The following is a 60,948-nucleotide window of genomic DNA, read 5'->3' as shown; positions in this document are numbered from 1 at the left end:
GTTTTTATGGATTTCTCCTTTTCCTGGAATGTGACTTCGGGCCACCGCGCGAGTCTGGATCTGGGATTGACTCTGGAAGTGAAGGGTGGGGCACAGAGAGGGCCTGGGGCAGGTGCCTGGGGGCTGCACGGCTGTGTGTGCACGCTCCATCCCCTCCAGCCCCCATCCCACCCGGCACCAGCGGGGCTGGGGAGGGGGCTCATTGCATTGAGGCAAATTCAGTTTCAGCATCTGATTTTCCTCTTCATTATTCTTGATTTCCCCCCCACACTATTCTGTGTAGATTAATTAAAACTATCTCCCTGTGAAGTGGAAGGAAGGGGGACCTGGACTGAACTTTTGAACTGACATTTTCTGCTCTTTTCAGTCTTGCTGCAAACTCTTCCCCAGGTGTGTCCGGGGCCGAATGGAGCCTCGCTGCCAGCTGTGGCCATGGGCAGTGCTTGTGCTGCTGGGTAAGGCTCACACTGTGCTCCCAGAAGAGCAGGGCCCAGCTGACTGAAGGGCAGCGCTGCTGATGGGAGCTGTGTGTCAGCAGCAGCAGGGCCTGGGCTTGATTGTAGTGCTGGGGGGTGGCAGGAGGCTGCTCTCTGTCCTGAGCTCCAGGGCTGGCTCTGGGACCAGGGAACAGCTCCAGGGCTGGCTCTGGGACCAGGGGACACCAACCTGGGCTGGCTCTGGGAGCAGGGGACACCAACCTGGGCTGACTCTGGGACCAGGGGACACCTCCAGGGCTGCTCAGTTCAATTGGCAAGGCACAGAGCATCCCTGCAACCCAAAACCTGGGGCCAGGGCAAGGAAGTGTTTTGAAAGTAACTCCTAGTACAAAGCACTCTTATTTAAAAATAAAGGTACCTCAGGGTGAAACACCCTTCTCTTTGTGGGAAGGTTGTCCCAGGCATGGCCTCGTGGCTGCCTTGGTGCAGCAAACAGCTCCCCGTGCTGTGGGGCTGCTTGGTGTCTGTGCCCCCCGACACCAGCCCTGACCCCTCGTCCCGCCCTTGCAGCTGCCCCGCGGCTGCTGGCAGCGCAGAGAGCCTGTTCCCAGGGAGCCTGCTACCCTCCCCCCGGGGACCTGCTGCTGGGCCGGGCCCCTCACCTGACAGCCTCCTCCACCTGCGGCCTCAGCAAGCCCGAGACGTACTGCACACCCCACGGAGAGGTACAGTCACCCCGCACCCCAACCTCCCTGAGCCTTCCTCCTCCCCATCCTCCCCCGCCGCAGGGATGTGTCCAGCCTGGGGGGGCTGTGAGCTGGGACTGGGAGCTGTCCCGAATGGGATGAGCTTTAAGGTCCCTTCCAACCCAGATCATTCCGTGATGCTGGGATTGTCCCCTCCCAGCCGTGCTGGGTCATTGCACCACCTGCAGCGTCCCCTGGAGCCCTTCTCTGCCATCCTCGTGGATGAGCTGGGCACGAAGGCAGTGCCAGGGCATGGGCAGCCAAGTTCTGGCATGGAGCAGTGCGGGAAAAACATCCCAAACCCTCCTATCCCTGGACATTTTAGTTATAAACTGAACTTGTATTTTGCTTGTCATAAATGGGAACATTCCAGGTCTTTCACAAGGGCTTGGAGAAGCTGCTGAGGTTGTTTCCAATCCCTGCTTGTGTAGGGGCAGATCTGCTGGGGGGATAATGCTTCATCCAGCTGCAGATTCCCACTCTGCCACCGAGTCAGAGGGACAGTTCAGGGATAACTCTGCCCGAGCACAGAGCTGGGAGCTGGGGGGTGATGTGTCCCTGCTGTGAGCACTTCCTACAGCCGTTCTGTGGCTGCTGTTAACCCCGGAGGTGCCTTGGGAGGAGCCCCGAGGGTTCAGTGCAGGACAGGCAGAAAAGGTTTTGGAAGAGATGCTCCAGAGGAAAGGAGTGGCAGCTCTCCAGTGGGGCAGTGTTTTCTGCACCGAAGCCCAGCTCCAGTGAGTCAGCCTTCTGCTTTTAATTCCTCTGTAAACTGGAGGCCAAGATGTGGCTGAGAGCGGATTTGTTGTGGAGCCAGTGGTGTCCTGGCTGGGCTGGAGAGATTTCCACTCATCCCTGAGCTCAGGGAGGGGGCAGCTCCCAGCCCAGAGGGGTGTGAGCATTGAATCCTCCTCATGCTGGGCTGGCTGCAGCATCTCTCCTCCCTCAGGTTCTTTTCCAGGCTGACAGTCACAGTCAGGCATTTCCTCCACTCCCTTTTTCTGGAGCTCTTCTGCTGCTCCCAGGGATCAGGATTTGTGCTCACCACACAAATAAACCCCTACGGCTTCCTGTGGCTTAATTAGTTTTTCCTTCCAGATTTCTGTTTATAGATGAGGAAAATTGCTCAAAAATGTTCCTATGAAATCTTCTTTTAACAATGACTTTTAGCAGTGACTTATATTTGAAAAGGGGGCATGGGGGCCTTGTGCTTGGGAAGTGAGTGAGGACAAAACCTTGATTAATCTGCACATGCCAGCAGCAGCTGGAATGGGCTGGGTACCCCCTTTGCCTGACCCCAGGAGCTCTTCCAGAGGGCATCACTGTGACCCTCTGCACCATCTGTAATCTCTGAGGTGGGGCCTGGACATCTCTGCTGGCTGTGCTCCACCTGGAGCAGGAGCGACCTGCTGGCTGCAGGATTCGGGAGGGAGGGCTCCTGGAGGAAGGCAGGGAGCAGGGCTGCAGTCGTCTCTTCCAGGCCACAAATCCCAAAACTATTTGGTTTTCATGTCCCTTGCCTTGCAAGCACCAGGGTTAGAGGGGATAGGGAACAGTTAACATGATGTTGAGTTGGATTCTCCAGTTCTGGCTCTGGGAATGGGCTCTTCTCTTCCTGACATTTTGCTCCTTTCCTTTATTGAAATGAGAGATTCAGTTACTGATAGCAAACACCCCGATTTCCGTTCTGCAGCTGTAATTGCTGATGGAGCTTTGATTATACCAACTCTTAACTTGGGAGAAATCCCCACGGGTTCAGCATTTCCTAATTTTCCCCTCCCTTTCTCTATTTCCCTAATTTAACAAAACTGAACTCGATTTCCCTATTCCCATCCTATAAAAAGCAAGCATGTTTCATTTATGGACTCCTAGGACTCTTTTTTTGTTTTTGCTCTTGTTCAGTTGCCAAATAGGTACAAATCTGGAGGTGGTTTTGCAAGCTCAGCAGAGGGCATGGGACGAGGGGTTGCTGCAGTGCCCGGGGCTGCTCCCTGCCAGCCCCAGGGCCCTCTTTTGCAACTCTGGTGGTCACTGATCAACCGCAGCCTCTGCTCCATTGTCTGCCCCAGCTCCAGACCCCTCTAACCTTTATTCTTTGCACTCCTGATTGCTCCATGCCTGGCCGGGGCTCAGCCCGGTGAAATCCGAGCGGGACACTCGGCATTGCCGTTTATAGCCCGGGCAGGGAGCGGGGCAGGGCCGGGAGGTGGGGCAGGCAGGCCAATGGCCCGGCTGGAAAGCGCTCCGTGCTGGGAGCTGCTGCTGGAGCCAGCGGGGACACTGGAAATAAACCGGGGAAATAAATCAGCGAGGCTGGGTTTGGAGTCTGGCAGGTGCTGAGGAAAGGCTCGGTGTGCTGGGCTGAGGTGTGGTTCAAGCCTCAGCTGGCGCTGCCTTTAACTGTAGAATAGAAGAAATGAATATATCGGATATAAATGTAAATAGGAATGTATGCACAGCACTGAGGAGCACGGAGCAGCCCCCACTGGTACCTGCAGCCCCGGGGGGGCACAGAGTGGTGTTCACAGACACCCCGAGCATCCCTGGGAGATCTCGGGCCAGAGAACAGGAGAGGAGGCAGGAGCAGAGCTGTGTCCCTGTGCTGCTGCTCCTGGAGCAGGCTGGGGGAGCGACTCTGAGTCCTCACCCTCCGGCCCTGGGAGACTTTTGATATTCAAAATGTTGTTTGCAGGGGATTTCCTGCCTGTCTCACCTGATCTCTGTGGGCACTTGGTGGATGTGGAGGGAGGACAGTCCCCTTTAGCAGCTCTGGTGTCACAGTGACACGGATCTCACGGTGACAATCTCGAGATTGAGAGGATTGAGAGGAGAGGTTCCAGAGGATCCGGGTCCCTGTGGGAGCCCGGGAGGGGGATGTGAGCCCGCTGGAGCTCCTGGCACAGCACAGGGGTCCCTCCTGCTGATGGATGGTGGCAGCTGCCTGGCACGGCTGCTCTGCAGCAGCTCTGGGGCCTCAGCACCGAATCCTCTTTGGCTGCTTCCAAAAATACCGGCCAGTGTCTGCCAGGAGGGAAGTGCCAGACAGGTCTGGAGCGTGCTGCTGCTGCTGCCTGGTGCTTGCACCTGCCCGAGTCCCTCAGGGAGCTGGGAGCCCACCCCAGCACGCTGGAGCAGGGCGAGCTGTGCCTCCCAGCTCACCTTCCTCCACAGCCACAGCAAGCTTTGCACAGGAGCAGAGCATCCACAGAGCCACCAAACAACTGTGGGTGGGCCAGAGCATGGCTTTAATTTGGGTTTTTCTTCGTCCAGTTGGGCTTTGCCCTGAGGGGTTGAAGGTAATGCAGCAAGCACAGGCTGCTGCTCAGCGCTTATCTCACTCCGGCATTCGGGCACGCCCTGCTCTCTGCTGCGGGGATGTGCCCCTGCCTGCCCAAGGAAAAGCCTATTTCCCATGACTCTTCCCTCCTCCCTTCTCTGCATCCCATTTTTTTGGCCTCGCGGCGGCAGACTGACACATGCTGGGAGACATCTCGTCACTGCCTTGCAGCCGGGCTGCAGAGGCAGCAGGACCGTGTGGGGTGTGGGATAAGCTGGTGCACTTTGGGGTTTGCAGCCTGTCAAATCCTCCTGGCAGATTTTAGATGAAGTTTTACTGATGTGAGAACAGATGGGGTGAGGAAAACAGCACCCACATGCTTGCTTTTCAGTAAGGGAAAGGAACTTCATTTCCTTAAACCTCATCCCTGGGATGTTTGTCCAACTCGTGCCTTTACCCCATCCCTGCTGCCCCCTCTGAGTCTGGGGTAACACCAAGCTGGGGGCAGAGCCCTCTGTGACTTGGGCATAACCTCGGAGCTCATTTTCAGTGTCATTTCCAACCAGCCAAAGTGACACTGATGTCATGGCAAAGAGAATCTCAGGTTCAGCCTGGGATTTTGGGGCGTCCTGTGTGGGGCTGGGAACTGCACTCAGTGATCCCTTTCAGCTCCGTGATTCTGTGATAGATCTGTGTTCCCAAACTGAATCCCAGTCCAGTTTAGGGAATACCAGTTGCTCACTGGGAAGTTTAACCATGATGGCAGAGCCATGGGAACTTCTGCTGCCTCTTCCCATGGCAAAGGAATGGATTTCTTCCCAGGCACGACAAGCCCTGCTCCAGGAGCCTGGCACAGCCACGTCCTGCAGATAACAGTGCTGGAACAGTGCTGGAATGGAGAACTGTCCTGCAGAAAAGGGGCAGGAATAGGGAATTATATAACCTGGCTTTGCAGGTGCCTTTGTCCCCCAGGTAACCCCATTGTTGAATAACCCTAAATCCCTGTAAGTGTATAAATTCCCACTGCTTTCCAGAGTTTTCCCAGGTAGAATTGGAATGGTGATTGCTGTCCCTATGGAATACTGGTTGTGCAAGAGCTGCCTGGTGGGGGGCTGAGTGCCAGGAGCCTGACTGGCACAGTGCTCTCTCCCTGCCACCAGCCAGCTCAGAGGTGGGACCCCCGAGGCCCCACGGCTAGGAGAGGTCTCTGCTCCACGGCTGCACAGCTCAGCTTCCCTCTCTGCTGATGAGTAAGTGCAGTTTATTTTGGGCTGTGCTCCTGTGCCAGGAGGTTTTTGTTTCAAGGGCTCTCTGCTCATGTCGAAATGGCAGCAGGAGCTCCTGAAATTACTTTGGTCAGGGCTCATCAGGTTAAATTGTGTGAGGTTTGCTGCCCCTGCATGAGCAGGGAGGCTGCTCAGGAGCTGGGTCACAAGGCCAGGGCAGGAGGAGAGCAGCACAGAGCTGCAGACCTGTCACCTTGGGCATTTCAAGTTGTTCTTTGTGGACTTTTCCCCCCTTCCATTATTTCTGAGACATGACTCTATTTATTCTGAGCACAGTAGCTTTCCCTCTCACACAACCGTGCTGTGAATTATCTTTCAAAACTCTGGAATGAATTTCCCTCCATCCCAGAGCCTCCATAACCCATATTTTGGGTGACTGGGGCAGACTGGAGGCACGGAGGGCGAGAAGTGATTTCCTTGCAGACCCAGAGCCTCTTTTACCTCCCTGAAATGGCCCTGCCAGCCCCCACCCCTGCCCAGCACAGCTCTGGCAGGGAGGGGAGGCCGTGCTGGGAGCCCCCGGGGTGCTGAGCCCCCAAACCTGCCCTGCCATGGAGCTCGCAGTGCTGCAGCCCCGTGTGCTCCTGGCCAGCTCCCAGGGACCCGCCGAGCCCGGCTAAAAAAAGGAGAAATGGGAAAGAGCTGGCAAAAGGTACGTGCTGGTAAATCTCCCCTCGTTTTGGGCCGTCATTTTTGGTAATTGCCTCTGTCCCAAGGAACTTTGAGACACATAGTCACAGCTGGTAAGAGCAAATCCTGCTGTTGTGCAATGCAGGGGTTTCACAACTTACTCCGAGGATGTGAAATGAATTTGGTTTCCAGTGTTAATTTGAGTCTTAATTTAAAAACTGAGGAAAAAAAAAAAAAAAAAAAGGAGATGTTTGCAGGCAGCACAGCCCTGGGCTGCCTGGGAAGGGTTTGTCTCACACCGTTGAAGCTTCGTTTTGACTCAGCACCACGTTTGAGTGGGGCGGCAGCTGCACGGTGGCTGCTGGAGAGCACCGCTGTCCCTGGCTGTGTGAATGATCTCATAAGTATGCACGAGTCACTCCTAATGAATAATTTAGCCGAGATTAACCTTTCCCCTTGCAGAAAACCTCCCTTTCTCCTTTGCTAAGCACAGTCAGGACTGGTGGGAAGTTTAATCACCGCTGGCAATTGTTCACTAGATTATTTCTGTGGATAATTCCTGCAGCTCCCTGACAATTTGCTGCTCGTGGCCATTATCTGAAATGAGTTCTGCCTAGTCCTGATTAAATTATTTGTGATTCTCACTGGGAGAGCCAGGGAAATGGCATGATTATATCTTTTCAGTGCTATGTTTGCTTACTTTGTGATATTGTTAGAAATATTGTAGTTTGCCAGCTCCTGTGGTGGGGTATTTATAGACAGAGAACATAAAGATTGTGAAAAATAAGGAAATAGATGGGTCACAAGTGAGGATCTCACCGTGCACCCAGCTGGGGAAGGGTTCCCAGGCCTGGGACAGAGCAGACTCAGGTCTGGGCTGTGTCAGGAATGAAACAACAGATTAATTTTTGTAAATCACAGATTAATTTTTGTAAACCACAAATTAGTTCTTAAAGGGGAAACCATTAATTGTGGTGTCACCGTGGCCCAGTGGCTGCCACCCTGCTGCCCTCCCGAGCCCAGACCTGTCCCTTCCCCAGCCCTTGGAAGGGCCCTGCTAGGGTTTGGGTTGGATTTGGCTGCTCTGTTTGGAGCATCCTGTGGAAGGTTTTAGCTCAGGGGTGGCTGTGCAGAGCTGCTTGTCACTTGTCACCCCACAGCCCTGCTCAGACCCTGAAAGCTGATTCCCCTCTGGGGTCCCAGCATGCCCGTGCCTCTGGAGTCACCCGAAGCCCCCGCAGCCCCTGCCAGCCTTGCAGAGGGTATCTCATTGCCTTCCCCGTGCCAGCTGTGCCCCTGCCAGACCCAGACCCCCCTCTGCAGCCAGGGTGACATTTCTGAGCCATCAGGGCCGGCTCCTGCCATCTCTGGCACGCTCTGCTCCATCCTCACTAATCGCTCTGGGACGTGTCAGGGTGACAGACGTGTCAGGGTGACAGACGTGTCAGGGTGACAGACGTGTCCCACTGCTCCATTTGGGAGGCTCCTCTGCTCCTCAGGCCACTGACAGCTCAGACTCTCAGCAGGTTTGGGTTGGAGTTCAAGTGCCCTGCCATGGGACACCTTCCACTGTCCCAGGGTGCTCCAAGCCCCATCCAGCCTGGCCTTGGGCACTTCCGGGGCTGGGGCAGCCTCAGTTTCCCTGGATAACCCGTTTTCCACCAGGCTGGAGGTGCTGAGCCCTTCATTTCATGCCCTGAGCAGCATCTTTCCCCTCCCTGTGGTCCCTGAAGTCCTTGGCTCCACTCCAGTGCTTCAGTCGGGGCCTCCCCGTGTCCCCCTGGGATGCTGCTGTGGGCTCTGGCACCATCTCCTAATTCCCCATCTCCTAATTAATTCCCCATCTCCTAATTCCCCATCTCCTAACTCCCCATCCCCCTGGGCCCTGCCCTTCCCACCTTGGCCTCACCTGGGTGTCTCCAGCCCAGTTTCCTGGTGGTCCTCGCCCAAGCTGCTCGCCCACCCCGTGCCCTGGCTGCAGTCCAGCCCTGCCCCGCTCCCGGCTCTTGCTCAATCTCTTTCCTGCTGCTTTCTGCCCATTTCTGAGCCGGCTCAGGAGCCCCGCGGTGGTGGCTGCTGGTGGCTGCAGGGAGCGTTGCCTGTTTAGTGACAATTTGGGTATTTGTTTGCTCCCGGGGGACGCTTTCCCGTCCCCACGTTCCCCGTGCTCAGTCTCTGTTTACTCCTTGGGTGACTTGCTCAAGTGAAGGGCTGAACTTTGAGCCACTCGACTTCCCACCCCCTGGCTTCTGACCCACTGCTCGCTCCTGCTCTGCTCCCGGGGACAGCCCTGGGGGCCGGGCAGCGCCCGAGCCCTTGGATAGGAGAGAAAGGCCCTTCTGTTCACCAGCCAGCCCCTCGGCTGTGTGGAAAGGGCAAACCAGCCCTGAAAGGCTGCAAAGGGCTTTCTATAAAGTGCTGGCCTCGTGGAAACCAGGAGAGGTTGCTTAAAAAAACCCGTAATTTTGATGGTTCGCCAAAAATCTTTGTTAGTCGAAAGCATTTTGGGTTTAGTTTTTGGTCCATAAAACCTTGAGCTGTGGTTTTCAACGAGGTGTGGAGGGGAGCACTTGAGGCCTGAGTGCTGTCAGTCTCGCTGATCGTGGTCCTTCAGCTCGCTCTAGCTGAGCTGATGCTCCTTGGTCCCTAATGACCCCAGCCCGGCTCTCCTCCCCACCCCTGAGGCCTTTCCAGGGGCTGCTGGGCGGTCACTTCACTGCCGCTGTCCCTCCTTTGCAGTGGAGCATGAAATGCTGCAGGTGTGACTCGAGGCTGCCGCACAGCTACAGCGGGCACCGCGTGGAGAACGTGCTGTCCTCGGCCGGCCGCGCGCGCTGGTGGCAGTCCCAGAACGGTGAGGGCCACCGGGGTCACCCCGGCCACAAACTGCTGCCAACAACCCGCCCGAGGGCAAGAGGCAATGGCGCTGAGCTCCGTGGATGGGGAGGAAAGGAGGAAAGGGCTGGTCCGTGTCCGCAGCGTGTCCCTGTGACGCTGCTCTCTGTGCCCGCAGGCGTGGAGCGTGTGTCCCTGCAGCTGGACCTGGAGCGGCCGTTCCAGCTGGACAGCGTCGTGCTGCACTTCAGGGTGGGTGTCTGCGGGAGCTCCTGTGCTCGCGGGGTGCCAGCCCCGGTGCCAGCCCCGGTGCCAGCCCGTGTGTCTGTCCCTGCCCGCAGTCGCCGCCCGCAGCGATGCTGATCGAGCGCTCGCTGGACGCCGGCAGGACGTGGCAGGTGCTGCAGTACCTGGCCTCCGACTGCGCCGCCGCCTTCCCCCGTGTGCCCCGCGGGCCCCCCGAGGGCTGGCAGGACCCCCGGTGCCAGGAGCTGCGGGGGCACCCCGTGCACGGGGGCACGGTAGGGACTGGGGGTTTGTGGCAGGGTGGCCCCGGGGTTGGGGTGGGTGGTGCTGCAGGGACACGGGATAACGTGGGAGCCTGGTGAGGGGTGGGGATGGGAGCCTGGTACACCTGGTGAGGGATGGGAGCCTGGTACAGCTGGTGAGGGATGGAGGGGATGGGAGCCTGGTACACCTGGTGAGGGATGGAGGGGATGGGAGCCTGGTACAGCTGGGGGGAGATGGGAGCCTGGTACAGCTGGTGAGGGATGGGGATGGGAGCCTGGTACACCTGGTGAGGGATGGGAGCCTGGTACAGCTGGGGGGAGATGGGAGCCTGGTACACCTGGTGAGGGATGGGAGCCTGGTACAGATGGTGAGGGATGGAGGGGATGGGAGCCTGGTACACCTGGTGAGGGATGGGGATGGGAGCCTGGTACACCTGGTGAGGGATGGAGGGGATGGGAGCCTGGTACACCTGGTGAGGGATGGAGGGGATGGGAGCCTGGTACACCTGGTGAGGGATGGGAGCCTGGTACACCTGGTGAGGGATGGAGGGGATGGGAGCCTGGTACACCTGGTGAGGGATGGGAGCCTGGTACACCTGGTGAGGGATGGGAGCCTGGTACAGCTGGTGAGGGATGGGGATGGGAGCCTGGTACACCTGGTGAGGGATGGGAGCCTGGTACAGCTGGTGAGGGGTGCGGCTCGGGGCACCCAGCAGTGCTGAGGACAGCCCTTGGGAAGATTCCTGCTCCCCTGCAGGAACGCCTTTGCTGCTCTGTGACAGGCAGGTGCTGTGCTGGACTTCCTGCAGAGCCCTCTGCAGCTCTAAACGCTGTCCCTGTGTTGAGCAGAGGCAAGTCCGGAGCACAAAGCGCCCAGAGCAGGAGCAGAGAGCAGCTCGAGTTTCCTGCTTTTTAACCTGTTTTCTTTCCCTCTAAGGTGAAATTCAGTATCCAAGACCTGGGGTCTACAATCAGCTCCTCTTACAGCCAGGCCATCGAGAGTAAGTGATGGGCCTGCTCCAGAGCTGAGAGGGGAGAGGGGAATGAGGCTCCCCGTGGTGCTGGGAAGTGCTGGGAAGTGCTGAGCTTGGGGGACCCTGAGCTGCACCTCTGGGCTGTCAAGGAGCAGCATTTGTTCTTTGCTGATGGCTCAGCTGCTGCTCTTTGTGCCAGTTCCTCCTTCCCTTGCCCCAAGCCCTCCCCACCAACTGCAAGGAGCTTCTGCAGCACCTGCTGCCCCTCACAGCCGTCCCCTGTCCCCAACAGAGCTGGGGCTCTTCACCAACCTGCGCATCAACTTCACGGAGCTGCCCCACATCCCACGCCAGGGGTACCACTCGCCCAGCACCTTCTACGCCGTGACAGAGATGCAGGTGCTGGGGAGCTGCTTCTGCCACGGCCACGCCGAGCGCTGCGGCCCCGCGGGGGAGCAGCACAGCACGGTGAGCTCGGGCTGCCAGGAGCCTGGACAATGCTGGGATGGCTCTGCCAGGGGCCTGGACACTGCCAGGATGGCTCTGCCATGGGCTGCCAGGGGCCTGGACACTGCCAGGATGGCTCTGCCATGGGCTGCCAGGGCCTGGACACTGCTGGGATGGCTCTGCCATGGGCTGCCAGGGCCTGGACACTGCTGGGATGGCTCTGCCAGGGGCCTGGACACTGCCAGGATGGCTCTGCCATGGGCTGCGAGGGCCTGGACACTGCTGGGATGGCACTGGCATGGGCTGCCAGGGGCCTGGACACCGCTGGGATGGCTCTGCCATGGGCTGCCAGGGGCCTGGACAATGCTGGGATGGCTCTGCCATGGGCTGCCAGGGGCCTGGACACGGCCAGGATGGCTCTGCCATGGGCTGCCAGGGCCTGGACACTGCTGGGATGGCTCTGCCAGGGGCCTGGACACTGCCAGGATGGCTCTGCCATGGGCTGCCAGGGCCTGGACACTGCCAGGATGGCTCTGCCATGGGCTGCCAGGGGCCTGGACACTGCCGGGATGGCTCTGCCATGGGCTGCCAGGGCCTGGACACTGCCGGGATGGCTCCACTGCCTGCCTGGGGTACTCCTGAGGACACCTTGGCCACAGTGACCAGCAATGGGCTGTGGGAAGCTCTTGGGAGGCAGCGGGAGGGCGAGGCTCCGTGCTGAGCTGCTGCCACCGAGGGTCACAGCGTGTCTGTGCAGCAGGTCCCTGGCCACTGCGTGTGCCAGCACAACACGGCCGGGCCGCACTGCGAGCGCTGCGCTGCCCTGTTCAACGCCCGGCCCTGGGCCCCCGCCGAGGACAGCGACCCCCACGCGTGCCAGCGTACGGCCAGTGCTTCCCCCACCCCAAGTCCTGCCCAGCAGCAGCTCCCTGCCCCTTTTTGGGGTCTGTGGGGCTGGTGGTGACGCGGGGTCTCGGCACCTTCGCCTCTCATGGGCTGCAGCAGTGCCACTGTGGGGCTGTCACGGTGTCACACGGGAGCCTTGGGCAGTGCCACCGCTGCTGCCACCGGAGGGGTTTGCACGGTGCCAGCTCCACCTGAGCCATTCTCCGGGATTTTTTAGGATGCGACTGCAATGGTCACGCGTCCTCGTGCCACTTTGACCCCGAGGTGTTCCAGGCCAGCGGCGGGGCCAGCGGGGGGGTGTGTGACAACTGCCAGCACAACACCGAGGGCAACAACTGCGAGCGCTGCAGAACCAACTATTTCCGCAACCCGCGGCGGGAGCTGAGCCACCCCGAGGCCTGTCTGCGTGAGTGCCACCCCAAAGCCCCGCAGCACCTTCCCCAGGAGCTGCCCCCTCAGCTGGCACGTTTCTGGCCCGTTTGCAGCCTGCGAGTGTGACCCGGATGGCACCGTGCCCGGCTCTGTCTGTGACCCGGGCACAGGGCGCTGCGTCTGCAAGGACAACGTGCAGGGGGACCGCTGCCACCTCTGCAAGCCGGGCTTTGCCCAGCTGGCCGGTGCCAACCCCGCTGGGTGCCGCAGTGAGTACCCCGGGACACCCCCCTGCCCCCGGGGTGCCCCCTCTGAAAGGGAGCCGGGTCCTGCCCAGCTTTGCTTTGGGGTTTCCAAGCCAAGGGCCCCTTTTGTAAAGGTCCATAAAAGCTCCTGGTTCAGTCTGGGGGTGGTTTCAGGTGTACATTTAGCAAAAAGCACAGGGCAGGTGGGGTGTGGGGGGTGCGGCCGTGTCCTCGGTGCCCGCAGGGCTCAGGGGGTGATGGCACGCAGAGCGGGCAGGGCTGTGGGTGGGGGCACTGCTGTGTCCCCCCGGGCTGGGGGACGCTGAGGCCCTGGGGCTCCGATCCCCGCTGCAGCCTCTGGGGGACGCTGTCAAAGCGAGGGGCAGGGAGAGAGGAGAGCCCCCCGCGAGTGGCTGCGGGCTCCTCCAGCCGGCCCCTCCCTGTTGCAGGGTGCACCTGCAATGCCCTGGGGACGCGGCAGGACACCGTGCCCTGTGACGGCGACACCGGGAGCTGCTCCTGCCTGCCCGGCGTGGCGGGCAGCGACTGCGGGCAGTGCGCGGCCGGGCACTGGGGCCTGGGCAGCGGGCAGGGCTGCCGGCCCTGTGCCTGCCACCCCCGCGGCTCCCGCAGCCCCCACTGCAACCAGGTACCCCCAGCCCGCTGGCAGCCTCCTCTTCCTGCAGCAGCCTTTCCTTGCCCTTGCCCTGTGCTCGCTCCTCTTCTCTCCTTTCTGGTCGCTGCTGTGAGCGGCTCTCAGGGCTTGAGCCGCACGGACCGGGGTGTCACTGCCACGGCTCTGTGTCCCCTCCCTGGGGACCTGTCAGAGCATCAAACCCACCTGCTGGGTGGCTCCTTTGTCCTGTCCCATCCATAGGAACCTTCACGTAAAGAGCTGTGTGTTCCCCACTGCATCCCACTCCTATTTTCCTTCTCCTAATTCTTAGAAAACACCACGACAGACTATTCAGGAAAATGAAAGAAAGGGGTAATTATTGAGGCAAGATTAAGTCACTTTAACAAGCCTGATATTTATCAAGGAAGTCCTAATAAGACATCTTCATCCAGGCGAGGGAAGTTAATTATGCTCATTTGTCAATGAAAAGCATGTGTGCCACTTCAGGCTTAAGAGGCAACTGGGAAAATTAAAGTTAAATGTAAAAAACCCCAAACCATGACAAATTCTAAGAGCCTAAGATAGGTTCCAAATGAGCTCAGCGTGGGGAGGAGACCTGAGATGGCAAAGCAGCTGCTCGTGGGCGATTGCTTTGTTTTTGAAAGGAGGCTGAGCACCCTCCTGGTGGTGCTGGGGCTCTTTGGAGCCTGTTTGCATCCTGTGCCTGAGCTGCAGCCTGGCACGGGCCCCTCGGGCATGGCCTGGGCGCAGGCTGAGAGGAGGAAATGGCCCATGGGTGGTTTTGGTGGCCAAGAGCAGCTGGGGGAGAGCTCTGCCAGGTGTCCCTGACGTGCTGCCCTCTCAGTTCACAGGACAGTGCCCGTGCAGGGACGGCTTCACGGGACAGACGTGCTCGGCCGTGGGGCAGCAGCAGTGCCCGCCCCGGCACTACAGGGATGCACGGGGAGGGTGCACAGGTACTGCTTTGGCTTGGTGCTGCCTGGCTGGGACCACAGATTTATCCACCAGTGCCCTCCCAGCAGCCTTGGGCGAGTCCTGGGCCACCCTGGGCCGGCCCTGTGGGGTCTGGGGCTGTGCCAGCTCCTGGGCCTGCGGGCTCTTCCCGTTCCTCTGCCTGTGCCACCTTTGTCCCAGCAGGAGGGGAGGGATGTCATCTTGGGCCGGGAGTCATTAACCCTAATTAAGGGTATATTTTATCCAGACATAAAGTGATTCACCACCACCTCTCTCTCCCTCCGCCTTTCCTGTCCCAGAGTGTGACTGCGACTTCCAGGGCACGGAGGAGGGGGGCTGTGACCAGGCCACGGGCCGGTGCCTGTGCCGCGCCGGTGTCGCCGGGCCCCGCTGTGACCGGTGCCAGCGGGGCCACTGCAGCTCCCAGCCCGGCTGCCAGCCGTGCCACCCCTGCTTCCACGCCTACGACGGGGACATTGAGCGCCTGCGCCAGCGCCAGGCCGGCCTGGCCAACGCCACAGCGCGGCTGCCCGCGGGCACGGGGGGCTCCCAGCTCGGCCCCCGCCTCTCGCGGGCACAGGGCAACCTGCAGCAGGCACTGGGCATCCTCAGCCACCCCGCTGGCACGCAACAGGGCCTGGCCCAGGCGGGCAGCGCGCTCGCTGCCATCAGGTGAGGGACGGGCGCTGCCCGTGGGATCCACGAGGAGCTGCTGGGGTCTCTCCGTGAGCTGCTTGCGCGGGTTCTGCTTTGTTTCTGTTTTGGCCCTGCCGTGCCTGGCTCTGCTCACGAGGGGAGCAGGGAAGCAGCAGAGCAGCGCTTCCACTCGTGCCTGTCCCACTTCCATGCGTGCCTGTCCCTCTTCCACACGTGCCTGTCCCACTTCCACGCGTGCCTGTCCTGCTTCCACGTGTGCCTGTCCCGCTTCCACACGTGCCTGTCCCGTTTCCACACGTGCCTGTCCCACTTCCACGCGTGCCTGTCCTGCTTCCACGTGTGCCTGTCCCGCTTCCACACGTGCCTGTCCCACTTCCACGTGTGCCTGTCCCGCTTCCACGCGTGCCTGTCCCACTTCCACGTGTGCCTGTCCCGCTTCCACGCGTGCCTGTCCCACTTCCACGCGTGCCTGTCCTGCTTCCACGTGTGCCTGTCCCGCTTCCACACGTGCCTGTCCCGCTTCCATGCGTGCCTGTCCCTCTTCCACACGTGCCTGTCCCGCTTCCACGCGAGTCTGTCCCGCTTTCACAATGTCCCCAAGGCAGGCGGAGCGTGGGCAGCCTGCGTGGTGGCACTCTCAGAGCACATCCAGCATTGCTGGTTCCTGCGTGGGCATGGCCCTGCTGTGGAGGGGCTGCAGCCCAGCTCCCCTCTCTGCAATCCTGCGAGGCCCTGCCGTGTCCTCGGCTGTCTCTGGGCTCAGAAGTGCCCCTTTGCCAGGTGCTGGCAGCGCCCCAGCACCGGTGGCCCTCTCAGCCCTGCTCTCTGTCTGCTTTGCTCTCCACCTAATTCACATTTTGTTCTTTTTCTCTCCCAGGGAGCAGGTCCGAGGCATAAATCCCAACCTTCATTTCCTGGATGACACTGCCTCTCTGTCGAGGGAGCTCGAAGCCCTCAACAGCAGCTTGTTTGTCACCAAGTCCCAGTACCAGAGCAAGAAGGCGCAGTTTGAAAGCAGCCGCAGCACAGACCTGTCAGGTACAGCTCTGCAGATGCAACATCTCTTCATTTGCAGTCATTAATTTACCTCGGCCTGACTGCCTGGGGTTTCCCCTGGCTGGGTGGATGAGAAGAGGATTTTTAACCTGCTGTCAGCCTCAGAACAGCAAACACATCTCCTCTCCAGTGGGGGGGTGCTTCCCACGCAGCCTGGCCCGTGACCGGGGCTTTCACCCTGCTGGGGGATTTGCTCTGGTGTTCTGGGGCTGGCAGCTCGTTCTGTGCTCCTGCTCCCCACCAGCACAATCTCTGCTGCCAGGGAGGGCTGGCAAGGGGACAGCCCTGCTGGGAGAGTGTCACTGAGTCCATGGCACCAGGGAATGGAGGCTGAACACAGATGGAAGGGATGGAGGGTGGGGAAGAGAGCCAGGCGGCTGTCAGGCACTGGGGAGGAGAGGAGCTAATCAAGCCCTGTGATGATGCTGGTGGTTGCTGCCATGAGTCCTGCTCCAGCTCCTTCTCTCCCAGTGCCTCGCTGCTGTCCCCTCCCTGCCACAGCACACAGCTTGGGGACGTGCCAGCCGTGCCCAGTGGCACCAGGACGGTTCACTCTGCCCCTCTCTGTCCGCTCAGAGCTCCGTGTCCTGGCCACCCTCCTTCCAGCCTGTGCTGGAGGGGAATGATGGGGCTGCTCGGGAGCTGGGAGGAGGCTCTGAAATCTGTCCTGCCCTGCCAAAGCTCAGGATCAGCGTGTGGGCCTTGGCTGGCCTCAGTGTAGTTTCAGCCTTTTAACCCCAGCCCTGAGTTCAGTCCTTCAGGAGACCTCGAGCTCGCTGAGGGAATGGCTGAAAGGTGTTTGGAAGTAGAAGGAGTTTTTGGTGATGCCCTGGTGACTAATCCCTGCGCCCTCTCCTGTGCAGGAATCCAGCGCAGGGCAGAGGCAGTGCCTCCCCGAGGGCCGTGCTGCATTTGTGAGTCATTTGTGCCTTTTATCGCCTTTGTTCCCACAGGAGCCTTCCAGACCATCCGCTCTGCCTACCAGAGCTCCAGCAGTGCCAGCAGCCTGGCCTCTGGGGCCCCGGGGCTGCTGGCCCAGGCCAGGGAGAGCCGCCGGAGCGCCGCGGGGCTGCAGGGGGACCTGGCTGGGGACACAGCCAAGCTGCTGGCCCTGAAGGGCGAGCTGGCCTCGGCCCCCGACCTGACCCCTGTCATCAACCAGGTGAAGATGCAAAGCGGGTTTCTAACTCGCCCACGGGCTGTGGCTGGTTTTCAAGGGGGCCCTGCAGAGCTCGGGAGTCTCACCCTGCAGCCCTGCACCTCTCCCCGGCCATGGCAGGACAAAGCCTCTGTCCAGGCAGACTCGGCTGGAGACTTGGCCGAGCATCCCCTGCCTGGGATCACAGATCCCACAGCACTGCCCTCCACCCCCTCCCAGCCTGTCCTTGTCCCTCCAGGGACTCTCTCGTGGCACTTCTTGTATCTCCAAGACACCCTTAATTTCTGGATGAGGTTTCTCTTATTTCTCCTTTGCTGCTTTGTTATTGCCATGGAGACCCATTTCGGTGTCGGTTGCTGTGGAGACCACCAGCCTCCCCTCTCTGCTGCTGGGGGCACCGGCTCGTTCTGAGCCACCAGCCTGGCCTGGCCGGGCACGTGCCCTGCTGCAGTGCGAGCCTGGGGGCAGCTCTGCCACATGCCACAGTTAGACCTGCTGCTGCTCTAGGGGCTCCTCGTGCAGTCCTCCCCCAAAGCCAACAGGGCAGAGGGGCTGTTCTGCACATCCACACAGCTGTGCTGTTACTCATCGTGAGCCACTGGGGCTTGGCTCCTGCTTTGCTCCCGTTTCTGCTGCAGCTCGGGCTGGTGATGCCATGCTGACCTGATGCCTCAGGTGGGGGCATCCAGCTCTGGCTGCCCTTCTCCGACTGGCACACCTCCAGCGCTTTGGGCTGTGCCACCTGTGTCACTGCCAGCCTGCTGGGCTCCCTCCCGTGCCCACGCAGCTCCTGCAGCTCGGGCTCAGCAGGTCCCAGCTCCCTTGGCAGGGTGTGCCATCCCTGTGGGGCTGTGTTTGCCTCCCCGCGGGCACCGAGGTGCGTCCAGCCGGGCGCTGCCCAACCCCAGCTGTTCTCTCCCTGCCCAGGTGTGCGGAGGGGCCCGAGTGGAGCCGTGCACCCCTGCCCGCTGCCAGGGGCTGCTGTGCCCTCGGGACAACAGCTCTGTCTGTGGGGCTGGCCGGCCCTGCCACGGCCTCTTCCTGCTGGCCAGCGGGGCCCTGGCAGCGGCCGGGCGAGCGGCCAAGGAGTTTGGCAGCCTGAGCGCCCGGCTCCGGGACACGGCACAGCTGGTGAGTGTGGGCACTGCCCGTCCCCCCGCTTGCACCTCTGCTTACCACAGCAGAGAGTGAGCAATACCCACCTCAAACTCTGCTTGAGGCTTAACCCTTGGGCAGCTTCAAAAATCCAGGAATTTTGGAGTGGGAGGCTCCCTGCTGTGTGTGTGGGTCCTGCCTTCCCAGCTGAAGGCACGTGAGTGGCACTGGGCACAGCGCAAGGAAGGCTCTCTCCCTCCTGGGTTGGCATCAGTATGGCAGAAGGGCTGGGAATATGAAAAACTCTCAGATTCTGCAGGTTTGATGCATTCGATACAACCAGAGAGACTTCATGGGTTAGGGCTCTTGCAGCTTCTTTCTGTGCCTTGCAAAGAGGAAGCGAGGTTTCAAAGTGATTCAAAATGCATTTCAAAGGTGTTTTTAAAAGCTGAACGGTGCTGCCCCTCTTTGAGAGCTTCCTTTGCAGACCCAAGCCTCAGACTTAAACCTTTACAGCCCTCTCAAGCTGTGGCACAGTGAGAACAGGGAGCAGCAGCGCAGCGCTGGGGCAGGGCTGGGGCTCGGGATGGAGCAGAGGCCCCAGCAGGCCGTTGCTGTGTGCAGATTCAGGTGACGGAGCTGTCGGCGACTCAGGTGCAGAGCAGCACGCGGCGGCTGGCGGAGCAGCTGGGGGCCAGCAGGACGCAGCTCCAGGGCGACGTGCGGCGCGCGCGGCAGCTCCTGCAGCGGCTGCGGGCCCTCCTGGCAGGTACCTCGGGCACGGCCGGGCTGGGCTGCAGCAGCTGGGCTGCAGCCTGCCGCGGGCACGGCAATGCCACAGCTGCCGTTTGCAGCGGTCAGAGAATCACTGGGCTTGGAACAGGCCTCCACGGTCACAGTGCCAGCTGTGCCCGATCCCCGCCTTGTCACCACCCAGAGGACCCGAGTGCCACGTCTGGTGTTCCCTGGACGCTGCAGGGATGGGGATTTGCAGCCAGCAGTGAGCTGATGCACAGAGGTTCTCTGGCCACGCTCACTGATGCACACAGACAGAGAGATGACCCTCCTCTGGAGCAGGCTGTTAATCAGATGTTGTCCTACAAACTGATAGGATGACTTATTGTTCATAGACAGATTGTAATACCATAATGAGCCTCCTGAGCATTAGCTGAATAAGAAAATCAGGTCATTTGGTGCTGCCTGGTGTTAATGATGAGTGAAGATATTTTTGAGCTAATCACTGGGCTAATGTCCCTTGAGCTCTGCCTGCTTCTGATTTATTAACTTTTATTTGTGAAATGATAAAAGGCTTGTCTTGAAACACACCCTCATCTGCTCAGTGGGGGCTGCCTGACTGCTCTGGGCTCAGCCATGGTGTTAGTGTTGCCAAATTCAAGGTAGCATTTCAGCTCTTTCCTGAAAGTTTTGCTGGTGTGAATGAGAAGTGCATGGAATTCAAAGAGAAGAGTTCAGAAGGGATCCTGGCAGCTGTCAGGAATGAGGAGATGTGTGTGAAACATGCATGGGTGTCTGCCCTCCTCCTCCCTTGTGTTTGCGCTCCCACCTTCCCTGACGCTGTCTGTGTGCTGGCTCTGCAGACAAGGACACGGATCCTGCCTCCATCCAGGAAATCAGTGAGTCCGTTCTCTCCCTGCATCTCCCCACGGACGCTGCTGCAGTCCGGAGGAGAATGACCGAGATCCAAAAGCTGGCGACGGAGCTGCAGTGCCCCGAGGACATCCTTGCCCAGACGGCCGAGGACATCGCCAGGGCCAAGAGGCTGCAGCAGGAGGCAGAGCAGGCCAGGTCGGTGGGGGTTCAAGGCCGTTGTCAGCTGAGGGTCCCTTGGCTGGGGTGGAACTGGTGGTTCTCAGCTGGGTTCAAATCTTGCTCTGCCCGAGCTGTCCTGACTTGCACAATCTGAAGTTTTAGGCCGGGATCTTCTGTGTCCATCCAGTGCCTCAAAGAATGAGTCTGCAATCTCCAGACACCTCCCTGGGGCCCCAGTGCGAATAAATCTCCCCAGAACAGATCCTGTTATAGATACCAGGACAGAAAGGGCTTTAGGAAAGCAGTGGAGGCTTTTCTCTTATCTCGAGTGCCTGTGCTGGGAGATGACAGCGTTGCCCTGGTATTAGTTGATATTGGTGACCTACATCCTAATTGCACAAGAGAGCATGGGGAGAGTTAATGGGCTATTTGTTTTCTGGGTGAAAGTTGGGACGATTATTCCACGGTCCCTTAAAAACTAATTACAGGGTGTCCTTGCCAATTTGGAGCATCTGCTTTGTCACAAGTTGACTTGCAGCAATACCCCAGTGAGAAGGTCAGCAGGATAAATCTGTAAACTCCTTGGCAGTGTCTGACACCTGCTTAACCTGCTGGAAGTGATGAGACAGGGGAGCCTGGCTTTCTCCAGAGCTCTGTCACCTGGCCCGAGCAGTCCCACTGTGAGCAGAAAACTGTTCAATGTTTCTGACTAGTTTGAAGGAAGGCAGTTCTCTCCCCTTCTTAGTTTGCCTCCTCTGCTTGAGGCTGTGAAGCAGAACTGATGTTCCTCTCACAAGGAAACCTGCTGCAGTGCAGATGTGTGGGTTTTGGGGGTAGGACATTGCGACCTTCCCAGTAGCAATCCTCTCCTGCTTCCCAAGCTCCCTGATTTTACCTCTGTGACCTCGGCTCCCAGTCTGAACCCTTCTCCACACTCACTCCTGCCTGCTTCCCACCTTTCCCCAGGAACCGAGCAAACGCCGTGGAGGGCAGCGTGGAGGAGGTGCTGGGGAGCCTGCAGCGAGCCAACACGGTGCTGCTGGAGGCCCAGGGGGCCCTCAGGGGCTCGGGCTCCTCGCTGCGCTTCATCCAGGAGCGCGTGGAGGAGGTGAGGGACGCCCGGCAGCCTCCCAGAAACCATCCGAGTCCTGTGCCCGTCTGTGTCCTTCAGCCAGCAGAGCTGGCACAGGCAGGGGTTTCGGATGTGGCTCCCCTCCTGATGGGCTCCCCCTGCCCGCAGATCGAGGCTGTCCTCGGCCCGGCCGAGAAGAACCTGGTGGCCATGGGGGCCGGGCTGGCCGGGCTGGCCGGGCGGCTCTCGCAGCTGCAGCACAGCGCTGAGCAGAACCGCCTGCGGGCCGGGGACACGCGGGACACGGCGGGGACAGCGGCACAGCAGGCCAGCAGGGCCCAGCAGGTACGGGCTCACAGCAGGGCCCAGCAGGTACGGGCTCACAGCAGGGCCCAGCAGGGCCCAGCAGGTACGGGCTCACAGCAGGGCCCAGCAGGTACGGGCTCACAGCAGGTACGGGCTCACAGCAGGTACGGGCTCACAGCAGGTCCCAGCAGGGCCCAGCAGGTACGGGCTCACAGCAGGTACGGGCTCACAGCAGGGCACAGCAGGGCCCAGCAGGTACGGGCTCACAGCAGGTACGGGCTCACAGCAGGTATGGGCTCACAGCAGGTACGGGCTCACAGCAGGTACGGGCTCACAGCAGGTATGGGCTCACAGCAGGTACGGGCTCACAGCAGGTATGGGCTCACAGCAGGTATGGGCTCACAGCAGGTATGGGCTCACAGCAGGTATGGGCTCACAGCAGGTACGGGCTCACAGCAGGGCCCAGCAGGGCACAGCAGGTACGGGCTCATAGCAGGGCACAGCAGGGCCCAGCAGGTACGGGCTCACAGCAGGTACGGGCTCACAGCAGGTATGGGCTCACAGCAGGTATGGGCTCACAGCAGGTATGGGCTCACAGCAGGTACGGGCTCACAGCAGGTATGGGCTCACAGCAGGTACGGGCTCACAGCAGGTACGGGCTCACAGCAGGTACGGGCTCACAGCAGGTACAGGCTCACAGCAGGTCCCAGCAGGGCCCAGCAGGTACGGGCTCACAGCAGGTACGGGCTCACAGCAGGGCCCAGCAGGGCCCAGCAGGTACCGGCTCACAGCAGGTACGGGCTCACAGCAGGTACGGGCTCACAGCAGGGCCCAGCAGGGTCGTGGCTGCTGAGCTGTCACACCCAGCATCACCCCGCTGCTGAACCTCTCCAGAGCTGTTCCCAATCCCAAAGCCCTTTGCTGGGAGCTCAGTTCTGGTCTGTCCTGCCTGAGGCTGGAGCTGTCTGCCGGGCTGTGAGCACATCACAAACTGGCACACATTTGGTAACAGAGACAAAGCTCTGGTGCAGTATCCATTTAATATCCAAACAGGATCCAACACTGGCAATGCTCCCTGTGCCCAGCCTGCTGGATGTTACCTGTGGTTTTTGTTTGCTCTCTGCAGGCTTTTGCCCAGGTGAAGGAGCTGTACTCGGAGCTGCAGAGCAGGGTGGGGCAGGGCCCGGCGCTGGGGGAGCAGGGCAGGAGGGTGCAGAGCATCGGCCGGGAGGCACAGGCGCTCTTCCAGGAGACCATGGGCATCATGCTCAGGATGGAAAGTAAGGCTCTCACAAACTCAATGCCATCGTGGCCTGGGAAAGAGCTGGGACTGCTGTGCTGGGGGGGAAAGGAGTGATGAGGGAGACAGCGCACTTCAGGCACTGAGAGGGTGGGATTTGGGCTGGATTGGTTTGGAGCTGGTGGATTTGGGTTTGGAGCTGGTGGTGCTGTGCCAGGAAATCGAGAGTTTTCAAGGGTGCCACCATGAAGGGAAGCCCTGCCTGCAGTGGCACTGTGCTCCCCTTTTCCTCCACACACTCACTTCCATTTTTTGGCATTTGGAACTAATGGCAGTGGTGCTCTGGGGGTTGTTTAGAGGGTGGGGAGCAGAGGGAGTGCAGGATGTTGCTTTTCTTGCCCTGTCAGAGCCGTGCAGGAGTGAGGTGGAGGCTCAGCCCAACCCCACCACGTAACCCTTCCCTGCCCTGCCCTCTCTCCTCAGCTTTAGAGTCCGAAATTCAGGAAGGCAACAAGGCCCTGGTGTCCAGGATGTCGCGGCTGTCGGGGCTGGAGGAGCAGGTGGGAAGGATCCGGGACAGCATCAAGAGGAAAGTCACCTACTACGAGAGCTGCTCCTGAGCAGCCCCGAGCCCAGGGCGTCGCTGCCTCCTCTGCACTCATTCCCACTTCCCAGCTGGAGCTCTCCTGTGCCCAATATCCCTATTTTTAGCAAGTTAATTTGCCATGCCTCTGGAAAATAGCTGCACTGAACCGAAGGAGCAGCCCCATGGAGGGGGTTGGACTGGCCAAAGCTGCCCAGTGGTTGGAGGAAAAAGGGGGAGAGACATCAGGCTCCCATGGCAAATAAACACATCCCCAGGTTGTTATTTCCAGAGGGCTTTATAAACCGGGAAACCATCTTTTTCTTTTAGCCAATTCAAGCTCTTTAAGCTGAATTTCACTGTTCAAATTAAAGCCCTCCCGTGGGGTCTTCTAAAGCTTTTTATCTGTGCTGCAGTTAATTCTTCAAACATGCTATGGCTTCAGTACTTCCCTCTGAGATCTTCCTTCAAATAAGCAGATCAGAGAAATGGAGAATTTTATCTCCCTCTGTACAACACACCTATATTTATGCAAATTAGAGAAACACAGGCTCATAGTTGAAGGTGAAGTCAGATGTCTTGTTTGATTTTCTGCCACAATCTGCTTATTTTCCACAGAACATTTTGCCAGAAAAACACCAGTGGGAGCAGGTCTGGGATGCACAGGGAAAGCTTTAGGAGGGATTAAGAGACCATTTCCATGTCAGATTTCTATGAATAACCAAGAGACCCTTACAAAACAAATCTCAGCTTTATTAAGCCAGTGTTCATTGTGCAATTACAGCCTTGGAAGGGGAGCTCAGCCCTTGCTGTGGCATTGTCACACACAGGGAGGTTTCTAGCAGGTTCTCTCTCCCCTTGCAGCTGCACTGAGGGCTGAGCAGCCTGGGCAGCTGAACTCCAGGGAGCCAAGCCCGAGGAGAGGAGAGGGTGAGGGCTGTAAAAACAACGGAGCTGCCACGGGAGTAAAGCTCTGCCTGGCTTTGGTTTGTGGGGCTGATGTTGTGCAGGGCGTTTGTGCATTGACAACTAAAGGGAGCAGGAAACAGAAGCTCGCAGCACTGGTGATGCCCTATGGTAATGTACACTGGGTGTGGGAGCAGGAGCCTCAGGCCTTCCCTCGCCTCCTCCCAGCTGGAATGATCCAGAAACACCCCGAGCAGACTGCAGGGATGGATCCTGGCACTGTGCCCCTGGCCACAGCTGGTCACTGCTCCCCAGAGCTGCTGGCAGGGCAGAGCCTCCTTTCCTGCTCACTCTGCTGGTCTCTGGCTCTGAAGTGCAGAAAAGAGTAAAAGAGCCCTTCTGGTTCTGCAAGAGAGAGAATTCCAGGTGAGGAGTGGCTTTGTTTCACTGCCCTGCTCCCTGCAGAACGTGCTGCTAATGAGCAGCAGTGGGGCAGGGACAGCTCGGATCCCTCTGTGGCTCCTACAAAGGGCAGTGACAGCACTGACTGCTGGAATGAGCCTCTTTGGAGTCTGCACAGCTCCAACTCGCATTTGTCTCTGCTGTTAATCCACTGTCCTGATCAAACAACCTCATCAGCAGAGACTGGCACAGGACTTGAGAGGAGGGAGCTCACTTGATGTCGCTTTTGAGGAGAGCTCTGCCAGCAGGAGCTCACCTTTGGGACATTCCTCAGAGCAGGATCCAACAGCAAAGGCTCTCACTGCTCACACACAAAGTGGTGCAAATGATAACAGGGTTGAGCCAAACTGTGGCCAAACAGGATCCAACCTGGATTATTTTACTCATTGTTTTACAAAATGAGCATCTCTGGGCTCTGCTCACAAAGACATTCGAGCCTGCCTGGGCCAAATCTGGGAAAGGGACGAGCTGCCTGTGCTGAGCCCTGGAGCTGCAGCTCTTGTCAGCCCTTTGCTCGTGGCCACAGCTGAGACCCGGCCGAAGAGCCCCAATCCCAGCTGAGGGACAGGTTTTGCATCACTGTTTTTCCCATGAATGGCCTGGAATCCTTGCCGAGTTTGGTATGACAAACCCACGCTTGGCTCCCTCTCTCACGTTCCTGGGCAGCCTCGGTGAGATGTAAAAGCTGGGCTGTGAGTCAGGGGCCCGGCCCTGGTGGAAGCTGAGAGCCGAGTCACGGCTGGAGAGGTGCTTTGGTGAAAGGCTTCACAAAAAACACGGCTTCATTTATTTCGTGTACAGTCACTGTGCTGGCTGTGCCTTTCCCTTTTGCCTGCCCTAATTGGATTAATTAAGAGCAGCTGAAGACTGGACTGCAGGGCACTCACCTCTGAGCATGTGGCTGCCTCCATCACATGATCAAACAAACTCCAGTTTGCCCAGTGCCACAGTGAGACGAGTGTTTACTGGCTTTCATTGGAACAAGAACCTCTGACTTGAAATGACTGCTTGGGAGTGGGTGAAAGGGAACAGAAAGAAGAGAAATAGCAATTATTTCGGATCTTTCTGCAGGGGAATTGTGGTGTCAGTGTAGAGAACATCAGCTGTCAGAGCAGGGCTGGGTGCAGTCCCTGCAGCCAAGGCAGGGTCTGGTCTCAGCACCAGCAGCTTGAGCCTCTGGTAACTTGTGGAAAACCAGTGTGCTCCAGTCCATGGGAGCTGTGCCACCCAGCCTGGGCACCCTGCTCAGCCGTGCTGGGACAGCCAGCAGAGCCTGGGCTGGGCACAGCTTCCAGCCAAACCAAGCTCATCCCTCCCCTCCTCCCTCCACCTGGCCACAACTCCCGCGCCAGGCGTCTCCTTCCATTTGCTGGAAGTTAGTGGGAATGACTGGATACCTACTGGGATTTTGAAGACTTTTTGAGCAGCACTGTCTCGGAGCAGGAGGACGCCTTTGTCTTCTCATGGCCCACACAGGAGGGGCTGCAGCCACAGGAGCTCCTGCCCGGGGGGCTGTGGGTGTCCGGCAGGGCCAGGCTGCTGTCCCCGGGCAGGGGTCCCTCCTCCAGGGGGCTTTGCAGCTTTTCCTCCCCCATTCCCGTGTCCTGCTGGGGCTGAGGGGGTTTGGGTGGGTTTGGGTGCCCCTGAGCTGCGTCCTTGTCATCACTTGGTGCTGCTGGCGGGGGGGTCCCCGTGGGGCTGCTGGGCCTGGGGGGCTCTGGGCTCTCTGTGGCAGGGCCAGAGCCCTCGGCCGCCCCGTGGCCGCTCATGTGCAGCTTCTTCATGTGGTGCACGACGGCCGCGGCGTTGAAGGCTTGCTGGGGAGGGAGACAAAAGCCCCGGTGAGCAGCTGGCAGTGCCAGGACACGCTGTCCCCCCTCCCCAGGTGACAGCAGGCACAGCCCTGCCTGCACTGCCTGGTTGGGATGGGCACCCTCCTGCCATAAACACCACCTTTTCCATCGGGTGTGCTGGGAGTTCCCAGCTGCTTCCAGCCGAGGAGAACAGGCAGCAGCTGGAAATGACCCCCTGCCCTCCTGGGGGGGGCCTGTAGCTCCATGTTTGGGGTGAATCTCACTTTGCAGCAGGGAATATTGCTGCAAGCACCCTGTAAACATCGGCTGCAGGCAATTCCAGCTTTGGAGGATCCCGGGTTCTGGGTGCTCCCCCACCCAGCTGAAGCCCAGCTCGTGGTGGCTGACAGCAACTGGTATTTGTTGGTGAAATGGCTGTGGGCCCCCGGCAGCAGCCACTTACCCTCCATTTGCTCTTTGCAAAGTTTTTCTGGATCTGAGCACTGACAGATGGGTAGATGTCACGGTGAAGGGCTGTATTTCCATTAATCCTGCAGATGGAAGAGAAGAAAATGGGCTCGTAGGCAGATGGCATTTGTAAGGCATTCCACATTCTGGAAGCACTGAACTGCTTTGTACGTTCAATCAGCAATAATTAAACCCAAAGGAAAAACAGCAACAAAATGTAACACAAACACACACTTCAAAGCCTGGGAAAGCTCAGGGTGGGATTTCTCCTCTGCCTCTGTTTGTGGAGGCAAATATGCACAAATTGCATCTTTAATTATTCATGGTTTGCTTTCTTTGCACACAAGAAGGAGCCGGCCCGGAGCGCGGGGGAGGCGCTGACGTTCACGACGCTCGTGACGGGCTGGGGGACACTCCTGTTCTGGGGACACTCCTGCTCCTGCTCGCACGGAGCACAGCGAGCACACAGAGTCACACCTGGGGCCGCGGGACCCCCGTGGCCGCCCCGAGCTCACCAGGGGTGCCGCAGGGCCTCCTCGCAGGTGAACCTCGCGCTCGGGTTCTTCTCCAGTAAATGCCGGATGAAGTCCTTGGCTGTGTGGGAAAGGGGGAAAAAGCAGAGAGGGGTTATTGCCTCCTTCCTCCAGAGCTGATCCTAGCAGAACGTGGGAAATGCTGCTGGATGAGCTCAGCCCTGAGGAGGAGGGGTTTGTGTCGCTGCACCACGGGAGGTTCAGGGTGGATTTTGGGAAAAATTCCCTCACTGAAAGAGTGCTCAGGCACTGGAAGGGCAGTGCTGGAGTCACCGTCCCTGGAAGTGCTCAAAAAATGAGTAGATGGTACTTGGCGGGGTTCAGTCAAAGGCTGGACTTGATCTTGGAGATCTTTTCCAACCTTAATAATTCTGTGATAACTCCAATTAAGGAAAATCCTTATAGTGACAGGCTCCAGATGAAAAAATATCAACTCTGGATGTACCAAAGTTCACTCTTAGATTGTGTGAGTTGGAGTTGAATTATTCACCTAAAAAAAACCTCTAGAAACCATGAAGTGAAAACTGAGCAGATTTAGAAGTTGCCCTGAAGAGCTCTTACATCTCTCCTCTTTTTTTTTCCCTTTGTTTGTCTTGCAGGAAGGATTGTGATGTTTGTTATTAAACCCCAGCACACCCCCTGCTAGGTTTGTTTGTTTGTATAAAAGATTGATGTTGAAATAAGCCGTGAGGATGCTGCCTGCAGTGAGCTGTGCACAGGGCAGCTCCACGAGCAGCTCGGGCTGGTGAAGTGACAGGACAGAGGAAAAAAGTGGGGAAAAAACCACAGTTTCCCTTCTTCCAGAATCACAGAATGGTTTGGGTTGGAAGGAGCCCCCAAGCTGATCCAGTGCCACCCATCCCTGTCATTACCTGACTCGGAGATATCGTCCCAAAACGGCGACTCGAACTCGTAGTAGCCTTCCTTAATCTTCTCAAAGAGTTTGGATTCGGTTTCCTCATAGAAAGGAGGGTACCCACAGAGCCTGGAACAGAGCAGAGAGCCAGGGGCCCCTCAGTGCCAGCACAGAGTGGGCACAGAGTGGGCACAGAGTGGGCACAGGCTCCTCCGCAGCCCACGCGAGCGAGGAGTGGCAGCGCTGACAAGGAGAGCTCTGCCCCCTCTGCTCAGGGGATCAGCAAGGCTGCACAAAAGAGTTAAAAACTCCCCTGCAGCAGCGAGAGGACAAAGCCACAGCTGGCACCGAGCTGAGCAGTGTGGGCGGAAACGAAACAAAAAGTACTCGGGAAGATGGAATGGTATTTGTAGGGAACCGGAGAAAAACAAAGCAGAGGATGAGGCACGGAACAGAGCAGGTGGGATCCCTTTCATCCCCGCTCCTGCACCCCCTTTAATTCCCGTGTTTGGGAGGAATTCGGCGCTGTGCTCCACAGAAAAAGGGCAGGTCTGGCCTCGCCCCCGCTCCGCAGAGCCCCGGGGGAGTCGGGGAAAACAGCGGGATGCTGCTGCCTGCTGGTACTCACAGGATGTAGGTGATGACCCCGATGGACCAGCAGTCCACGGCCTTGCTGTAGGGCTTCTGGGCCAGCACCTCGGGGGCTGCAGGACAGCAAAACCAGAGGGCAGTTCTGAGCACTAATGAATTATCCAGCACTGGGGGAAGCAGGACTCTCAGCCAGTCACAGCCCCATTTCCCAGCTGAATTGTTCTGCGGTTTTCGTATCTTTTTTATGCCATTATATAGACAGAGCCACAGACAATCTCTGCCTGCATGCTGAGGTTTAACCACAGAGCTGCATCCAGCCAATGCAGTCTGGTGGGAATTAAACAAAATCCCATTGCATTAAAATAATTTTTATAATTTTTTTTCAATAAATATATTGCCCTTAAAATCACCCTTTTCTTTGCATTTTTAAAATATTGAGATTTTTCAGTCCCTATACTCATTTACAGGGTCTGTGCAGTGCATCTGTGAGTCCCGCATTGTTATCAACATATTGATGTATTCCTTTCCCTCTTCCAGGCAATGTCCTGGATGTGCACAGCCTCTCCTCCAGGAAATCCACCAGCACGAGCCCACTGCTGCCCCTTGGCTCACCCACGTATCCTGGAGTCCCACAGGCCGTGGACATGATCCCGTTCTGCTCCATTTTCGACAGCCCGAAATCCGTGATCATGATTTTGGAGTTCTCCTCGGGGGTGAGGTACAGCAGGTTCTCAGGCTGTGAACACGGTGACGTTTGTGGCAGGAAGATGGCAAAGAGGAGCCGGGAGGAGCAGGGAGGTGGGGACAGGGGCAGGGCTCACCTTGAGGTCCCGGTGCACGATGCCGTTCTCGTGGAGGTATTTGACAGCTGTCAGCACCTGGTGGATCACCAGGCTCGCGTCCTTCTCCGTGTAAACGCCCCGCTCCAAGATCCTGTCAAACAGCTCTCCCCCAGACACCCTGCGGAGAGGCCAGCTTAGAAAGAAAAGGACTGGGATAAACGCAAACAAAGCTGTTGTGTTGAGCTCCTGGTCCTTCCTCAGCAGTTTTTGGGAGGCTGAGGCTGATGGGTGCTCCTGGGTGCAATGCCAGGCTGCCAGGGGGCATTGCTGCTAAACCTGGGCAAAAATTTGGGTGAGGCTGCGAGGCAAGTCCTGCTAGGGCTGAGCTGCAGGTGGGCAGCCCTGCCTCAGGCTCCACTCCACAAGGGGCTAGAGGGTTTTGTTCTTTACTAAACCTGCAGTTAAGCAGCAGCAGCAGCCGGGTGCTCAGAGCTGTTCCCCGCTGCTGACTCGGTGCCCATTCCATTTCTAGAAACCCTGCATGGCACAGCTTTAATTAGAAATACTTCTGTCTCTGCCCTGCTAAACTGCGAGGAATTTGCATAAATAGATCCAAACCGTGCTTCAGAAAGTTGCTGTTAGAATGGGGATGGGCCAAGGGGCCACAAGGAGTGTCCAGGCTGGTGCTGAAATCCCACACATCCCCTGCTCCTGCCCTGTCCCTCCTCTCTGGCCCCGAAGAAAAGGCTCTGCTGGAACTCACAGCTGCATGACCAGGTAGAAGTGGGTTGTGCTCTCATAAATATCTTCCAAAGTCACGATGTTTTCATGCTTTATCCTGCAAAGGGAAATGTGGGTCAGAAACAAATCCTGGCAAGGACAGAAGGGGGAAAACCCAGCAGTAATCTGCTTTAATCACCAGAGACAGTTCACTGGGATGTTCTGCGTGGCAGAGGATCATTGATGCCCATCCAATTCCTTTTGGAGCACCAGGCACCATCAGTGGGGGCACCTGACCCTTTATTTAAAGTTCCCAGCACATCAGGAATGCTCCTTGCACTGTCCCACTCACTTTTTCAGCACTGCTATTTCATTCTCCAGGCTGCTGTCCCTGTTGAGAGGAGACTTCTTGATGCATTTCAGAGCAAAGAGCTTGCCAGTGCTTTTCTGCTTCACCAGGAAAACTTCTGAGAAGGCACCTCTGCAGAGAGGGGGAGAAGCTGCATTTCAGTGGGTGCTGGCAACGGGAGGGACTCACTGAGGGGAAACAGCACAGAAAACTGCACTGGGAACTTTATGTGGATGCTGATTCTAAAGCTGGAACTGCACTGGAGCAGCCCCAAATGTAGGGTGTTCAAGGCATTGTAACTAAAACCCCACATTTTTTTCTGTAGAGAAAACGTTAATTCTGCCCAGCCCACCACGGAGCTGCACTTTGGGTTGTGCCACCCAACATTCTGCACGTCTGAAACGCAAAACAGCAGGAGAACCCCAGTTAATCTTTAAACTCAGCCCCTGCTTGTTCTCCTGCCTGCAGAGGCTGCTGTCCCCGTGTCCCCCCGGGGACAAAGTGACAGTGTCTGCTCACCCCGAGCAGCAGCAGGTATTTATAACCTGCCTAAACCCCCAATCCTGTCACAGCTTTGTCCTGGCGAGCTGAGCACGAGGCTGGGGCAGTGACAGTGACACTGGGCCCGGCCAGTCCTCACTAATCCTCATCAAGCCTTAATGAAGCAGCTCCTTAATTGGGGGCCGTTAAATGGGACTTGCTGTGAGTCTGCAAAGCCCTGCAGGGAGCTGAGGGCAGGGCAAGGCAGGGCAGTGCTGTGGGGGAAAGTGATAACAACTTTGAGGTGGTTTTAAGTCCCAGATCTTCATTTCAATTCTTCAGAGAGCTGAAGCAATGCATGTGGGAAAAATCCCAATTTCTAGTGCTAAATTTTCCTATTAAAGCAATAGTAGGAAATGAACAACCTACAAATCAGCTGCTGGGGCATCTGTTCTACATCTCTGTCCCAAACAGTTTATAATAATTATGCCCCTTATTAAAAATGATGAATCAACAAGTGGGCTAGGAGAGAACAAAGCTTTTTCTAACCTCATTCCTTTAGCAAAAGCTGCTGGATAATTCAATTAATCTCTGAGGCTGACAAGGCACAGAATTTGGAGTAGCTGCTTCTTTGGGAGCTTTCTCATGGGCTCAGAAGTCACAGAAAATTTGTCCATGACAGAACTTGCTGATGGAGGTAATTCAATTCCTCCCCCACAACCTTGGCAATGTTTTGTTGTCTCATCCCCATGAATAGGCAAATGAAGCTGTTAACGCACAGGGAAGGATTGTACAACTCCAGCATCCTTGTTTTTGTTTCATTCCCCAACTGAGTCAGGGTTCCTGAGCTAAATATACAACTTGTTATTGTCATTCTCTGCCTGCCAGCCCCTGACCTTGCAGTGGCAGGAGCAGCAGGAGAGGGGTAAAAACCTCCCTGTGCAAAAGAGGGGCAAAAATCTGCCCGTGCAAGAGAGGGGCAAAAACCTCCCTGTGCAAGAGAGGGGTAAAAACCTCCCCGTGCAAGAGAGGGGTAAAAACCTCCCTGTGCAAGAGAGGGGCAAAAACCTCCCTGTGCAAGAGAGGGGCAAAAACCTCCCTGTGCAAGAGAGGGGAAAAAACCTGCTCGTGCAAGAGAGGGGCAAAAACCTGCTCGTGCAAGAGAGGGGCAAAAACCTCCCTGTGCAAGAGAGGGGCAAAAACCTCCCTGTGCAAGAGAGGGGTAAAAACCTCCCTGTGCAAGAGAGGGGCAAAAACCTCCCTGTGCAAGAGAGGGGTAAAAACCTCCCTGTGCAAGAGAGGGGCAAAAACCTCCCTGTGCAAGAGAGGGTAAAAACCTCCCCGTGCAAGAGAGGGGTAAAAACCTCCCTGTGCAAGAGAGGGGCAAAAACCTGCCTGTGCAAGAGAGGGGTAAAAACCTCCCCGTGCAAGAGAGGGGCAAAAACCTCCCTGTGCAAGAGAGGGGTAAAAACCTCCCTGTGCAAGAGAGGGGTAAAAACCTCCCCGTGCAAGAGAGGGGTAAAAACCTCCCCGTGCAAGAGAGGGGTAAAAACCTCCCTGTGCAAGAGAGGGGCAAAAACCTCCCTGTGCAAGAGAGGTTCCCTGGGGCTCAGAGGGGCAGGAGGGAGGGCAGGGGGCACCTGGAGCTGTGCCCGGGGCTGTTTGGGAAGGCTGAGCCAGGAGTGGGAGCAGCAGCAGCAGCAGCCTGGGCACCCCGGGGCTGCTCCTGGCCTGCCCCAGAGCAGGAGGTCCCCGGGACACTGGCCAGGGCCAGGAGGGCCTGGGGGCCCATCTGGGGCTGCTCCTGCCCCGGGCACAGCGCTGTACTCACGATCCCAGGGCCTCCATGAAGATGAAGGTTTTGCGGATGTTGCTGGTCTGCTTCTTCCAGGAGCCGCTGCCATCCTCCTCCTTGCGCCCCATCTCCTCCAGAGTGGAAGCAGGAACGCTGGGAGGAGGAGGAGGAGGAGGAGAGGTCACTGGCACGGTCTGTGTTTGCAGCGGCCCAGGACCCCCCAGCCACAGCTGGAATCACAGCTGGCCAAGGCCTGGGGGCTGTGAAATGCTCCCCAAACCCCTTAGAGATCGGGTCTGGGGACTGGAGGGACACTGGAGCCTGAGTCAGGAACCTGGAGACAAGGGAAAAATAGATATAAAAGTGACCCTGGGAGCGGGGAGCATCCCCTGCCCAGGGCAGGAAGGGAGCCAAGGGCTGTGGGACACAGCTGAGCCTTCAGGAGACAAAGCAAAGGCTTTCATGGATGTTTTTTTGTCCCTTTGGAAAAGGCAGAAGTATTAAAGCAGAGAAAAAGCTGAAAGGTCTTTTTTCATGAGAGACTGCTTAGATATTGGATTCCTCCTGAACCTACTTTATCTCCTTAATTAGCACGTTTGCAGGGTTTTCAGCTCCTTGACACAATTTTTAAAGGTTAATTTAACATTATTGAAACCAAAATTGACTCAATTGTAAACAGTTGAAGCCTTCAGTCCATAAAATCACCAAAGGCCTCATGAACTTGATCTTTATTTACCTCTTTCTGATGCCTGTGTAACTCACAGAAATACAGGAGCCCAGCCTTATCTTGCTCTTTGAAATCAGGGAAGGTCGAAAGTCCTTCACAAAAATGCTGATCAATCAGTAGAAAACTTTCTGCCAATTATTTTAAGTTCCTAAATAACGTTTTCTTTGCAGTCATCTGCCCCTCCCAAACCTACAGATCTGGACTATCACAGAAAGAGAATTTTCTGGCAGAGACATTGAGCTGGTGATGGCAGGTGAGTTTTATCCACTCTAAATAATTATCGGGCCTGGCAGGGTGGTGCTGAGTGACAGGGAAAACTGAGAGGAGCTCTCCATTCCTCTCCCTGCTGCTGTCAGCCAGAGAATACGAGGTGAAAAAAGAGAATTAGAAGCCCAAGTAGGTCAGCCTGGCCCTGGGGACAAGTGGCATTTTGGGCTCCTGTGCTGGCTGGGACCAGCTCCGTGGGACAGAGGGCACAGGGTGGAGAAACCCTCCTGCACTGGCAGAGGTGAGCGTCCCCAGCTCTGGGGGACAGTGGGTGATGGACACTCCCTTCTGAGAATTTGGCCCATCCAAGCCCAAGGCTTCAGTTTGCCCAGTCCTGGCTCATTTCAGCTCCATTCCCGGAGCATTTTGATGTTGAATTCCTTGTGAATTCAGCAAGCTGCCTATTTTAAAGGGAATTTTGCTCCCAAGGGAAGGTAGTGTCATGTTTTCCTCATTCTCTGTGAATCATGTGCCCGTCTCAGAGCTGCTCCTGCTGTCACCTGGTGCTGGGGACAGGCTGCAGGAGCAGCTCTCACTCCCTGCACGTGGAGCTCATTTCTTGCTTTCTCACTTTTCCGATGCCATCAGCAGCAAGTCATTTCCTGCCTGCCCTCGCCTCTCTGCGAGGAAGGGGAGTAAAAGCTGCTATTCTGGGAGCAAAATATTGGAATGTTGGAGCTCCTGAGATGGAAAGCTGCCCATGGCAGGGGGTGGGAGGGAATGATCTTTAAGGTCCCTTCCAACCCCAGCCGTCCCGGGATCCCAGAAGCGCTCAGGTGATGGACCCGAGCCCGCTCTGCTCCTTCCCCGTGGCTTTTCCTCTTTTGGTACAAGGGGAAGAGCTTGCCCCGGGGAGGGTGCAGGACACAGAGGCCTCTCTGTGCAGCCAGGAATCTGGGGTCAGGAGAATGGGAATTCCCTGGGTCTCAGGGAGCTCACCTCTGGCTCTCACTCTGCTTGCATCACCTGTTGCACTTCGCAGCAGTGGGTCACAGTGCAACGTTTGGTGAATTTGTTGTTTGTCTTTTGTTATTTATTCAAGCTCTGGTGCAACAATCCCAAACCCCCAGACTGGTTTGGGTGGGAAGGGACCTCAGAGTCCATCCAGTGCCACCCCAGCCATGGCAGGGACACATCCCTCTGTCCCAGGCTGCTCCAAACCCTGTCCAGCCTGGCCTGGGGCACTGCCAGGGATCCAGGGGCAGCCCCAGCTGCTCTGGGCACCCTGTGCCCTTCCCAGTGCCCTCACCTTTCCCACTGTTGGTGCCCAGCCCTGGCTTTGTGGAGGGACTCCCTCAGCTGGAGAAACCTCCCACAGGAGTGGGACCATGGCAGAAGTTGGGCAAACCCCTGGTGCAGGGACTGGCAGATTTCCTGCCCTGCTCTGTGCCCACCTGCACACTCCCACCCCTGTGGTGCCCTCCTTCCCCTGTCAGCTCCACCCTGACCCCGTCCAGCAGGGCCTGGGGACAGATCCCAGCCCCAGCCTCGGGATGCACACAGAGGGCACCCACAGGCACTTTGGAATTCACATTATTTTAAATAATTCTTTAAATAATTCACATTCTTTTAACCCCTGATCCCAACAAGGGGCTGTGGTGCCCCTGTGCCCCTTCACCTCCTGGCAGTGCAAGCACACCGGTGTGCCAGGGTGCCATGGCATAATTGAAAAGCTCATTAAGTGATGCAGGTGAGACCCTCTGGAGCTGAGAGTGAAGTGCATAAGCCAGCTTTGAGTTGTGGAGCTTCCCCCTCGCCCACCACAACGAACACAGCAGCACGCAGGGCTTCAGCTGAGTTTGTGTCATGGACAGAGGAAAACAAACAAGTGTGATATCAATGTCTGACCTTTGGGCTCTCCTACAGCCTGAGCCAACAAACTGCTCTGCTCTGTCTGGTCCAGCTCGACACTGCTCAGAGTGCAGGGCTGTTATTATGACCTTGCCTAAATCTTTCCTGAGGAAATCTGTTCCGCTTCCACATCCCACAGCAACAAATCCATCTGCAGCCAGACCCTGCTTCTGAATGGATGCTCTGCATTAGCAGAATGATTGTAAGTCATGATTAATGGTCTCGTGACAAATTTCCATGTGCAGGGGGAACAGACATGCAGCTTTCAGGGGTTTGCCTTCAGAATGAGAAGTTTATAGGAAAAAAAATGAGAATACAAATTCAAAGGGCTTTGATTAAAAAAAAAAATACGGCAAAGCAAGCAAATCTGCATGTGAATGAATGAATAAATGAATGAATGAAAGAATGAATGAAGTGCCAGGGCAGGCTCTGTGTTCAGGGACAAAAGAACAAGAAATTGAAACCACGAGCTCGCCATTAGAAACAAACCCACGTCAAAGCTCCCGTATCCCCCCACCACGCCATCCATTCCAAGGCAACTTGGGCAACACTTGCAAAATCTCCATTTTCATTGCAAATACCCCAGATTCCCTACAATACTCTGGATGTAAAATGCCAGGGACAGCTTTCTATGAAATCGCTGGATACAACACGAGTGCTGGAGGATACTACGGAGGAGAAGTCCTCTGGTGTTTCCCTGCTACAGGGTAAAACCAATTTAAAGCAAAGCGGGTGAGCAGGGGTCCCACCTGCTCCTCTGCAAGAGCAGGAGCAGCAAATGGCTCGCAAGGAAAGAATATTTTGCTTACCCAAGTCAGCACAGACAAAGCAACTCCTGTTGGCTGCTCGCGCTCAGCGCCGAGTCTGCGGGGATTAGAGCTCAGGAGGAGGAGGAGGAGGAGGAGGAAGAGGAGGAGATGGAGCCGAGATGGTAACCAGGGAGCCAGCAGGGGCACGGGGACGATGCAGCAGGGCTGCAGGTGCCAGCAGGCTCAGGGCTGGAGCTCGGCGTGCAGCAGCCGCTCCTCCCGCTGCTCGGGCTGAGACATCCCCGGCTGCAAACAGAGCCTGCCTTCCTCACACCAACGGCTCCTGGGCTGGGAAACCGCCCCCATTCCCTGGGCATGGGCTGGGAGCTCTGTGGCACTGCCCTGCCTGGGACAGGGTGTCCCAGCAGGAGCTCCAGCACTGCCAGGGGATGCTCCTCACCCTCTCTGAATGGCACAAGCCCGTGGAGAACAATCATTGGGCACAGGTTAATCTCCATGCTCGCCATCTGGGGCTATTTTACCCCACACAATGGCTCTGTTTTGACTTTCAAAACCTCCCTGTGAGTGCCAGCTCGAGCACAGCACATATGAATAGAGGAAATATTAATAATTCCTTGAATCTTTTCTATGGCGTGGGATTTTTAGAGCTGGCAATAACAACTTTACTGAGTGCATTCTCAGTTGATTTACACTGCCATCTAGAATAATGCATGGAAAAAGTCCATATCATTGTGGAGTTTAGTTTTATGTCAGGAATAAATCAGCTCTGAGGCAATACTTGAAAATCACACTCTTTTTCTCAATATATTTTCCCCCAGTAGCTTGGTTCCAAGGCAAAGGCTCTTGGGTGTTGATCCTGTCTTTGCTGGGCCATCTCTGGGAACTCCCCCAAAATCTGGGGGATTTTGGTCAGGATTCCTGGATGTGGGTCTGCAGCTTTCCTTTAGTGCAAGGTTCGGGTGGAATTTGCATGGATTTTACCTTGAAAGCCACTGGAAGGCCTCACCTGTGGAGTGAGGGGGAGCCAGTCCCACTGCTGGGGGAGACACCAGGGTCAGAGTGATGTGAGAGGCTTTGTTAGGGGGGCTCACTGGGGGTTTATTGGGTTTTTTAGAGGGGTGTATTAGGGGGGTTTATTGGGGTTTATTGGGGGGTTTATTTGGTTTATTAGGGGAGTTTATTTGGATTTATTTATGGGGGCTTATTAGGGATGTTTAGGGGGGTTTATTAGAGGGCTTTATTAGGGGTTTTTTGGAGGGGTTTAATAGGGTTTTTTGGGGGGGGTTTATGAGGGGGTTCCCAGCAGAACCGAGCATACCCCCCAAAGCAGAGCCAGGGGGTGGGAGGGAAACAGCAGAACCCTCAGCACAGCAGCCCCTCTGCTCGGGGGCAAGGTGCTGTTAGCCCCATCCCCGGGGAGAAGCACCTGGAACACGCCTGGCAGGAAAGGAAAGACATCTCCTGAGTGTCGGGAAAAGGATGGAGAGGGACTTTTTACAGAGGCAGCTGGTGAGAGGTGAGAGGAGCAGGAGGAGTGGTTTTAAACGAAAAGAGGGAAGATTTAGAGTGGATGTTGGGAGGGAATTCCTCCCTGTGAGGGTGGCAGCCCCTGGCACAGGGTGCCCAGAGCAGCTGGGGCTGTCCCTGGATCCCTGGCAGTGCCCAAGGCCAGGCTGGACAGGGCTGGGAGCACCTGGGACAGGGGAAGTTGGAAATCGATGATCTTCAATATCCCTTCCCACCCAACCCCTCTGTGAGAGGGGAACAGGGCCCTTTGGGCAGGACCTGCGTGCCCGGGGGGTTCAGGGGGAGGATTTTGAGTCGGGACACCCTGAATGCAAACACACACTCAGCCAGGCCAGGGCCAGGGCTGGCAGTGCCCGGGCTGTGCTGGAGCCTGAGCCAGGGCTGTCATCCTCGGCTCCACCCGAGGGCAGTCCTGGCCCCCGGGGCCGTGGGTGGCTGGTGGCTGGGGCAGGGCTGGGTGACGGCTGCGCCCGATGCTCCTGAAGGTCTTTGCCAGCCCAACGCGTTCTGTGGTTGTGTGCCAGGGTCTGGGACAGCCCCGCTCAGCCGGAGCATCCCGGGAGCTCCGGGCTGGTGCCAGCAGAGAGCACTGCAGCACAGCCAGTGGAGCACTGGCCTTTGGAGCGAGAGCAAACAAGGCAGGAGAAGCCCTTGCTTAAATAAAAGCTGTAAAAACACGAGTGATGCCGCTGGGATTGGAAGTTATTGCAGCAGAACTCCTTGAAATAAAGTGCATTTCAAGAACACGTTCTTCTCAGTCTGGGAGCATTGTTTGCTTTTCTTTGTTGCCCTAAAACAGGGGTTCTGTAAAGCAGGGAGGCTCCTTCATCCAGGGCACGAGTGGGAATGAGTTGAGGTGGGTCTGGATTCTTTGAGTCTGCATTGCTCGATTGGAAAGAGCTGCTCTTTTCTCCTCTGTTCATTTCTTCTCTTTATTTTTAAAACTTCAGTGCATAAATTGGTGAATGAGTTACCCAAGGAGCTCAGTCCCAGGTTTTGCACGTTCTCCTTAACCTGGGAATTCTGGTCCTGGAGTCAACCAATGTTATGGTAATCATTCATTTAAAAATGGTGAAGAATCATGTCATTAGCTGCTGATGAGCATTACTGTTAATTACCCTGTTCAGTGGCACATTTACTGCACAGCTTCATTATCTGTCCCTAAATAATTCCAGCCATCTCTTGTCTCTCCATCATTTCCATACAAACCTGCCTTTCTGGGATACACAAACCCCCACCCCAAAACCGACCCAGCAGCCAGACTCCGGGGCTTTGGGGCTGCCTTTTTCCAACCTGAGCCACGTTTGCTCTGAGAGCCCACGCCAGGAGAGGCCGGTTGGGCACCCTTGGCCACCCCGTGTGGAATTCCAGCCTCACATTCCCAACCCACAGAGCCCCTGCCACACAGAGCCCTTCCTGTGCTGACAGTTCATACCCAGAGCTGACTCAGAGGAAGCCAATTAGGAACCTAAAAGGGCCTTTCATTAGCCTTTTGAAAAATCCAGTGCTAATTATGCAGGTTTGAATAGATGCTTACTCAAGGGGTTAATTATGCATCCCCGAAGAGCAAAACTTCATTTAGTGCCTCTGGGGAGGCTCAGGGAGCGGTGGCTGCTGCAGGCTCTGGTGCCTGGGAAGCCTTGGGGCGTTCATCCCCTCCAGTCCCTGCCCATCTCCTGGCAGAAGCAGCCAGGGAGTGCCCATCCCTGGCTGGGAGGGTGGGCAGAGCTGCTGGGGGGGCAGCCAGGGCAGCCTGGGGCTCTGCTGGCCTTTATTTCATGTCCTTCCCTCGGGGCTGCTGTGACTGCACCGAGGGCAGCTCCCAGCACCGTGCCCAGGCTTTGGGATTCCCTGGGAGCATCACCGGGACAGCAGCACCTGGGAATGGAGCTTCAGCCTCCCCAGGGAGGCACCTCCCTGCCCAGGGCCCTGGCACCTCCCTGCTCCCTGCTCCCGCCGGGGAGAAGTTCAATAATTCAGCTTGTACAGACAAACAAGGCAGCAGGAGCAACGGAATTCCGAATTTCCAGAGCCATTCCTTTCACACCTTGTGGCTGCTGTTAAAACCCAGGCTTATTAAGGCATTCCCAGCAAAAGAAATCTTTCAGGATGCTTACATCTGCCCGAAAGACTTCTCCAGGAGCAACTTTTCTTTGCCAATTTATTACTGTGAGCAGTAAATAATCGAGGAGATAACTGCACTGTAGAATTTGGTGTGGGGAAGAATGCAATTAGATTTCTATGGGCTTGTCTCACACAGGATTATGCCTGTTTCAGCTCAGGTTTTTTTCCTCCCGGGCCACATAGCAGCTTTAAATCACTTTTTCTATTTTATCTGTGATTACAGGCTTAAGAACGTGAGGGAAAAAAAAAACCTCCTGTAAGTGACACACCAACACTGACTTGATCTCTGGTGATTCTCAGCAGGCTCTAAAGAATTTGGGACAAGGCCTGAGAGGAACCCTCGTCCCTGGGTGAGGAGGAGGAGCAGGCACAGACACAGGGCACAGGGCACAGGGCACAGGGCACAGGGCACAGGGCACAGACACAGGACACAGGACACAGGGCACAGGGCACAGGACACAGGGCACAGAGCACAGGGCACAGGGCACAGGGCACAGAGCACAGGACACAGGGCACAGGGCACAGAGCACAGGGGACAGGGCACAGGGCACAGGGCACAGAGCACAGGGCACAGGGCACAGGGCACAGAGCACAGGACACAGAGCACAGACACAGGACACAGAGCACAGGGCACAGGGCACAGGGCACAGACACAGGGCACAGGGCACAGGGCACAGGGCACAGGGCACAGAGCACAGGGGACAGGGCACAGGGCACAGAGCACAGGGCACAGGGCACAGGGCACAGGGCACAGAGCACAGGGGACAGGGCACAGGGCACAGGGCACAGAGCACAGGGCACAGGGCACAGGGCACAGGGCACAGAGCACAGGGCACAGGCACAGAGCACAGGGCACAGGGCACAGGGCACAGAGCACAGGGCACAGGGCACAGAGCACAGGACACAGACACAGGGCACAGGGTACAGAGCACAGAGCACAGGGCACAGGGCACAGGACACAGAGCACAGAGCACAGAGCACAGAGCTGCCTGCACAGGGCACAGAGCACAGGGCACAGGGCACAGACACAGGGCACAGAGCACAGAGCACAGGGCACAGGGCACAGACACAGAGCACAGAGCACAGAGCACAGAGCTGCCTGCACAGGGCACAGAGCACAGGGCACAGGGCACAGAGAACAGGGCACAGGGCACAGGGCACAGGGCACAGGGCACAGGGCACAGAGCACAGGGCACAGGGCACAGACACAGGGCACAGAGAACAGGGCACAGGGCACAGGACACAGGGCACAGAGCACAGGGCACAGGGCACAGGGCACAGGACACAGGACACAGGGCACAGGGCACAGAGCACAGAGCACAGAGCACAGGGCACAGGGCACAGAGAACAGGGCACAGGGCACAGAGCACAGACACAGAGCACAGGGCACAGAGCACAGGGCACAGGGCACAGGGCACAGGGCACAGAGCACAGGGCACAGAGAACAGGGCACAGGGCACAGGGCACAGAGCACAGGGCACAGACACAGGGCACAGGGCACAGGGCACAGGGCACAGGGCACAGAGCACAGAGCACAGGGCACAGACACAGGGCACAGGGCACAGGGCACAGGGCACAGACACAGGGCACATGGCACAGGGCACAGGACACAGAGCACAGAGCACAGAGCACAGGGCACAGAGCACAGAGCACAGGGCACAGGGCACAGAGCACAGGGCACAGAGCACAGGGCACATGGCACAGGGCACAGGACACAGAGCACAGGACACAGAGCACAGGGCACATGGCACAGGGCACATGGCACAGGGCACAGAGCACAGAGCTCAGAGCACAGAGAACAGGGCACAGGGCACAGAGCACAGGGCACAGACACAGAGCACAGGGCACAGGGCACAGGACACAGGACACAGGGCACAGGGCACAGGGCACAGGGCACAGGGCACATGGCACAGGGCACAGGGCACATGGCACATGGCACAGGACACAGGGCACAGGGCACAGGGCTGGTTCCTGCAGGAGCAGAAGTGTTTGTTTTGCTTCCCGAGTGATGACAAGTGAGGAAACGAGAGCTGAATTTCACATCTGCTCCGAAGCCTCCTCTGATCCCTGCGAGTAGCCAGAACACAGCAGGCCCTGGGAAGACAGCTCACGGGAGGGATTTGTGCTTTTCTTCCATCAGCCTGTGCAGCAGTGGAAGCGAGGTGACAAAAGAGTTCCTGAGCAGTCAGAGTCCATCTCCCGGCGTGCGGGAGTGCTGGGGGGCACGGGGTGTGCCTGGACTGGGAGCTGCAGCCCAGCAGCCCTGCGGCAGCTCTGGGTGTCACCCCCGACCCCCCGAGCCCTGCTGAGCCCAGCGCTGCAGTGCTCACTGCACCCACCTGCAGTGGGGTGGATGGGGGCTGTGGGGGAGAGCAGGAGAGCCCAGAGCACCTTCCAGCTCCTTCCAGCACCTTCCAGCTCCTTCCAGCACCTTCCAGCACCTTCCAGCTCCTTCCAGCTCCTTCCAGCTCCTTCCAGCACCTTCCAGCTCCTTCCAGCTCCTTCCAGCACCTTCCAGCTCCTGAAGGGAGCCCAGAGAGGGACCCTACCCAGAACTGCAGGGACAGGACAAGGGGGAACGGCCTCACACTGAACAAAGGGAATCTTTTGTTGGATGTGGGGAAGAAACCCTTCCCTGGCAGGGTGGGGGGCCCTGGCACAGTTGCCCAGAGCAGCCGGGGCTGCCCCTGGGTCCTGGCAGTGCCCAAGGCCAGGCTGGACCTGGTGGGAGGTGTCCCTGCCGTGGCTTCCCCCACCCCTCAGCAGCTCCGGCTGTGGAGAGGACTCTGTGCTGCTCTCTGCTCAAACAGGTTTTGGTGCTGTTCTGCCTCTCCCGGGGGGAATTGCATTTCCCAGGGCTGAGTGCTGCTGCAGCCAGAGTGGCCATTGCAGCCCATAAACCTCAGAACTGCAGCCCATAAACCTCAGAATATTTCCTCCCTGAGCAGAGGATTTGCCGCAGGACGGCTTTTGCAGTGGGGAGGACAAGGGAGGGTTTCCTGGGATCTGTGGGGCCACTGCAGGGCCTGGGCTGGCCCCGCGCTCACCCCCAGCCCCCCGTGCAGCACGTCCTGCCCATGAAATCCTGTTTATCAGCACAGGTTCCTTGGAACATGAATAATCTCGGAGGCTCGCTGTTTGTTTGCTTCTCTCCTCGTGCTGCACAAACCCACCCTCGCTCTTCCCCTCAGGAAAAACAAATTAAAAGAGAAGGAAGAGAAAACCAGACCATTTTCCCCAGGCCATAGAATTTCTCAGATATCCATTTCAAGGTGTTTATTGCAGCCTTTCATCCTCCTCCCCGACTATTGAGGCTGAATTCCCTGCCTGGCAACAGATGGGACACCAATTTATTTTTAGCAATTTGTTTGCTTTGATTGCACCCTTGAACACCACCCTGCTTTCAGGTCCTTGAAGCACCTCGGGGGCTGGCAAGGTGGGCTGAACTCGGCAGCAGGGAACCGAGGAGAGCAGCTCCTGGTGGGGTGACAGCGTCGAGCCAGGGACAGCGAAACGACTCGCACGATTTCAGGAGGCAAAATGAGCGTTTATTCAGAAGCACCTCTCTCTTTTATAGAGAACATTGTCAACATTCATTCCACTGGTCTGAAAGTGAAAACATCTCACCTGATTGGCACACTGGCCTCAGGTCAGCGTGGCAGAACAGGTCTATGAACAATATGATGGAAAGCGAGATATCAGATTGTTTACATTCCTCCCGGACTTCTTCCCAGGCTTAGCCTGCCAGAAATCTTTCTCTCTTCCCCTCTGACTGAACTGAGAACATCCACAGTGGGGAGCCCTGCCAGCTTTGGGCTGTTTGCCTTCCCCTGCAGTGCCCCTGAGCTCTGAGCTGTGCTTTGCTCTCGGGAGGGCCCCTGGGTGAGGCTGAGGAGCATCCTCAGCCTGGCTGCTCCACGAAAGCCACAGAGTCACAGAAATGCCTCACAGAGCCCCAGAACGGGCACGTCACCCCTGTGTGCACAGGCCCTGCACACGACTCCTTTCTTTGCTAAAATTACCCTTTGAGGACAGAGAGCTGCCTTAGGCCCCTCCTTTTGTGCCTCCCCACAAATGGCTTTTAATAACGAAGTGTAATGGAGGAGCTCTGATTGGATTCCTCACTCAGATGGTTAATTGAGTATTTCTAAATAAGTTACAAAATGCGTTCCTTTGGACTCAATTCCTTTTGCTTTATCCAGACTAAAATATACTGTTCTCCAGAGAGTTCTTTTTTGAGAATTGACTGAAGATAATTATTTCAGATAATTAAGATCACTGAGCAAAGTAATTTAATTTTCTTCCCTGCCTCTCCCTCCCTCCAAGAAATGTAAATGTCTGTGGGACATTGGATCGATAAAAGAACCTTTGCAAAGGTTAACTTGGCCAAGGGTGTTGTGAGGCTGGGAGAGACCAGCACGGGGTGAAATCAAGCAGAGATGTTTGGAAAAGTACTGAGATTTCCAATTAAATTATTCCCCCCCGCCAGGATTTTTTCCTGAGTTTGTTTTTGGATTTGTGTGGTTTGGGTTTGGTTGTTTTTTAATTCTTCGTGTTGGCCAAGGGCAGAGCAGGGACAAGAAGCTGAAGCTCTGTGGCCACATGACGTTATTGAAATCTGCTCTGGGCAGACGCAGCAGGTGATGAGGGAAAGGTGAGTTGTGCTCAGGTAAGGAGTTCACTGCAGCAAACCTTTGGCAAAGCTGTGCTGGGACAGCAGCAGAGAAATGGAAGTTGGGGCTTGTGGAGGACTGGATAAGCTGTGTGAGAAAATGTATTTGAGGCTTTTACCTCCTTTTTCTGTCTGCTTTTCTGGCTTTTTTACTTTCTCTGAGCACCTGGGTGCTGCACAGATGGCAGGGGTGGTTAGGGGGCTCTGGCCTGCCAGTGCCCCAAGGTGTTTGTGCAGGGAGGTGTTGGTGTTTGTACAAAACCTTTGCTGTTCCCTTGCCCTGTAACCGTGGGTCTCAGGCTGCAAGTGGAGAAAGTGCTCAGCCTCTCATCACAGACAAGCAAAAAATAGCAATGCTGAGCCTTAAGCAGCTTTCAGGATTTCAGCCTGACCCAGGGCTGTGTCCTGGCTATCCCTAAGCTCAGAGCTGCTCCCCAGCTGGGTCAGGCCTGCCTGAGCTGGGGCTGCAGGCTGGGCTGGGGAGGAGCAGCCCTGCCCAGGGGCTGAGCTGTGGGCAGGGGAGAAACCTGTCAGTGCTGCAGGAGCCCTGCAGAGACCTGGCCCTGAATCCTGGGTACCAAATACTGGATACTGGATAATAGATACTGAACACTAGATGCTAAATACCAGATACTGAATACTGAATTCTAGATACTAAATACTGAATATTAGATACTAAATACTAGATCTTAAATACCAGATACTAAATGCTAAATACCAGATACTAAATACTGAATACTAGATACTAAATACTGAGTACTAGATACTAAATACTGAATATTAGATACTAAATACTAGATACTAAATGCTAAATACCAGATACTAAATACTGAGTACTAGATACTAAATACTGAATATTAGATACTAAATACTAGATATTAAATGCTAAATACTAGATACTAAATACTGAATACTAGATACTAAATACTAGATATTAAATACTAGATACTAAATGCTAAATACTAAATACTAGATACTAAAATGCTAAATACTGAATACTAGATACTAAATGCTAGATATTAAATACTAGTTACTAAATGCTAAATACTAGGTATTAAATACTAAATTCTGAATACTAAACCAACAGTTCTGTGTCAGTGGGAAATCCTCCCACACCCCCTTCAGCTCCAGGAGGGAGAATCCCTGCTCCTGTGCTTGCCCGGCAGTGTTTGGTGTCCCAGGTTCTCCTGGCAGTGCTCTCAGGGCAGCACCCCGAGGTTTTGGGGGAGCAGAGGTCGGGGGTGTCAGTGGCTCTGTGGGGAGGGCAGAGCTGACAGAGCAGCCCCGGCTCCCCAAGCACCTGCAGCCTTTGGGAACAGTGCCTGCTCCCCACAGCACCACCCTGGGAGTTTCCCAAAGCTGAACCTGGCGTTTTTTTAGCCCAAATCCACTCGCTAATGGCTGCACACTTCTATGAAAGCTTCCCGTGGTGTGTTCATTATCATTTCTGTTTTACAAGGGCCACTCAGCAGAAGCACAAACACTTCAGTGCCCTGTCAGCGCTGGCTTTGAAGCTGCTGGGGAGGTGAACACCAAAGATCTGCTGTCTTAATTAGTACAGGAGGTTACAGAGATGCTAATACCTGATCTTGCAGGGCTGACAGAAAGGATTAAAGGTTGTGGAATCAGATGCCTGTAAAGCAGAGGGTTCTGGATGCTGTGGGGTTTTTTCCTGAGCTCACATGCATACACTGTGGCTTCCCTTGCTTGGCTGAAGGAGCTCCTTGGTGCTGGGCTGTGCTCGGGACAGGGGTGGGAGCAGCCAGGATGGGTCTGAATCCCCCCAGGAATTCAGGTGCTGGGTCCTTCAGGGTGTCTGTGTGTGACAAGCTACGCTCAGCCTGTCTCAAGGTGGTAAAAAACGTGCAGCAATTAATTAACTTATTGTATTTGTGATGTTTGCTGTGCCTCCTTGGCACCCAGAGGATCTCAGCTCGTTGGTCCGGGGGTGTGATTTATTGGGCAATTACACATCCCCACGCCATCACTCATGCTGGGAAGAGGTGCTGGGATCTCATCAGTCTGGGCAAACGTGACATGGGAGGACTTTTATCAAATGGAGGGGGGCTGATGGATGGAGGAGTCAGGGAGGTATTGATTGGAGCCAATATATTATTTTCTACATTAATATTGTGCAGACAGTGGCAGACAGAGACCCTGCATGGTCCTGGTGCTCCCTCCATGGTGAAGAATTCCCCTTCTGTGCAGCTTCACTGCAGTGAGGGATGTTCTGGGACCTTCAGTGACTTCTGAGGGAAACGTTTGTTCTTTAATTATGAAAGGAAAGAGGCAAAATGCACAATTGTTTTCCTTGTGCTATCAGGCAGAAACAGCGTGGGGGGAATCCTCTGGGAATGTGGAGCTCCCTGTGAGTGCTGCTGTGCTTTGGGGTGGCTCAGGACCGTGCTCAGGTGTGTCCTGGGATGGCTGTGGGACCGTTGGGGTCCCTCGGGGTGGGCACAGCCAGGGCAGTGCTGTCTCTGCAGGAACACCGAGTGCAGGAGCTCCGTGGGTTCCTCCAGATGCTGTAAAAGGAGCAGTGGCTGAGGCCAGCCACCTGTGGATAAACATCTCTGCAGGGCTGGTGGCGTGAGAGGTGAGATCAGCAGAGAATTTTCGTCTTGGCTTGGTCCTGGTGTCTCTCCTGACTCAGACCCAGAACGCCACTGCAGGACATGGGTTTTCCTTCTGGTTCCTCCAATTTCAAGGTCATCCCTGTGAGTTTAGCAGAGCTTTGCTGTGTGTGACTGATGTGCTGCCCCTGCTGTCTGTTCTGCTGTGTAATCCTGCATTTATTAGCCAGAGTTCTGCCCATGTTCATCAGGAGCAGGTGGTGATAAGAAGGACTTGTGGTTTAAAAATTACCATCCTCCTTTTCTTCCCTGGCCCCCACCAACAACAGGAAGGGGGGGATTAATCTTGGACTAAAAGTCTTTGGTTCTTGGCTGGATCAGACGTCATCAGGAGATAACCAGGAATGAGACTGAGCTCAGAATCCTTCGTGACTGAGGAAAAGGTGAAGAACCTGCGGGATTTTGGGGTTGGTTGGGCTCAGGCAGCTTTGTCCAAGGTCCTGTTGTGCAAACAGGGAAGATTTTCACCTGAGTTTCTGTACCAGAGGGATGGGGGTGAGTTGGAGCTGTTTAAATAAAGAACGCAGGAGGTTTTCTCGCACGCCTTGTTCCGTTTGTCTGTCCGGGGGCAGGACGGGGCAGCCCCTGCAGGAGGATCCCCTGCCCTGCCCAGGTTCGGCCCCGCTGCCCCAGCCCAGGGGGCTGCAGGGTCGCTGTATTCTCCCCGGTCCCCACTGGAGGTCACTGGAACATTGGTTACCATTGTCCCCTGGAACAAAGGAGCTGCCAAACTGACGCTGGGCGAAATTAATGTTTGAAATTTTCGGAGATTTTTATCAGTTTCACGTATGAAAATAAATCTCCAAATTGCTCATAATCCCTGTGTGTAATGGGTATTTTATAAACACTTCTTATGCCCCGAGGAGACATCAACAGAGGCTTCATTTTACAAAAGTATGACTCAACTGGCAGGAATTTTGAGCAAAGCTCCTCTAATGGGCTCTCTGTGCCCCAGCTCTCTTTGTCATACCCTGATGGATGTGTCAGAACTTCTAAACGCACCTGAAGCCATTCTGTGGTTGCCAGCAGGAAACCTGAGTTGCCATCGCCACTCACAGCATTGCGTTTGTGCTGCTAAAAACGCCGGAGAGAGGATGAGCAGCTCGAGGCTTGCAAAGGTCATTTTAGAAAAATTAGTTCAGATCACGGATGCAAATTTTTTTTTTTTTTTCCTTTATCCCTCTGTCCTGGTGCAGGCAGCTGTCCCTGCCCACTCAGATTTTTGGGAAGCCTGCTCAGATCCCTCCCGTCTCAGAACCAGCATGAGCAGCCCTCAGCACTTGGTGCTGGAGCAGGAGCAGCTGATGAACGAACAGGAGCTAATTATCAGCGATAAGAAAAGTTTGGCAACTCGTCACAGACTCATCAGTGCAAACCAAAGCTGCTTCTCAAGCCGTCTATCAAAGCGCAGTTGCCGTTAATGATAGACTGAATAATAATTAGTATTAACCAAAAGGATCCCTTTCTATTTCCCAGTGATATTTAAAGCCAAGCAACAGACTCCTGGCTTTGGGTGAGATCCAGCTTCAATATAGCTCTGGGATTTATATTTCAGTCTTGAGATGTAAAGTGAATTTGTGGAATGTATCAGCTTGTGGCAAACCCGCTGCCATGTGCTGGGAGTGTTTCCTGGGCTCCGTGGGAGGAGCCGGGGATTTCCAGGGCAGATGTGGGTGCTTCCTGGGAATGTGCTCCCACGCACAGCCTGGATCCCCTGGAGCAGGGCTCAGCCGCACCCGGGGGCGGGAGGGAGCTCGGGATGCGGCGCTCTGCGCCGACGTTTCTGTTGGAGAAGCGCGGTTTCCTGGAGCCATCCATCACAGTGCTTTGGGTGGGTTCAAGGCCATTTCTTCCATGCCCCTTCCACTGCCCCGGCTGCCCCAAGCCCAGTCCGAGCTGTGCAAGGGCTGCGGGAGGCTGGTGGCCTTTGGAGGAGCCCCTAGCAGACCAAAACTGCTGCAACTGCTCTGCTGGCCTGCCTGGAGGCTCTGCCTGAGCTGGAAGTGGCACTGGTGGCTCCTGAGGTGCCCCCCTGCCCCCGGCCCAGCCCCGGGGCTGCTCTGAGCCCTGCAGGAGCTGCCAGGGCTCTGCCAGGGCTCTGCCACGGCTCCTGCAGCCAGAGCCTGGCAGGGCTCACCCTCCTGGAGGGTTCACCCCCCTGCCCGGGGCACTTCAGCTCACACCTCAGGTGTTCAGCGAGGCCCCCTGAGCCTCATCCCTCCCTGAGTGAGCACAGGGCTCAGCCCTGAGCTGGTGAAGGCATTCAGGGCATGAGGGCAGTGAGAACAGTGGCTGGGAGCTCTCCGTGCTGGGGACATGCAGGACCTGAGGTTTGGCCGTTCCCTCGGGGCAGGAGGTGCCGTTTCTGGGAGTTCAGTCCTGGAGGGGATGGTGCTGCCCTCCCTGGAAGCTTTTGGCAGATGTGGGGGACGAGGAAAGTGGCTTGGTGTGAGCTGCCAATAGCAGGTTATCCAGAAACGGGCCCCAAAGCATCCCTTTGCTTGTGCAAGAGGTCTGAAACGGCCTCGTGGGACGTGCAGGTGCCTGGAGAGGAGCCTGGCCTGGGTCTGGAGCAGAGCTACTGCTTCATTTCAAAGCTTATCCTTAAATGTTTGCTCTAAAGCCCTGGAGCCCCAAGAAAAGAAGATGCAAATAACTTGACTCTTTTCCCATGGAAGCAATTAAGGAACTGTGTTAATAAGAAATGAAGTTGTTTGTAAATTTTAATGGTTTAAAAGATGCCCCAGGGAAATCACAGACAAATAGGAGCTGTTTGGTGCAGACCCTTTCTAGCCAAGCTCCACCTCCGTGGTGGATGTGATCAATTAAAAATTATCAGGAGAAAATGTCACATTCCTTTTAATTTAATGCCTTTGGCCAGAAGGATTTTCTAACATAATGAATTGGGCTAGGAGGGGAGTGTTGCTTTATTTCCTCCCCAAAGGGAAAAAAACCCAACCAAACAAACAACCAAAGCAACCACTACCAAACCCCAAAGACAACCCCATGAAAATGTCTAAATATATGTTTTTTTTTTTTTAAATTCTGTGACTGCAAAGCCCATCCCATCACTCTGAGGCCCAAGCCCAGCTCTCTGGACTGGTGTTTGGGGCAGGGAGAGCTGGGCAGGGCTGGTTTGGGGCTGGTTTGGGGCAGTGACTCCTGGCCAGGGCTGGTTTGGGGCCGGTTTGGGGCAGTGACTCCTGGCCAGGGCTGGTTTGGGGCTGGTTTGGGGCAGTGACTCCTGGCCAGGGCTGGTTTGGGGCTGGTTTGGGGCAGTGACTCCTGGCCAGGGCTGGTTTGGGGCTGGTTTGGGGCTGGTTTGGGGCAGTGACTCCTGGCCAGGGCTGGTTTGGGGCTGGTTTGGGGCTGGTTTGGGGCAGTGACTCCTGGCCAGGGCTGGTTTGGGGCTGGTTTGGGGCTGGTTTGGGGCTGGTTTGGGGCAGTGACTCCTGGCCAGGGCTGGTTTGGGGCAGGGATTCCTGGCCAGGGCTGGTTTGGGGCTGGTTTGGGGCTGGGATTATTGACCAGGGCTGGTTTGGGGCTGGTTTGGGGCAGTGACCCCTGGCCAGGGCTGGTTTGGGGCCGGTTTGGGGCAGTGACCCCGTGCCCCTGGCACAGGCAGGGGTGGCACGGAGCGATGCCCAGGCAGGAGCAGTTCCCGAGGATTCCCTGGCTGTTCCAGGAGCCCGGCCTGAGGGGAACATCCCCGTGCTGCTGCGGCAGCCCCTCCCCACGTGCTCCTCCTGCGATTAGGGCAATTTGTTTCCCCCGGAATTCCTGTAAGGATTGACAAGACACCAAAGTTCTGGGGAGCTACACAAAGGCCTCCTTTGCATATTAAAGACTCTGTGTTGTCACTTGACTAAATTTGGGAGAAACATCCACCACTGTGAGTGTCATTAGAGCTGAGATGAATTCCAGGGCTCATTAGGGGTGCTGTGACAAAGGGGTGGAGGAAGGACTGCAAAGTGGCGCTGTGCTTTTTCCCCAAAGCCCTGTCGAGGCTCATTTTCCCTCTTTCCAACTCCAGCACTCTCAATCCCCTGATAATAAATGCAGCTCACATAGGAACTACCCCCCGGACTGATTTCTTTCCACTGCAAGAAGTGATTTAAAAGAAGACGAAAAAAGACATTGAATGTGTTCATTATTGATAATCTTAAAGATTTACTGCGGGCTTTCAGAAAAGCTGCTGCCTTAAAGCAAACTGCTTTTATCTCCTTTTTGTTTGCTTAGTTGGCTTTTGTGGGTTTTGTGTCTTTCCCTTCAGTAGCTCATGTAGGTAGAAGCTTGAGTTATTTTTCCTTTTCCTGAGGGGGAGTTTGCCAGCCCCTGCCAGCAGTGGGGAAGCTCCGCGGGAGCTGCAGGAGGAGGTTCCTGGCCGGTGCAGGGCTGTGTGGGCTGCAGCACACCTGCCTTGGGGGCCGTGGCCACTGAGAGCAGCAGGGTTGCCCGTTTTGGGGGAGATTCGGGAGCAGCGCCGTGCCCGGAGCTCTGCAGAGAGCTGGGATCCCACCCGTAGACACTGGTGTTCTTTGGAGCAGTTTGAAATAGAAATTAATGGTAAATATTTAGAAAACAAGCAAAAAAGCCCCACTTTGAGCAGATTTCTCCACGATTTGCCAGCAATTGCAGCTGTTTCCAGTCTCTTCCTCCTGAGCCTGGGCTCTGCTCCTGCTGGGGTCCCCTGGCTTGGGGTCAAAACGTTCTTCCTCTGGAGCATCACTGCTCTGGGGGAGCAAAGGAACTGGAGGAGCAAAGGGGGCTGGACTGGGATAAATCCCTCGGGCTGGCCCTGGGGAAGGTGCTGGAAAAGGCAAAGATGGGGATGGGATGGGATGGGATGGGATGGGATGGGATGGGATGGGATGGGATGGGATGGGATGGGATGGGATGGGATGGGGTGGGATGGGATGGGATGGGATGGGATGGGATGGGATGGATGGGATGGGATGGGATGGGATGGGATGGGGTGGAATGGGATGGGATGGGATGGGATGGGATGGATGGGATGGGATGGGATGGGATGGGATGGGATGGGATGGGATGGGATGGGATGGGATGGATGGATGGGATGGGATGGGATGGGATGGGATGGGATGGGATGGGATGGGATGGGATGGGATGGGGTGGAATGGGATGGATGGGATGGGAGCAGGAGGATGGGGATGCCCAGTGAAAAGCCCAGGTTTCCCCCGGGCTCTGACCTCTCCCAGCCTACAGAGGGACCCCGGGGCTGTTCAAGGACGGATCAAGGGCCAGCTGTGCTCACTGCCACTGCCCCAGGCTGCTCCAGCCCCAGTACCCAGCCTGGCCTTGGGCACTGCCAGGGATCCAGGGGCAGCCACAGCTGCTCTGGGCACCTGTGCCAGGGCTGCCCACCCTCACAGGGAACAATTTCCTCCTAATATCCAACCTAAATGTTGCCAGGTTCAGTTTGAACCCATGGCTCCTTGTCCTGTTGCTGCAGCTCCTAGTGAAGGATCCCTTCCTCGTTTCCTCTGAGGATGAATTTTGGGAAGTGAGGACACAAACCTGAAGGTCCCTGAAGCCGAGGGATGTTGGAGCAGAGCTGAGTGAGCTCTGATTTTTGTTTTTTTCCCCTAAAGCTCCATCCTGGGGCAGCACCGGGCGGGGTGTGCTGGCTCCCACCTTTCCTGCAGCTCCTCTGCCTTCCCGTGCTGCCTTTGCTCCTGCACCGGGAGAGTCCCCAGGGCCTGGAGCCATTTCACCCAGGGCTCACTGGACAGAAAACACCAGCACACAGCGTACCACAACACACTGTCCCCGTGCTCACAAAGCAAAGCCACGTGCTGCAACCCTGTCATCAGCTCAGAGGCGTTTCACAACATCATCCTTCACCAATCAGAATAATTAAACAGCCTCATTATTTTAAATATTCACTGAGTCCAGATTCCATGTTTGGCTTTCTTGGTCAATTTGGTTCTTGCTAATCTGGGGGATTGAAAGAATGTTCTGTAGTGCTTAATTTGCATTAAAAACACTATAATTTGTAAGTAAATTGGAAAGCTTTTAAGTGAAGAGGGAACATCAGTGACTTGACAGTCAAAGCTCTCCTTTGTTTTTCAAGCACAATGCTCCAGAAAGATGCTCTTCCTTTCTTGGAATTACATGGCAGTGAGAATGAAGCCTTGTAATTGTTCATTAATCCACGGTCATTAGGAGACCAGCAATGAAAACCAAATCCAAAGCAGGCAGTGTTCCACCAGAAAAGTGATTTTAAATGTCTCAAGTTGCTGAAGGGGGGTAAATCGTCAGGAGAGCTGGGGCTGGAGAGGGGCAGGGATGCTGCTGCCTCTGTCCAAAGGGTGCTCCAAGGAAAGCCAAAGGGTTTCCAAAATCCAAGGGCTTTTCCAAGGACCTGTCCCTGCCTGCCCGTGCTGAGCCAGCCCGGACCTGCGGCCGCTCCCGGCTCTGGGTGTTCTGTGCTCAGTGTTCAGCCCCCAGTGCGGAGCGTTTCCCCTTCCTGGCGAGCTGAGAAGGGCCCAGGAGAGGGCACTGAGACCCCAGGATGGTGTAAAGGATGGAAAGATCCATCCGTGGGGCTGAACTGGGGCCTTTCCTACTGATCTGACCAACTGGCACAAAGAACCCAACCAAAGCGGCCTTTAAAGATGCCCAAGGAGCCAGGCTCTGCTTTCCTTCTTTTTTTTTTTTGGAGTATCTGATTGTGTGGATATTCCTTTAAAACCCCTTTTCTCTCTTGTATTTAAGATGTTGCTTTCTTTGTTGCTTCCACCTCTTTATTTAGGAGGAGGAGGAGGGGAGAGGAGGGATAAAGGCAGCAGAGGAGCTGATTTCAATGCAAATCTATTGTTCATAATTGCAGTTTTAAAATCTTCTCAACCTTCAGCTGAACAATGATAAAAGAATAATGGCTGTGAGTTATTAGCTGTTCCACTTACCTTCAAACTAGTTCTTACACTGTTGTGATACTTGGCTATATTTATTATTGTACTTCTTTTTCCTTTTGTAATGAGCTTGTGCTTCCTGTGGCCTTAATTTACTTTTCGGACCTCTGCTCATTCTGCATCTGTATTTTTGATGGGGATATACAGGGCTAAAATCAATTAAAAATCTCTTCCATGGCTTCCAGAATAATTAGATCATTTCCCCATTATTCTGTTTCCAGGCCTGTCTGGTTAAGGTAACAAAAATTAAGATAAAAATGGACCAAGGCAGTGAAATCAGAGAGTTTTGTATGGCTCTGCTGGGCTCGATCCTGAGCTGAGAAGTTCCTCGTGGCACTGAAATCCAAATTTCTGCCAGCTGTGGCTGCCACACAGTGAGCACAGAGAGCAGCTGGACTGGGGGACGATGTTTTACCCCCTTTGTGCAGCATTTCACCCCCTTCATGTGTTTTCTGCACAGAAATGGCCTCAGGTATGGGATGAAGGGAACCCACCCCCAGGGATTCTCACCTTATGTATGCAAATGTCTGAGTCTGGATAAACACTCAATGCAGAGGGAATTCTTCATTTTTATTTGATTTCTTTTTTTTTTTTTTTTTTTTTTTTTAAGCATTTTGAGATTTAAAGGCAGCTATGAAAACCTCTCAGATGGAAAAGGAGAGATTTGAATTGCAGCAAATAATAAGAGAGAGCTGAGGCTTCTAAATCTGCTTAAACCCCCCAAGCCCCGGGCTTTGCCTCCCCACAGGCTCGGTGTTGAACACCTTTCCTGCCGAAGTGATGGTTGTGTTTATCTGCTGTGGCAGCAGATCAGATCGGGATGGATCTGCCTGCACCTGGCCAGAGTTCTGGGATCCCAGCACACCCCTCTGGCTGCCCTGGCTGGCTCCAGACCCTGCAGGGGGCTCGGGGACCTTGGCACGAAGTCAAAACCACCTGTGGCTTCCATTTTAGCCCTTGGGAAAAGCTGCCAACTCTGTGTGAGGAATTACAGCCACAAGGGTTTGAGTTAATGTAACACAGGGTGAAAAAGTAGAATTTTGAGGGTTTTTAAATTGGGGTTCAGGAGGCAAGATGGAGGAGTTTGGGTGTGTCTTGTCGTTCTTCTCCTTCTTCTTGTCCTCCATCCTTCACTGGGATGGTGACACTTTTATTGGTTTAGAGTAGAGACACAGTGTCTAACATGGGTGATAGGTATTGGGAATGAATCAGAAATAAAGTGCGTGTAGTTTTGGGTATAAAATGCAAACACTGCCATGAGGGCAGACAGAATGCCACGGCCGAGCTGCTGGACTGAGCTCAGCAGGGCAGAGAGAGAATGTTCTAGATAAGGGAAATAAACAACCTTGAGGAGCAAAACCGACGCATCTGGACTTCTTCTTTGGCTGCGGGGCTGGGAGAAAAAGACTTTTTACCATCTCGGAGTCATCTTGAGCACAGAACGCCGAGACAGAGTGACAATTTATCACCAGTTCCTGCCGGACCAGGCGCTCCCTCGGAGCGGGAGAGCGCTCGCATGGGAAGGTTTTGTGCTGGGGGCATGGATGAGGTGTCAGCGGGGGACACGGAGTCCAGCACCTCATCATGCTAATTCCCTGTGCCGTGTGGGACCCTGGAGGGGCTGCTGAGTCTGAGATCAGGGAGTGGCACCCCGGGGTCCCTGCTGCAGAGACACCTGAGAGCAGAACAACCGCGCTGAGAGAATTCAGGAGCAGCGGGTGATTCTCTCTCGGTGTGGTGAAGAAACTTGGAGCAGCTCCACGTAAGCCATGGAATTGTGGCACAGGATTTTCAGCGCTGCCTGGTTTAGGGGTGGAAGTTATCCCTTTCCTCCCCTAAAAAAGACATTGTGGGGTTTCTTCTGGAAGTACAACAGCAGAAGGGAGCAGAGGTTTCCCCCGCAATGAGAGGAGCAGCGAGGTTCTTGAGAATGCCACTGAGGACAGAGCCGTGTCATTAATGAGTCATTAGCGGCACTAATAACTTGAGAGTGGCATTAAGGACGGAGTTAATGACACGCAGGTGGAGGGAGCTCTCTAAGACGCTCTCACCACTTCCCAAAGGAGCAGAGAAAAGTCTCATCCTCATCCCGAGGGCGGCACCAGGCTGCTCAGGGATGAACAGGGAGGTAAATTTATCCCTGAACCCCCGTGGTTCAGCTTGTTCTCCTCACTAAAGCCTTAAACCAGCCCGGAACGGGGTCAGGCCTGGGGGAGAGGAGGAAAAGCCTGACTCATCCCGGAGGGAGGGAGGATCCCGCCCCAGGAAATTCCTGCACCTCTGCCGGGAAGTGCTGCTGGCACCTGTGATCCATGGCTGTGGAACACGCGTTGGATTCTGAGCACAAACATGGAGTTGTCAAGGATTTCATTGCTTTTCCTCAGCTGCCTGAGGAGTGTTAGAACCTATTGGTTTTGACAATGCACCTCAATTAGGTCTTAAAATCAGTACTACACGCTCTGTGAAACTGGAGGAGCGTGGTGGATTCCTCGGAGGACTGAGCTGCTCGGTTTCAGCTTAAGGATGATGTTTCTCCACAAGGGAGTCACCAGTCACAATAATTACATCGCTGTCTTCTCATAATATGATTTATTTAGATGTTGCCGTATGAATTAATTCTCTCTAATTGCTGCTCTTCTCACTGTAAATCAAGGTTTCTTGCTTTCTGGAGAGTAGTGAACATGATCCTACACTGAAGTAATTAGTCCAATTAGAAAGGAAAGCAGATGTGGAAAACCAATTACTTTCAGGAATATGTCTGCTCCTCTGTAGTCCAAACGCTGTTCAATCAAAATGTAACAGTAGTTTAATAAAACATTGTTTTATTCATAAACCCCATCCAGCGCTGAGACTCCACCTGCTCTTTTGGAGGAGCCACTTCGGGCAGCTTTGAGGCTGGGGAGCTTTCTTCAGACCTGCTCCTGCTTCACAAGCTCCAGGGAGAGAGCAAAGTGGTCAGCAAACTGATCCAAGTAATTGAAGAGCTGCTCTTACAAAGAGAAGGCAGAAGAGGGATTGTTGTGCTGGTGGATTCTGCGTGTGCACCAGCAGGGATTGCTCAGATTACAAGCACCAGCAGCAAGGCTCCCCCAGTCCCTTCTGCCCAGAGGAGCTGTTAAATCAGAGCCGGTGCCCAGCCTGGAGCGCTGTGAGGAGCTCCCTGCGTGTCTCGCAGAGAGCGGCCAGACCGCAGTGCTTGAACCCAGCGCTCTGCAGAGCTTCGTTCTGACAGGCATTTCCAGCAGGCAGCAGGACCTGGCGAGGCCGGGAGAGGTTCTGGGCTCCCCCCGTGCCCGTCCCAGTCTGGAGGCAGGGCTTGGTATGCAGAGGATGCTCTCTGTTAGCAGAGACAAGGAATGGCTCAAAGCCCGGGCGCGGGCAGTGCTCAGCGCTGCTCTCTGTAATTAACTGTGCAGTGATGATGGCGAGGTGGCTGTGCCAGCCCCGAGGGCCAGAGCTGGGCACACACAGCTCCTGTGCCGCCAAACCACGTCCCAGCGGCCTCTTCGGGGTTCGTTTCCTGAGTTCTTCATTAAAATACCTGCAGAGGAGTTTTGCATTGGAGATTCACCCATCTATTTTCCTCTATCTGCTGCATGGAAGACAAGTGTTCTCATAATTGGGCCATTAAAGGAGGTGTTGAAATGTTACTAATTGTCAAAGGCAATTAAGTATGGCAACATGTCACAGGTAAATTAACGAGGCTCCAGGTGTTTTGAGCAAATTGCAGTTCTGTGGGTGTAAAACACTTCCAGTCTTCTCTGCTGCTTTTCTGTAGGGCTTTGGTGTGCTCTGATTTTGGGGTTTTGCATTCACTAAAGCGCTCCTTTTGCTGTTGGAAAGTTCAGGAAGAACACTCGGAGCTCCTGCAGACACTTCTCACGGCAAGCAGAGATCCCTGCGCCGCTGAGGATCTGCAGGGTTCGAGCCCCGAAACGAACCCCGTGGGGTTTTGTTCCTTGCTCTTGGAACAAGGATATTTTCATCCCCATCCCCACGCAGAGTTCCCACATTTGGGGTGCCCGGCAGCTGTGGCGGCGCTGCCACCCCGCTGGCACCGTGCCCTCCCTCTGTCCCTGCCGAGGATGCTCGCAGGGACCGCGGAGGGGTGGCACTGTCACCCAGCCCGTCATTACCAGCCTTTGTTGCTGTTCTCCTCCCCAGGCACGGCCTGTGATTGTGTGCATGTGCACACGCGGCTCGGAGGGTGGGCGGAACCCTAATTGTATATTATTAAAATATTATGATTTCCCCCCCCTTCCAAGCTGTGGCACCTCCCCGATGTCTGGTGCAGCTGGCTCCGACTGGCACTTGCAAGGTTGTCCTCCAGGTGCTGCATCAGAAATCTTTTGACACAGTGTCAGTAATTAAGTGTACAATTAAGAGAATGTCTGCAATTAAGTTCAATCAGTCAGTCAATCAAATCTACATTTGTAAAGGGTTTCTAAAGGGCCTCTCATCCAAACATCCCCTCTGCTTCTGAGCTGGGCTAAGTTAACACCACGCAAGGCAGCGTTTATTCCAAGCAGCTCGAAGGGCTGGGAGGTTTATATTGAAATGCTGTTTGGGGCCTGGCTGTGTCCTCAATCAAAACTGGCTTTAAGTGAGGCACTGAGGCACAACACTGAAATGTAACCATTAAAAAAACTGAAAACTCGTGGCTTTTCCAGCAGTGCGTCTCCCCGGGCTCAGCAGTGTAATTCCTCACCTTGTTTCCTTTGGGGAATACTCAGAAAGGACAGATTCTGCTGGAATAAGCCAGCCTGGTTTTGTGCTGTTTCAGGCATCCCTCAGCTCCCGACAGTTGGGTTTTTGCCAGGAGTGGGTGAGCACTCGCTGCTGTTGTGCTGCCCAGCCAGGGAAGCTGCAGTGGGAACTGCCCTGCTCGGGGTTATTTGTGATTCTTTTCCCCCGACAGACCAGGGGTACCTGTGCCTGAAGGCTTTCATGCACCTCAGCACAGCCAAGGACTTCCACATGCAACCTCCCAAAGAAACGTGCCCCAAATCCACCCCTCTGGGCCTCTCCAGCTCTCCCTCACCAAGCTGCAGTGGCAGAAACCGTTCAGGGTTTGGTGTCCCCAAGGAGCAGCAGGAGAGGGCACTGAGGGTGCGGTGCCCCAGGAGCTCCCCGGTGCTGGAGCAGACACTGCTGCTGGCACTTGCTGGCTGCTGGGCCCTGATGTCATTGCTGTCCCCTGAGAGGAGCCTTCCCTTGTCTGAACTGCCAGATCTGTATCACCAGCTGCTCTCCAAGGCCTGGGAATATTCCGTCTCTAGACTGCAGACGTTGCTCCAAGGAGTAACTGGAGGGTTTTTCTTGTCTCTGGTGCTACATCAGTGTGAGCAGCAAGCCGTGGTTGCTTTGATAACGAGCTTGCATTTACACAGCACCTGTCAGCTTGAAGGGAGCTCTGCTAACTCAGCCCGAGCTGACAGAGCCTTGTCCACGGCTCTGCACAGCTCTGCCAGCCTGGCTGCTGGCTCATTATGTGCCTTGCTTTAATGTATGGAAAGCTGTTACCCGAAGTGTCCTTCACATAGGGGAAAAAAGAACAAATGGAGCAGGAATATGTGACTTGTGGTGCTGCAAACATTCCCCAGCATGTCTTTAATACCCAGCTTTATTTGTGTCTTCATCCCCCTGCCTCTCCTGCCCTCTGAGGGAAGCTGAGGCCAGGCAGGAGCGGGAGGAAGGAAGGGTGGGAAGGCAAAAAGTGCTCCAATGGATCTTCAGCAGAAGCACAGAATTCTGCCCTCCAGACCAGGGGCAGGGCAGGACCCCTTGTTTTATTGATTTTAGTTGGTAAATACACAAAGCCGTGTGGTTTTCATCCACTTGTGCTTGACATGTACTTACCCTGGTGCACTTGGACTCCTGGTTTTGCTAGAAGGATAACAAAGGAAAAAAACCTCCAAATTCTTCCCAGTGATCTTGTCACCCGACACCAGAACTGCAAAGAGTGGCTTGTGAGCTCTTGGAGGCTCTGAGGGAAAACCCTTCAGGAAAAGGAGGTGTTAAGGGCCGGGTTGGATGGGGCTCTGAGCAGCCTGGGATGGTGGAAGGGGTTGGAATGGGACAGCCTTGGAGAACCCTTCCAAACCAAACCATTCTATGAAAAGCTCCCAGGACTGGGTTTGGTGGTGATTAATTTCAAGAGATGAAGCATTAGATGGGCAAGAAAGCACAGAAAACCCACCCAGGACAGGGCTGGCCAGAGTCCCCTTTGCAGATCTCTCGTGCTCTGGTCTGTAGCTGGAATGGTTTGGGTTGAACTCGAGTGTGACCTTTCCTGAGCAGGGAAAGCTGGCTTTGTGAGAGACTCAACCAGGAGCAGCTCTGGGAACAAACACCAGCAGCTTCGACACTTGCAGAGAGGGAGAGCTCAGCACCAGGGCGGGTGGGAGCTGGTGGCTCCTGTGCTTGTAGGAAAAACCATCAGCAAGTGGCTCCTGAATGCTTCTCCAATCAGTCAGAGAGAAGGGGCAGGCAGCTGAGAAATAATACAGGACAA

At 55.7% G+C, this 60,948-nt stretch overlaps 2 protein-coding genes across 5 annotated transcripts; one reads left to right on the top strand and one right to left on the bottom strand.

Annotated features, from left to right (window-relative positions):
* Positions 1–396: 396 nt before the first annotated feature.
* LAMB3 (laminin subunit beta 3) lies at positions 397–23,597 on the top strand. 3 transcript variants are annotated; one of them, XM_053963933.1, is made up of 22 exons: positions 397–455; positions 1,008–1,162; positions 9,116–9,230; positions 9,390–9,463; positions 9,553–9,732; positions 10,658–10,721; positions 10,987–11,162; positions 11,902–12,022; positions 12,265–12,453; positions 12,533–12,688; positions 13,114–13,313; positions 14,146–14,257; positions 14,555–14,927; positions 15,790–15,950; positions 16,922–17,130; positions 18,055–18,258; positions 18,847–18,991; positions 19,821–20,028; positions 20,959–21,100; positions 21,233–21,409; positions 22,497–22,650; positions 23,094–23,597. In XM_053963933.1, the coding sequence occupies exons 1-22, from the start codon at positions 407–409 to the stop codon at positions 23,228–23,230; spliced, it is 3,501 nt and encodes a 1,166-aa protein (XP_053819908.1). In that variant the 5' UTR covers positions 397–406; the 3' UTR covers positions 23,231–23,597. The 3 variants fall into 3 exon arrangements, with proteins under 3 accessions (XP_053819908.1, XP_053819906.1, XP_053819907.1); XM_053963931.1 differs by having other exon boundaries at positions 21,233–21,436; XM_053963932.1 differs by having other exon boundaries at positions 11,899–12,022.
* A 328-nt stretch (positions 23,598–23,925) lies between these two features.
* On the bottom strand, positions 23,926–36,812 carry CAMK1G (calcium/calmodulin dependent protein kinase IG). 2 transcript variants are annotated; one of them, XM_053963934.1, is made up of 13 exons: positions 36,583–36,812; positions 32,965–33,081; positions 30,657–30,785; positions 30,348–30,422; positions 29,624–29,762; positions 29,415–29,538; positions 28,840–28,915; positions 28,228–28,340; positions 27,338–27,416; positions 26,818–26,905; positions 25,963–26,378; positions 25,449–25,568; positions 23,926–24,504 (listed from the first exon to the last, which is right to left on the bottom strand). In XM_053963934.1, the coding sequence occupies exons 2-12, from the start codon at positions 33,054–33,056 to the stop codon at positions 25,472–25,474; spliced, it is 1,428 nt and encodes a 475-aa protein (XP_053819909.1). In that variant the 5' UTR covers positions 33,057–33,081; positions 36,583–36,812; the 3' UTR covers positions 23,926–24,504; positions 25,449–25,471. The 2 variants fall into 2 exon arrangements, with proteins under 2 accessions (XP_053819909.1, XP_053819910.1); XM_053963935.1 differs by having other exon boundaries at positions 25,449–25,565.
* Between the last annotated feature and the right edge of the window lie 24,136 nt (positions 36,813–60,948).

This window comes from Vidua chalybeata, chromosome 24, assembly GCF_026979565.1.
Source record: "Vidua chalybeata isolate OUT-0048 chromosome 24, bVidCha1 merged haplotype, whole genome shotgun sequence".
In the NCBI taxonomy this organism is placed as follows: domain Eukaryota; kingdom Metazoa; phylum Chordata; class Aves; order Passeriformes; family Viduidae; genus Vidua; species Vidua chalybeata.
Note: the sequence above shows the minus strand (reverse complement) of the source record. Positions and strands in the feature narration are given on the sequence as shown.

Bases quoted from the DNA above. Each gene is read 5' to 3' on its own strand.
- CAMK1G (XM_053963934.1), bottom strand. From the start codon at position 33,056: ATGGGGCGCAAGGAGGAGGATGGCAGCGGCTCCTGGAAGAAGCAGACC. The intron at 30,423-30,656 runs GTGAGTGGGACA...TTCCCTTTGCAG, and splicing joins GAAATAGCAGTGCTGAAAAA to GATAAAGCATGAAAACATCG. The intron at 28,341-28,839 runs GTGAGTACCAGC...GCTCTGTTCCAG, and splicing joins GGGGTCATCACCTACATCCT to GCTCTGTGGGTACCCTCCTT.
- LAMB3 (XM_053963931.1), top strand. From the start codon at position 407: ATGGAGCCTCGCTGCCAGCTGTGGCCATGGGCAGTGCTTGTGCTGCTG. The intron at 9,464-9,552 runs GTGGGTGTCTGC...CCCTGCCCGCAG, and splicing joins GCGTCGTGCTGCACTTCAGG to TCGCCGCCCGCAGCGATGCT. The intron at 21,437-22,496 runs GTACGGGCTCAC...TGCTCTCTGCAG, and splicing joins CTCACAGCAGGGCCCAGCAG to GCTTTTGCCCAGGTGAAGGA.